Below are 72,089 nucleotides of genomic sequence, written 5' to 3'. Positions count from 1 at the left end.
GTGATATCAATATGTGTGCGAATAAAATCAATTGATTTTAATTTATCTTGATCAGAACAAGTATTATTTTCTTTTAAAGTTTCTTGAATACCCAATGATCCAAGATTTATTTCTACGCCCATGACCCATGATGTGTAGTTTGTTCCCGATACGTCAAGTGTATCAAACTCAAGCTTTGATAAGTTTGACATTTTCTATTTTCAGAAAGATGAACATTATAAATCATAATCATAATCAACTTTTATTCATAGACAAATAAAAACATGAAATTAGAATTAGTTTAAATTCATAAGTAGCAAATAACAGAATAATGGCAAATAATAAAACCATAAGAGAAGGATAGAATATAGGTTCATCTGGTGGTGATAGAATATAGGTTCATCTGGTGGTGTACTAGCAACAAGGATAATAGCTAGTATGACCAATACAGTAGAAAAAAATCATCTTTGAGTTAATCATCTTTTTTTTAAAAAATAAACTTTTGAGATTAGTAATTTGAGAAAATGAAGATTGATTTGTGAAAATGTGAAAACGGGAATGTTTATTTTGTATTTGAAAAATATAGTCGTTGTAACGTCATCAATCGACGTTAACAACCGTTATGCCAATATAACCGTTGTAACGTCGTTAATTAATGTTAACGACCGTTATGTTGCTGTTGTATTAAAATAATTTTAATAAAAGAATTTAATTAGTACAAATATATTTACTATAAATACATTTAGTATTAATACGAAGATTAAGATAATGACTAAAAAAAATAACTAATAGTTTTAAGAATAAACATTAGTATGCAATAAATAAATGTAATTAACTATAAATAAATGTTAGATAACATAAATGTAATTGTTAGTATACAGAAATAAATGTTAGTAAACATAAATGAAAATTAGGTACTATAAATAAATGGTAGATAACATAAATGTAAATGTTAGTATACAGAAATAAATGTTAGTAAACATAAATGAAAATTAGGCGACAGTGTCGACTATATATTATTTAGGCGGTATAACTGACCATATATTATTTAGGTGGCAGAGCCAACCATATTATAAATGTTGAGATAATCGTGCTGATAACGTGTTAAGAGTTAGTAGTTTATAACTACCTTTGGCCTAAGCTTTGATAAATTCTTTGTAGTGTGAAGGATTAATAGCAAAGAGAAATAGCAATATATATTTCTTATTCATGTAAGAATTGGTGTGTTCTCGGTGATTACATTTAGGTACATATATATACTACAAATATTTACTATTGTAGAGTAGAAAAATTGGCATCCATTCATACTATACATTTACGGACTCTTGTCCACTTGAATTATTGTCCACTTGATGAATTATTGATAGATATATAACACATACCAACATTTTACATTGTCATGAATTAAATTTTACTTATTACTTATTCGTCTCAATACATTGTCCGCGATTTTTCTTTATTAAAACTAATATATATTTACCCGGTGAGTATTAATCGTAACGCTCTTTTTGAAAGCATACTATAATAATTCGTCTGAAAAAAACTTAGCAAAAATGTCCTTGTATTGTAAGAAAAAACATGCAATTTGAGAATGCGCTTCTGTTGAGATAGGCGGAGTTGCAAGATTTTTCGATCATGATCGAATGATTTCTGGCTACGACCATAAAATTTTAGGTCATGACTTAAATTCTGAAACCGAAGGTTATGCGCCGCCAAATGGTACTCCATCTGGCGGCGCATATTAATGATTTAAAAAAACGTGTTTAATGAAGTGACATTAGATTCAAATTTATATGCGTTATACATAATTACATTGCGAGTGAAATAATAGGCCATAAAACAATATGTACCATGCTAAGTCATGCATACACAAAAGGAATAATATGAATGAAATTCAAAACAGTCAAAATCGTAAAAAGGCAAAATTGAAGGCTTTCGAGGTCTCGTTTCGAAAAATATTTGGGACAAACCGAAACGGTGACTAAATCAGAGCTACGAGTCAAAAGATACGATAGATCGAACATTTTGGCCAAAGACACAAAACACCAAGCACCACGAACCGTCGGCGGTGTTTAGTGCGTGGCACGATTTTGCGAGAAAGATGTCCTTTTCGGAATCTAAACGACCTCGATTGGAAAGCACGTTCAGAGAGTCTTGCTCGTTCGGCAGTTTTAGGGTGATCTTGAGAATTTCAGCACAATCTTAAACAGAAGGTTATGCGCCGCCAAATGGTACTCCATCTGGCGGCGCATACTAATGATTTAAAAAAACGTGTTTAATGAAGTGACATTAGATTCAAATTTATACCCGTTATATATAATTACATTGTGAGTGAAATAATAGGCCTTAAAACGATATATACCATGCTAATTCATGCATACACAAAATAATAATACGATATAAATTGAAAACGTTCAAAGAGAACATTAAAAATGAGTAAAATGTCTTTTTTCGGCATCCTGACGATCTCGAATGTCAAGACACTATCCAGGAGACTTGATTTTAGGGTCGTTTTAGGGAGATCTCGAGAATTTTAGCACAATCTGAAATCGAAGGTTATGTGCCGCCAAATGGTACTCCATCTGGCGACACATATTAAGGATTTAAAAAAGCGTTATTAATGAAGTGACATTAGATTCAAATTTATATGCGTTATACATAATTACATTGCGAGTGAAATAATAGGCCTTAAAACAATATGTACCATGCTAAGTCATGAATACACAAAAGGAATAATATGAATGAAATTCAAAACGGTCAAAATCGAAAAAAGGCAAAATTGAAGGCTTTCGAGGTCTCGTTTCGAAAAATATTTAGGACAAACCGCCTGCGGCACGGATAGATGTCGAAAAATACACGATTTGAAAAAAGGGTGACTTAATCGGAGCAACGAGTCTAAAGATACGACAGATCGAACATTTTGGCCAAAGACACAAAACACCAAGCACCACGAACCGTCGGTGGTGTTTGGTGCGTGGTACGATTTTGCGAGGAAAGATGTATTTTTCGGAATCTAGATGACCTCGATTGGCAAGTACATTTAGAGAGTATTGCTCGTTTGACCGTTTTATGGTGATCTGGAGAATTTCAGCACATTGTTAAACCGAAGGTTATGCACCGCCAAATGGTACTCCATCCAGCGGCGCATACTAATGATTTAAAAAAACGTGTTTAATGAAGTGACATTAGATTCAAATTTATACCAGTTATACATAATTACATTGCAAGTGAAATAATAGGCCTTAAAACGATATATACTATGCTAAGTCATGCATACACAAAACTAATAATACGATATAAATTGAAAACGTTCAAAGAGAACATTAAAAATGAGTAAAATGTCTTTTTTCAGCATCCTGACGATCTCGAATGTCAAGACATTATCCAGGAGTCTTGATGTTAGGGTCGTTTTAGGGTGATCTCGAGAATTTCAGGGAAATATGAAACCGAAGGTTATGCGCCGCCAAATGGTACTTCATCTGGCGGCGCATATTAATGATTTAAAAAAGCGTATTTAATGAAGTGACATTAGATTCAAATTTATATGCGTTATATATAATTACATTGCGAGTAAAAGAATAGGCCTTAAAACAATATGTACCATGCTAAGTCATGCATACACAAAAAGAATAATATGAATGAAATTCAAAACGGTCAAAATCAAAAAAAGCAAAATTGAAGGCGTTCGAGTTCTCGTTTCGAAAAATATTTGGGACAAACTGCCTACGGAAGTTTGCCAACGGATAGATCCCGAAAAAAATACACGATTAAAAAAAACGGTGACTAAATCGGAGCTACGAGTCAAAAGATACGATAGATCGAACATTTTGGCCAATGACACAAAACACCGAGCACCACGAACCGTCGGTGGTGTTTGGTGAGTGGTGCGTTTTTGCGAGGAAAGATGTCTTTTTCGGAATCTAGATGACCTCGTTTGACAAGTACGTTCAGAGAGTCTTGCTCGTGTAGCGACCCGACAAAATCGTCAATAACGGCGCCGTCTACTTAGGTCCTATTACGTGGTCATAAGTCTTTAAAACAACGTTTGACCAAAATATGTCGCATTCATTTCAAAAGTAAGGATGTTTCAAAGTTTACAAAGTAGTTCAACGAATAAACGTGTTACAACGTTTAAGTACAATTGAAACCTATGCGACACAAATTAAGTTAAGTCAAAAGACGCTCCATGTATGCATGTATATTCGACATCCAAGCAACTATCAAAATAATGTGCGGAAGCGTGTATCACCTAGCGTTCAAGGACCTGAGAAAACATATAGAAAACTGTCAACGAAAAATGTTGGTGAAATCATAGGTGTATTAGTAAACGTTGTTTTTGAACCACAAGATTTAATATAGTTGATTATTCAAATCGTTTGCATTCCAAAGATGTTATACGTTTGTGGAGCACCCAATTATCAAGACTTAACTGTTTTGTACCCTGTTACGTAGTGTTAGAACAAACACTATACTCGAAAATATATTTCATCCGCTAACGGCAGCGAACCGTCCGAATGAGGGCTCGTCAAGCCCATGTGATCACATAACATAAGTTCACGTTTACACGCTGCAAGTGTAACTAATGATAATTGAATTGAGGCTTTTTGTTCTAACTCGCACGTGGAATGTTTGTTTTCGTACTTGTGTTCAAAGTATTAAGTATGATACGTATATGTTTCTCATCCCATAGTTTAAAGCGTAAAAGTTGTTGAAAAGGTGGGACTATGATCTCACCTTGAGTGCACGATTATATAGGTACTTCACAAAGTAATGTGTGCAAGAACGAATGCTAGTCTTGACCAAAACAATAGGTCGTATCAATATCGGTAAAGTATAAAGTCGGTCAAAGTGTTCAATTAGTCCTATGGCTCGTTACGACTCGATTATATAGCATGTGAATCAAGTTGTCAAGTTTCATGCAAGAATCAAGTATAAAGAAAGTTAGAACGATTAAATAAGTATTTGGTTAAGTTTGACTAAAAGTCAAACTTGGTCAAAGTCAAAGTCAAAGTCAACGGGGTCGGGTCGGGTATCCGACTATTGTCCATCAATAAGTAGTCATATGTAAGCACGTTGGCCAAGTTTCATGATATCATCAATCAATTCCAACATTTATTACACCCAAAATCCATCATTAATGTTCAACATAATTACTCTAAGTTCATTAAATGCAATTTGATGATTCGGGAATTAAATGCACACATATAATACACCTTTTCGTAGGTAATTACGCATACATTGCAACTAAACTCATACCAACAACATTACAAAGCATTTAATGCATCAAAATTTCATATTTAAAACTACCAAACCCTAACCAAAAATCATAAATTCATCAATCATGTTAATGGAGTCTTTCTAAGTCAACCTACACATCAAATTGAAGCTAGTGATGCTAGTAACACATTTAATACATGAACTTTAACATTTAAACAACTTTTAATCAACCAAAACTCAAGATTAAACACACCCATTTTCAAGTTCATGCTAGTTACACTAAAACAACTAGATCGATCATACAAATCATATATTCATGTTAGACTCGAGCCATAGACACTAACTAACACTTTTATAAGTCAAAATCATCAAGAACATAAAATCTATTGTTTTAAGAAGGTTACCCAAATGAGATGAAGTTGGTATGGATTCGAAGAGGGAGATTCAAGGACTCCGAATATGTAATTTGTTTGAGTTGATGCTTGCTAGATCTTGAATAGATGATGAATCTTTGTTTGAGAGTTGAGAGGATTTGGAAGTATCAAAAGAAGAAAGAGGAGGTGAATGAGTGAGTGGAGGAGAAAGGGTTTGACTAGTTGACCTAGTCACTAGTTTGACCCTTTGGCGATTTGAGTCCCTCGAGTTTAAAAGCGGGTGCGTGAATTACCTAAACGAAATATTTTAAAAACTCGTATTAACGGAAGATGTTTAAAATTATAATGGACTTTAAAATAATTAAACGGAAAGTAAATGGAAATAGACAGGATGTTACATTACCTACTCCATAAAAGAAATTTCGTCCCGAAATTTAAGTAGGCGTAGTAGTCGTTGTTTCTTCCTCGAGATCTTGTGTTTCCAAATCCACGAATAAATGAGGGTACTTTATTTTCATTTGATCTTGTCTTTCCCAATTAAACTCGGGTCCTCTTTTGGCATTCCAACGGACTTTGACAATCGGAATTCGGCTTTGTTTTAGCATTTTGACGGAGTGGTCCACAATTTCAACCGGTTCTTCCACAAAATGAAGTTTGTCATCAATAGTAAGCTCCTCGAGAGGGATGATGAGTTCGGATTCGGCAAAACACTTCTTCAAATTTGATACATGGAAAGTAGGATGAACAAGGCTCAGTTGAGGCGGAAGATCTAAACGATAAGCAACAGTTTCAACACGCTCCAAGATTTCGAAAGGACCAATATACTGTAGATTTAGCTTCCCGCGTTTCCCGAAACGAATTACACCCTTCCAAGGTGCGACTTTTAACATTACGCGATCACCAACTTGGAATTCGAGGTCGTTGCTTCTAATGTCGGTATAGCTCTTTTGACGACTACGGGCCGTCCTAAGCCTATCTTGAATTTGAACGATCTTCTCGTCTGTTTCATGAATGAGTTCGGGTCCAGTGATTTGTGTGTCGCCTACTTCGGCCCAACAAAGAGGTGAACGACATTTGCGACCATATAGGGCTTCAAAAGGTGCGACATTGATACTCGTGTGATAACTATTGTTGTAAGAGAATTCGGCGAGAGGCAAGTGCTTGTCCCAAGCTTTTCCAAAATCGATAACGCAAGCTCGTAACATATCTTCCAAAGTTTGAATCGTACGTTCGCTCTGTCTATCGGTTTATGGATGATATGCGGTGCTCATGTCTAATCGTGTTCCCAACGCTTCTTGTAAGGTACGCCAAAATCTAGAAACAAAATGGCCATCTCGGTCAGAAATAATCGATAAAGGTACACCGTGACGGGCTACGATCTCTTTAATGTAGAGTTGTGCAAGTTTTTCCATTTTGTTGGTTTCCTTCATGGCTAGGAAGTGGGCGGATTTGGTGAGACGGTCAACAATAACCCAAATAGTATCATAACCGCCCATCGTCTTTGATAGTTTGGTGATAAAATCCATCGTTATTCTTTCCCACTTTCATTGCGGGATTTCGGGTTGTTGAAGTAATCCGGACGGTCTTTGATGTTCGGCTTTGACTTTGGAGCAAGTTAGGCACTTTCCAACATAAGTAGCGACGTCCCTTTTAATGTTCGGCCACCAATATTGTTCTTTGAGGTCGTGGTACATCTTATTGGCACCGCGGTGAATCGAATACCTTGACTTATGGGCTTCATCTGGAATAAGGCTTTGCAAGTCCCCATAACTAGGTACCCAAATTCTTTCGGCAAAATATCGGAGTCCGGTCTCCTTAACTTCGAATCGTGAGGCGAGGACGTTCAAGCGTTCGAGAGAGATATTTTCATCCTTGAGAGCCTCATCTTGGGCTACACGAATTTGGTTATGGAGATTGGTGTAGATGGTGATGTTTAAAGCCTGGACACGAAGAGGCACCATTCTTTCCTTTTGACTTAAGGCATCGGCTACTACATTTGCCTTCCCAGGATGGTAACGAAGCTCGCAATCATAGTCGTTCAGCGTCGTTGTCTCATGTTTAGTTGTTTAGTTGTCTCATGTGTTGGCGGCTTTTGTGATCCATGAAGATGGTACTCTTGGTCCCATATAGATAGTGTCTCCACATTTTGAGTGCAAAGACAATGGCTCCGAGTTCGAGATCATGTGTCGTGTAGTTCCGTTCATGGATTTTTAATTGTCGGGAGGCGTAAGCAATAACCTTCTTTCGTTGCATTAATACGCACCCAAAACCATGTTTCGAGGCATCACAATATACAACAAAATCATCATTGCCTTCGGGAAGTGACAAGATAGGGGCGGTGGTTAACTTTTTCTTCAATATTTGAAACGCGGACTCTTGTTCGGTTGCTCAAACGAATTTCCTTCCCTTGTGAGTTAACGCGGTTAGAGGACAAGCAACCAAAGAGAAATTTTCGATGAACCTATGATAATACCCGGCGAGGCCCAAGAATTGACGAATGTGAGCAGGAGTAGTAGGGCTTTCCCATTTGCTAATGGCTTCGATTTTTGTGGGATCGACCTTAATACCTTGATCACTTACAACATGGCTAAGAAATTGAACTTCCTTCAACCAAAATTCACACTTGGAGAATTTGGCATAGAGTCGTTCTTGTCTCAAGAGTTCGAGCACGAGTTGAAGGTGTTGTTCGTGCTCTTCTTCGCTTTTAGAATAGACCAAGATATCATCAATGAATACAATAACGAACTTGTCGAGATATGGTTTGCACACGCGGTTCATAAGAACCATGAACACCGCCGGTGCATTACTTAGACCAAATGGCATGACAAGGAACTCGTAACTACCATAGCGAGTTTGAAAAGCGGTTTTGGAGACATCTTCCCCCTTAACCCTTAGTTGATGATAACCCGAGCGGAGATTGATTTTTGAATATACACGAGATCCTTGTAGCTGATCGAAAAGGTCGTCGATGCGTGGAAGAGGATATTGGTTCTTAACCGTCAATTTGTTTAGTTCACGATAATCGATGCACATTCGTAGGGATTCATCTTTCTTCTTAACGAATAAAATCGAAGCACCCCATGGTGAATGGCTAGGTTGGATAAAATCACGGTCAAGTAGTTCTTGAATTTAACTTTGCAATTCTTGCATTTCGGGGGGAGAAAGTCTATACGGTGCACGTGCTACGGGTGCGACTCCTGGAATAAGATCGATTTGAAATTCTACCGGTCGGTGAGGTGGAAGACCCGACAATTCTTCGGGAAATACATCGGAAAATTCACTAACAATTGGGACATCATCGATATGCTTCTCATCGGTCTCAACTTTCTTAACATGGGCTAAGATCGCAAAGCAACCTTTACGAAGATATTTTTCAACTTTAAGGCACGAGACGAGGTTGAGTCCGGTGCAACTCTTATCGCCATAGACAATCAAGGGTTCACCATTCTCGATAGGAATTTAAATCGCTTTAAGATCACAAAGGATGTGAGATTTCGTTTTGGCTAACCAATCCATACCAATTATTACATCGAAATTCCCTAGTTCTATGGGTATCAAAACTCCCTAGTTCTATGGGTATCAAATCAATTTCAAACTCTTTACCCATTAAGTTTAACGTACACCCCCGATAAAATTTGTCGGCACTCAATATTTTCCGTTGGCCACTTCAATGGTATAAGTAGTGTCTAGTGGGAGTGGTGGAGTGCTAAAAGAATGAGTCAAAGTCTTAGATACAAAACTCTTATCGGCACCCGAATCGAATAAGTAAGAGACATAAGAATTGTTGAGAAGAAACGTACCCGTGACTAGTTCATTGTCATCTCGGGCTTCCTCGGTGTTAATGTTGAAAGCTCAGTCGTGTGTATTGGGGTTAGCTTTCTTCTTTGGGCATGCATTTCTATAATGACCCGGTTGGCCACATTCAAAACAAACACCCGGTTTTGGTGCATTGGGTCCCTTTTGAGCGACGGGAGCGGTATTTCTACAATCGTTGGCCACATGGCCACTTCTTTGATATTTGTTGCAAAATGGCTTGCCACATTCACCATAATGATGTTTATGGCACTTGTTGCAAAGTGGTTTATTCCCGACATAATCTTTCTTGTCGTCGGAGGTGAAAGACTTTTTGGTGAAGGTGTTGTTGTTGTAGTTGCTTGATTGAGTGGATTCCCATTTTATTTTGTTGCCACCCGATTTATCCTCGGCCTTAGGTGCCGGTACTACGATTTCATCCACCGTCTCTATCAATTGACGGTTTATCTTCAAAGATTCTTGTAGGTTAGCGGGTTTGGATGCCATTACCCCATGTTTGATGCTCTTAGGGAGGCCATCCATGTAAAGTTCAACCCTTAGAGACTCGGGATTCACGAGGTTTGGACACATTAGGGCTAGCTCGTCAAACCGTTGATTATAGGCTTTGATGTCGTTTCCGACCGCTTTTAAACTTCTTAGCTCGTTTTCGAGCCTTCAGGTCTCTTCGCGCAGAAAGTATTCGGTGATCATCTTTTCTTTTAAATCGGACCAATAGAGAGCGTGGGGTTCATCGGTACCCACCGATTGTACATGCTTATTCCACCATGTGAGAGCGATACTGGCGAATGTGTGAGTGGAGTATTTGACCTTGTCTTGGTCCCGGCAACCGCTTATGCTAAAAACGGCTTCCGTTTGCTCAAACCATCGAGTAAGAGCAACCGGTCCTCCGGTCCCATTAAAAGTGTGAGATTTGCACCCCATGGAGGCTTTGTATTAGCATCCCTCGTTTGAATTACCGGCTCTATTGTTGTTATTGTTGTGGTTGTTGTTATTATTATTGTTGTTGGAAGAGTGACCGGCCATGGCCGCATCTACGGCGGTAGCTATCATTCGTTGAAGAGCTTGTTCGGGAGGTTCATTGCGTGGGACTCGGCGAGGGGGCATTGTTCCTTCAAGACACAAGAATATCGTTGATTAGTATTCTAACTAATACTAATCGTGATATGGAATAAAGATAAAGAGAAAATTTTCCTTGACTCGCCCTAAATTCTTTATGTCATAATGTCGGAACGTCCATATGAGTCACCGTAATATAATCTCGGCAATTATATTACCCTAACTCATATGTGCGTTCGACATTACTTCATAAGGTCAAGGTGGCGTGCCAATCAAATTAACAACGTGAGATTAAGATGGAATTAGAGTTAGATATGAATAAAAGAGTTCGAGTATAAATGCACAAATAGTCAAATAAGTCCTACTTCAAGTCTATATGCCGGTTGTAGTCTAGACTAACTAATGTACCCTATGACTCGGGGTTGACACCAATGAACTCTAAATCCCTACAACCAATGCTCTGATACCATCTGTAGCAACCTGACAAAATCATCATTGACGGCGCCGTCTACTTAGGTCCCATTACGTGGTCATAAGTCTTTAAAACAACGTTTGACCAACATATGTCGCATTCATTTCAAAAGTAAGGATGTTTCAAAGTTTACAAAGTAGTTCAATGACTAAACATGTTACAACGTTTAAGTACAATTGAAACCTATGCGACACAAATTAAGTCAAAAGACGCTCCAAGTATGCATGTATACTCGACATCTAAGCAAGTATCAAAATAATGTACGGAAGCATGTATCACCTAGCGTTCAAGGACCTGAGAAAACATATAGAAAATTGTCAACGAAAAACGTTGGTGAAATCATAGGTGTATTAGTAAACGTTGTTTTTGAACCGCAAGATTTAATATAGTTGATTATCCAAGTCGTTTGCATTCCAAAGATGTTATACGTTTGTGGAGCACCCAATTATCAAGACTTAACTGTTTTGTACCCTGTTACGTAGTGTTAGAACAAACACTATACTCGAAAATATATTTCATCCGCTAACGGTAGCGAACCGTACGAATGAGGGCTCGTCAAGCCCATGTGATCACATAACATAAGTTCACGTTTACACCCTGCAAGTGTAACTAATGATAATTGAATTGAGGTTTTTTGTTCTAACTCGCACGTGGAATGTTTATTTTCGTACTTGTGTTCAAAGTATAAAAGTATTATACGTATATGTTTCTCATCCCATAGTTTAAAGCGTAAAAGTTGTTGAAAAGGTGGGACTATAATCTCACCTTGAGTGCACGAGTATATAGGTACTTCACAAAGTAATGTGTGCAAGAACGAATGCTAGTCTTGACCTAAACAATAGGTCGTATCAATATTGGTAAAGTATAAAGTCAGTCAAAGTGTTCAATTAGTCCAATGGCTCGTTACGACTCGATTATATAGCATGAGAATCAAGTTGTCAAGTTTCATGCAAGAATCAAGTATAAAGAAAGTTAGAATGATTAAATAAGTATTTGGTTAAGTTTGACTAAAAGTATAACTTGGTCAAAGTCAAAGTCAACTTCGACGGGGTCGGGTCGGGTATCCGACTATTGTCCATCAATAAGTAGTCATATGTAAGCATGTTTTCCAAGTTTTATGTAAATCGGAGTTGCGAGTAAGCGGGGATGAATTTGTAAAAACACAAAGGAAATTGGCCCGGGGGAGTGCGCGATGCGCGCATGGTTGCGCAGCGTGCACTACTGTGTGAAATCTGGTCAGAAATAATTCCAAGGGTCAAGCATCAGTACCCTCCAAATTGCACAGCGAGCTCCAGGATGCGCGACGCGCCTTAGTACACGAAAGATGCTGTTGCTTAATTTGCCAAGAGCTCGAACCAATTTTCATCCAAACACAAATTATGAACCGAAAACACTAAAAACGCATATCATACATCGTCGGAAGGGTATTTTAATGAGAAAAACAACTAAACACATATCATTAATAAATTCCAACATTTATTACACCCAAAATCCATCATTAATGTTCAACATTATTACTCCAAGTTCATTAAATTCAATTTGATGATTCAGGAATTAAATGCACACATATAATACGCCGTTTCGTAGGTAATTATGCATACATTGCAACTAAACTCATACCAACAACATTACAAAGCATTTAATGCATCAAAATTTTATATTTAAAACTACCAAATCCTAACCAAAAATCATAAATTCATCAATCATGTTAATGGAGTCTTTCTAAGTCAACCTACACATCAAATTGAAGCTAGTGATGCTAGTAACACATTTAATACACGAACTTTAACATTTAAACAACTTTTAATCAACCAAAACTCAAGATTAAACACACCCATTTTCAAGTTCATGTTAGTTACACTAAAACAACGAGATCGAACATACAAATCACATATTCATGTTAGACTCGAGCCATAGACACTAACTAACACTTTTATAAGTCAAAATCATCAAGAACATAAAATCTAGTATTTTTAGAAGGTTACCCAAATAAGATGAAGTTGGTATGGATTCAAAGAGGAAGATGCAAGGACTCCGAATATGTAATTTGTTTGAGTTGATGCTTGCTAGATCTTGAATAGATGATGAATCTTTGTTTGAGAGTTGAGAGGATTTGAAAGTATCAAAAGAAGAAAGAGGAGGTGAATGAGTGAGTGGAGGAGAAAGGGTTTAACTAGTTGACCTAGTCACTAATTTGACCCTTTGGCGATTTTAGTCCTTTGAGTTTAAAAGCGAGTGCGTTAATTACCTAAACGAAATATTTTAAAAACGCGTATTAACGGAAGATGTTTAAAATTATAACGGACTTTAAAATAATTAAACGGAAAGTAAACGGAAAAAGACGGGATGTTACAGCTCGTTCGGCCGTTTTAGGGTGATCTTGAGAATTTCAGCACAATCTTAAACCGAAGGTTATGCGCCGCCAAATGGTACTCCATCTGGCGGCGCATACTAATGATTTGAAAAATATGTTTAATGAAGTGACATTAGATTCAAATTTATATCCGTTATACATAATTACATTGCGAGTGAAATAATAGGCCTTAAAACGATATATACCATGCTAAGTCATGCATACACAAAACTAATAATACGATATAAATTGAAAACGTTCAAAGAGAACATTAAAACTGAGTAAAATGTCTTTTTTGGGCATCCTGACGATCTCGAATGTCAAGACACTATCCAAGAGTCTTGATTTTAGGGCCGTTTTAGGGTGATCTCGAGAATTTCAGCACAATCTGAAACCGAAGGATATTTGCCGCCAAATGGTACTCCATCTGGCGGCGCATATTAATGATTTAAAAAAGCGTTATTAATGAAGTGACATTAGATTCAAATTTATATGCATTATACATAATTACATTGCGAGTGAAATAATAGGCCTTAAAACAATATGCACCATGCTAAGTCATGCATACACAAAAGGAATAATTTGAATGAAATTCAAAACCGTTAAAATCTAAAAAAGCAAAATTGAAGGCTTTCGAGGTCTTGTTTCAAAAAATATTTGGGACAAACCTCCTACAGCATTTTGCCAACGGATAGATCTCGAAAAAATACACGATTTAAAAAAAACGGTGACTAAATCGGAGCTACGAGTCAAAAGATACGATAGATCGAACATTTTGGCCAAAGACACAAAACACCAAGCACCACGAACCGTCGGTGGTGTTTGGTGTGTGGTGCAATTTTGAGAGAAAGATGTCTTTTTCGGAATCTAAATGACCTCGATTGGCAAGCACGTTCAGAGAGTCTTGCTCATTCGGCCGTTTTAGGGTGATCTCGAGAATTTCAGCACAATCTGAAACCGAAGGTTATGCGCCGCCAAATGGTACTCCATTTGGCGGCGCATAGTAATGATTTAAAAAAAACGTGTTTAATGAAGTGACGTTAGATTCAAATTTATACCCGTTATACATAATTACATTGCGAGTGAAATAATAGGCCTTAAAACGATATATACCATGCTAAGTCATGCATCCACAAAACTAATAATACGATATAAATTAAAAACGTTCAAATAGAACATTAAAAATGAGTAAAATGTCTTTTTTCGGCATCCTGAAGATCTCGAATGTCAAGACACTATCCAGGAGTCTTAATGTTAGGGTCATTTTAGGGTGATCTCGAGAATTTCCGCACAATCTGAAACCGAAGGTTATGCGCCGACAAATGTTACTATTTAAAAAGCGTGTTTAATGAAGTGACATTAGATTCAAATTTATATGCGTTATACATAATTACATTGCGAGTGAAATAATAGGCCTTAAAACAATATGTACTATGCTAAGAAATGCATACACAAAAGGAATAATATTAATGAAATTCAAAATGGTCAAAAGCGAAAAAAGGCAAAATTGAAGGCTTTCGAGGTCTCGTTTCGAAATATTTTTGGTACAAACCACCTACGGCAGTTTGCCAATGAATAGATCCCGAAAAATACACGATTTGAAAAAAAACGATGACTAATTCGGAGCTACGAGTGAAAAGATACGATAGATCGAACATTTTGGCCAAAGACACAAAACACCAAGCACCACGAACCGTCGTTGGTGTTTAGTGCGTGGTGCTTTTTTGCGAGGAAATATGTCTTTTTTGGAATCTTGACGACCTCGATTGGCAAGTACTTTCAGAGAGTCTTACTCGTTCGGCCGTTTTAGGGTGATCTTGAGAATTTCAGCATAATCTTAAACCGAAGGTTATGCGCCGCCAAATGGTACTCCATCAGGCGACGCATACTAATGATTTAAAAAAACAATTTAATGAAGTGACATTAGATTCAAATTTATACCCGTTATACATAATTACATTGCGAGTGAAATAATAGGCCTTAAAATGATATATACCATGCTAAGTTATGATACACAAAACTAATAATACTATATAAATTGAAAACGTTCAAAGAGAACATTAAAAATGAGTAAAATATCTTTTTTCGACATCCTGACGATCTCGAATGTCAAGACACTATCCAGGAGTCTTCATGTTAGGGTCATTTTAGGGTGATCTCGAGAATTTCAGCACAATCTGAAACCGAAGGTTATGTGCCACCAAATGGTACTCCATCTGGCGGCGCATACTAGTGATTTAAAAAAACGTGTTTAATGAAGTGACATTAGATTCAAATTTATAGCCGTTATACATAATTACATTTTGAGTGAAATAATAGGCCTTAAAACGATATATACCATGCTAAGTCATGCATACACAAAACTAATAATACAATATAAATTGAAAATGTTCAAAGAGAATATTAAAAATGAGTAAAATGTCCTTTTTCGGCATCCTGACGATCTCGAATGTCAAGAAACTATCCAGGAGTCTTGAGGTTAGGGATGTTTTAGGGTGATCTCAAGAATTTCAGCACAATCTGAAACCGACGGTTATGCGCCGCCAAATGGTACTCCATCTGGCGGCGCATATTAATGATTTAAAAAAGCGTGTTTAATGAAGTGACATAAGATTCAAATTTATATGCGTTATACATAATTACATTGAGAGTGAAATAATAGGCCTTAAAACCATATGTACCATGTTAAGTCATGCATACACAAAAGGAATAATATTAATGAAATTCAAAACGGTCAAAATTGAAAAAAGGCAAAATTGAAGGCTTACGAGGTCTCGTTTTGAAAAATATTTGGGACAACTGCCTAGGGCAGTTTGCCAACAGATAGATCTAAAAAAAACACGATTTGGAAAAAACGGTGACTAAATCGGAGCTACGAGTCAAAAGATACGATAGATTGAACATTTTGGCCAAAGACACAAAACACCAAGCACCACGAACCGTCGGTGGTGTTTGGTGCGTGGTGCGTTTTTGAGAGGAATGATGCCTTTTTTGGAATATAGACGACCTCGATTGGAAAGTACGTTCAGAGAGTCTTGCTCGTTCGGCCGTTTTAGGGCGATCTTGAGAATTTTAGCACAATCTTAAACCGAAGGTTATGCGCTGCCAAATGGTACTCCATCTGGCGGCGCATACCAATGATTTAAAAAAACGTGTTTAATGAAGTGACATTAGATTCAAATTTATACCCGTTATACATAAATACATTACGAGTGAAATAATAGGCCTTAAAACGATATATACCATGCTAATTATGCATACACAAAACTAATAATACGATATAAATTGAAAACGTTCAAAAAGAACATTAAAAATGAGTAAAATGTCTTTTTTCGGCATCCTGACGATCTCGAATGTCAAGACACTATCCAGGAATCTTGATGTTAGGGTCGTTTTAGGGTGATCTTGAGAATTTCAGCACAATCTAAAACCGAAGGTGTAACGTCCCCCCAATAGGGTCTGGAAGGAATGTCACTAATATCAAAACATACCAACATATTATAATAAACGAGAACAATACTAAATGATGAATTTAACTTTAATGAGTACGCAGCGGAAAATGAAATGTCGTTACAATGACAGGAATAACAATATCGTAAATGTTCACATGCAGAAGTAATAAATGCGATATCTCTTGATCCTATGTCCAAGTAGCATCACATAAGCGGTAAGTATAAGAGCTTGAATCAAACAGCACCTGCGACAAAACATGCTAAAGTGTCAACCAAAAAGGTTGAGTGAAGTTCATAGGTTTAACAAAAAGTTTGTCGTTGTTTTAGACCACAAGATTTAGTTTGTAAAGTTGATCTCCCGCAGGATCAAAAAGTTATGCCAAAGCGTGATATTTAGACTAAACGTTCAAGTTTGCCCCATAACAAGTTGTGTCTGTCCTTGTCGGTTTAATTTCATTATCAAGTAATACAAAGAATTAGTCAAATGTATCGGGGACGTTACTCCCGATAGGCCTACCCCCAATAATTAAGCATGCAGCAGCAATTAAAAATATCACTGTAGGGACTTTGTCGGACATAGCCGGGTATAGCATAGTTTAACAGTTTGGTACTTGTGTCTAAATTGTAAAAAGTAAAAACAGCATGTGTCTCACCCCAAGTAAAGTAAGTAAGTTTGCTAGCAATAAAGAGGGGCTATGAATTCACCTTAGTAAGTAGAGAGAGAGTTATTCCTTGGAATAAAGAGTTGAACGAGTGAGCAGGAAAGTCAACCTATTGACATTTAAGAGTAGTTAAGTGTTTTGCCCATGTTTAAGTTTAAGTATGTGCTTGTTTTACTAAGTTTCTATTCCTAGTAAGTTACTATTTTTATAAAGTTTCCATTTTTAGAAAGTTTCTTATTTTACTAAGTTTATATGACTAGAGAGTTTCTACTTTTATCAGTGTTTTCTATTTTAGGATACTTGCCGTATTAGATAAGCTTCCAATCACCCCTTTCCTTTTGAATGGCTAATTTAGATCTAGGGGCTTGAGCCATAGGACCCTTTAAATCAGAAATCCAAACCCTTTGCCTAGAATCTCATAGAAACCATTCGTAAAGAAAGTTCGAAGATCTATACATCTCTAATACATATCCCAAAATGTTTTTATGTTACAATATAAGTAGTAGGTTATAGGTGCTAGTAATAGTAATAGTGTATACATGTTATTTATTTTATTTTTAATTGCATATAATTTATAACATTATTTACATGTTTCGGTAAAAATAATAACCGAAGTAAAAAGTAAAAAGTAAAAAGTAAAAAAAATAAAAAGTAAGAAAAGAATACTTACTAGTAGTAATTCTTCAAAGAGAGAATGAGAGAAATTTTGGTGTGAGTTTGAATGAGAAATGAGGGGTATTTATACTTGAAAAAATTAGGTAAAAAGAATAAAATAATTAAAAGAAAAAGAAATATTTTAATTCTTAATGGGATTTTAAAATTAAAAAGTATTAAATGTTAGGTCATGGGATAATGCACAAAATAAAATAATAAAAGTAGTTTTTCCATTACAATTTTTAATTAAAAAGTAATTTATTTATTTATTTATTTATTTATTTTTTTCATTTATTTTAAGGATTTTTTTATATAAATAAACAAATTGATTTAATGCTTTTCCAAGAATATTTGTCAATAATATTTTATTTTATTTTTTTTATTTTTTATTTATTTAATTAATAAATACAAATTTTGCATAAAAATAATAAATAATTCGGTATTTTGTATTTTTAATAATAATTATGATTTTAATTATTAAACTATAGTTTTAGTAAGTTTGTAAATATTATTACATTTATATATAATTAGATTTATTATATAGTTAAATATATAATACATTAACTAAATAATAAAAGTGATACAAAGTTTATATACTTAGTTAAATTATGTCAAATTATATAAATTAATAATATATTATTTATTTAAGCGTACATTGTTGACTAAAAATTACTATTCGGTCAATATTTAATTGTATATAACAACCCTTAATACATGTAGTCAGACATATAACCCTAGGGTTAATTCAGTAAATTTATAAGTCGAAAAGTGAGGGTTGTTACAGTACCTCCCCGTTAATAAAAACTTCGTCCCGAAGTTTTAGGTAGACTTCTCGGATGCATCAGTGATTGAGAAGAGATGGGGATATTTCTGTTTCATTTGGTCTTCACGTTCCCAGGTATACTCGGGGCCACGTCGTGAATTCTAACGGATCTTAACAATAGGTATGGTGCTTTGTTTTAAGCGTTTAGCAGATCGGTCAATGACTTCTACGGGTTCCTCTATGAAGTGCATTTTATCATCAATGCAAATGTCATCCAAAGGAATAACGAGAGTGTCATCAGCGAGACACTTTTTAAGATTCGAGACATGAAATACGTTGTGTACACTGCTAAGTTCAGCAGGTAATTCTAATCGATAAGCCACGGGTCCGATCCTTTCAGTAATCTTGAGGGGTCCAACAAAACGCGGACTTAGTTTGCTTCGTTTACCAAAACGAACGACGCCTTTCCAAGGGGATACTTTCAACATGACTTTGTCACCAACTTGGAATTCCAAATCTTTCCGACCTTTATTAGCATAGCTCTTCTGTCGGCTGCGGGCAGTTTCTATTCGTTTCTTAATCTGAACTATCTTTTCGGTTGTCTCGTGTATGATTTCAGGACCAGTTAACTGTCTGTCCTCTAATTCATCCCAGCACAGTGGGGATCTACATTTTCGTCCGTATAAGGCCTCAAAAGGTGCAGCCTTAATACTTGAGTGGTAAGTATTATTGTAAGAGAATTCAACCAAAGGCAAATGTCTATCTCAGCCTTTGCCGAAGTTGATAACACAAGCGCGAAGCATATCTTCCAATGTTTGAATGGTTCGTTCACTTTGACCATCGGTTTGTTGATGATAAGCAGTACTCATGTCGAGTTGAGTTCCAAGAGCAGTTTGTAAGGATTTCCAGAATCTGGAAGTGAATCTACTGTCGCGATCGGATATGATTGATATAGGAACACCATGACAAGAGACAATTTCTTTGATATACAGTTGTGACAATCTCTCCATCTTGTCGGTCTCCTTGATCGGTAAGAAATGAGCAGATTTAGTAAGACGATCTACTATGACCCATATAGTATCATTGCCACTAGAAGTCTTGGGCAATTTAGTAATAAAGTCCATAGCGATACATTCCCACTTCCACTGCGGAATATCGGGTTGTGTCAACAGACCAGAAGGCTTTTGATGTTCAGCCTTGACTTTCAAACAAGTGAGACACTTACTAACATAAGTAGCAATGTCAGCTTTCATATTAGGCCACCAGTAGAATTCCTTCACATCGTGGTACATCTTACTGGAACCCGGATGAATAGAATACCTAGTCTTATGCGCTTCATCCAAGACTAGTTCACGGAGATTACCGAAGCGAGGAACCCAAATTCTGCTGCCAAAGTACCGTATACCATTAGATTTCACTTGGAGTTGGTTCTCGAAACCGATAGGTCCTTCACCTTCGATCAGTGTTGGTTTAATAGCTTCCAGTTGAGCTTCGCAGATTCGTGATATAAGATTTGATTTAATTTTCAGGTTTAAGGCACGAACACGTTTAACATCGTCTTTTCGACTAAGGGCATCAGCAACTACGTTTGCCTTGCCAGGATGATATTCCATCTTACAGTCATAATCGTTCAATAACTCGAGCCATCGGCTTTGCCTCATATTCAGCTGTTTTTGATCAAAGATGTGTCGAAGACTTTTATGGTCAGTGTACACCGTAAACTGGGTACCATATAGATAATGTCTCCATATCTTTAATGCAAATACCACGGCACCTAACTCAAGGTCGTGTGTGGTATAGTTCTCCTCGTGTTTCTTCAACTGTCTAGATGCGTAGGCAATAACCTTTTCACGTTGCATTAAAACACAACCAAAGCCTTGCTTTGAGGCATCGCAGTAAACAACAAAATCGTCAGTACCTTCAGGTAAAGATAGAATCGGGGCTGTGGTCAACTTCTCTTTCAGAATCTTGAAAGCAGATTCCTGTTCTTCGGACCACTCAAACTTATTCCCTTTTTGAGTTAGCTTCGTAAGAGGTTTGGCAATAAGGGAAAAATCCTTTATGAATCTCCGATAATAACCGACAAGTCCTAAAAATTGACGAATATGCTTCGAGGTCTTTGGTATCTCCCAGTTCTGGATAGCGATAATCTTAGCTGGATCGACATGTATTCCATTACTATCAACAACGTGTCCGAGGTATTGTACGGTTTTGAGCCAAAACTCACACTTAGAAAACTTAGCGTAGAGTTGTTCCTTTCGTAAGAGTTCAAGAATCACGCGCAGATGTTGCTCATGTTCCTTCTCCCTCTTGGAGTAGATCAAAATGTCATCAATGAAAACAATGAAGAATTTATCGAGATAAGGTTTGCAGACACGGTTCATGAGATCCATGAAAACGGCAGGAGCATTGGTCAAACTAAAATGCATGACACAGAATTCATAGTGCCCATAACGAGTGCGAAAAGCAGTCTTAGGAATATCAGATTCCTTGACTCTAAGTTGGTGATATCCGGACCTCAAATCAATCTTTGAATAAACACTTGACCCTTGAAGTTGGTCGAATAGATCATCAATACGTGGCAACGGATAACGGTTCTTGATAGTAAGCTTGTTAAGTTCGCGGTAATCAATGCACATCCTTAACGTACCATCCTTATTTTTAACAAATAAAATAGGAGCTCCCCATGGGGACGAGCTTGGACGAATGAAACCTTTATCCAATAGATCTTGGAGCTGGTTGGAAAGTTCCTTCATTTCGGAAGGTGCTAAACGGTATGGTGCTTTAGCAATAGGAGCAGCACCGGGAGCTAAATCAATTTGAAATTCAACTTGTCGAGGAGGTGGAAGACCAGGAAGATCTTCGGGAAACACATTGGGATAGTCTCTAACCACTGGTACATCTTCAATACGCTTCTCTTCCGATTGAATCAGCTTAACGTGGGCTAGAATGGTTGGATAACCTTTCATAAGGTATTTGCAGGTTTTGATATAGGAGATGATATTGAGATTGGAACCACTCTTTTCACCTTGGATGATGAGAGTATCTCCATTCCCCAATGGAACATTAACAGTTTTATCGTAACACATGATAGCAGCATGTAATGGACGTAACCAATCCATACCAACTACGACGTCAAAACTTTCGAGTTTGACCGGCAAAAGGTCTATCTTAAATTCTTTATCGGCTAAGATTAGGTTGCAGTTTTTATAGATTTTATCGACTTGCATGACCTTTCCATTGGCTACTTCTACTAATCTTTTAGTTTCTAAGGGTTGAGGCTTTTCAGCAAATAGGGTACAAAAATCACTAGACACGTAACTTCTGTCGGCACCAGTATCGAATAAAATAGTTGCATAGAAATTATTGACAAGATACGTACCCGTGATAACTTCATCTTCATCTCGGGCTTCAGCAGCATTAATAACAAATGCACGACCCTTCGCAGCAGTAGCATTAGCTCCAGTAGCGGGATTATCTTTCTTCTTAGAACAATTCGGACTAATGTGTCCCTTCTCTCCACAAGTATAGCATGTAGGAGGAGCATTGGCCGGAACAATAGCCTTATCCTTCGGAGGATTCTTACACGTCTTAGCAACGTGTCCCACTTTCTTACACAACGCACAAACCGCAGTACACTTCCCCGGGTGATGCCTCTCACAACGAATACAGAAAGGATAAGTAACCTTATAATTCGACCTTGTACCATCCGCAGGCTTCTTATTATCATTCTTTGCTGAACCTTGAGATGGCTCAAACTTCCTCTTACCATCATTACCCTTGGTTTCAACTTGCTTATTGGTTGACGCCCTTCTTCTCTTGGCCAACATGAGATTTTGTGCCATGAGAATCACAACATCCAAAGTAACCTTCTCAGCAGCAATAACATTCCCTTGAACATCCTCAGGAAGACCTTCAATATAACGCTCAATTCTTCTAGCTTCAGTAGGAAACATTTTAGGACATAGAGTAGAAAGCTCCAGATAATGATTGGTATAGTTCTCAATGTCAGTTCCCTTGACCTTGAGTTCTCAGAACTCAGCTTCAAGTTTCTGAACTTGACTTCGAGGACAGAATTTGTTGACCATTATGCTTTTGAGTTCATCTCATGGAATTGCATTAGCATTATCAATTCCTACGGACTTGGCATGAGCAGTCAACCAAGTTAAAGCATTGCCACCCAATGAGCTAGTGGCATACTTTACTCGATCATTATCACCACAGTTGCAAATACGGAAAATAGATTCCATCTTCTCGAACCAACGGACTAGTTCGACAGCTTCTTCAGTCCCCTTAAATGCAGGAGGATGACAGTTTGAAAAATCCTTGTAGGAACAAGGTTTCGGTTGTGGATTAGCATGGTTAGCTTGGGCGTTGCCTTGGGCGGCAGCGAGTAACTGTTGGAATTTCTCAGTAGTTAACACAACATTATTAACGGTAGGTGCAGCTGAATGAACCATGATGTCACTACATAAAAGTGAACATAAGTCGGATAAGTTAACAAATTTGAGCAATTACAAGTAGGAATAAAATAAAGTATTAATATCACATGATATAAATAAAACACTTTATTTTATTAAGGAACTAGGCATTAAATAAGCCTTTTAATATATGATTCGGAAATAGAAATAGTTTTAAGGCATAGCCTTTACATAGATGGAAAATAGAAAGATAACTAAAAAATATTAAGATTCATATTCCTTCTTCTCGTCCTCAACCTTCTTCATAAACTTCTCAACTTTCTCATTCTTCGCCTTTTGTTTCTCATGCAGGAACTCGAGATTATCATAAAGGTTAGAAACTTCATTGTTGATTACATGGTACTTGTGGTCCCTTATAGAAAGTTGATTATTCACGCGGTTTTCCTCCATCTTCAATCTAAGGTCAACATCTTCTCTTAGGTAGGAGAGAGATTGCTTTCCCCATCGGGTATTTCTATCACCTTCATACTTCACCAACTTTATCTCTTTCTTTAGTTCAGCATTTTCCTCCATGAGCTTCTTGATCGCTAGGTCTTTTTCCTTCATTTGAAAATCGATCCTTGCAATATGGCGAATTAGGTCATCGGTAGTTTTTCGCAGATTCATGAGCTCGTACTTGGCATCAACTTCATCGTAGAAAGAAGATCGGGATCTTTTCTTTGACGGCCCAGTTTCTTCAAGACATTTCCTCTTGTCTTTATTCATCGGGGTTGGATAGTATTCAGGAGACCCATGTAACTTTAGAGTAGTATTTGGGCTATAATTTGGTGAGGGAGGACCACCAAAGCCATAAGGTGGACTTTGGACTGGTCTTTCTGTGGAAGACCTTTCAGTATCTTTTTCGGTTGGCTTGAAAAGATTCATTTTGGTCGTTTAATGATAATTAGACATCCTAACATTAGGAAGGATATTTTGATTAGAATCTTTAAGTCAAGTTTATTAAAGCATAATCGTTAAGATTATGGGGCAATCCTAAGTGCTTTAATTCTAAGGCAGGAAAGGTTATAGTTTCCTAGATTGCTAAGGCACCCTAGCTAACAAGTAAGGCACACATAAAAATGCAATCCTGGTTCTCTATAATAGTCTGGTTATGCTCTGATACCAATCTGTAACGTCCTTCCAATAGGGTCTGGAAGGAACGTCACTAATATCAAAACATACCAACATATTATAATAAACGAGAACAATACTAAATGATGAATTTAACTTTAATGAGTACGCAGCGGAAAATGAAATGTCGTTACAATGACAGGAATAACAATATCGTAAATGTTCACATGCAGAAGTAATAAATGCGATATCTCTTGATCCTATGTCCAACTAGCATCACATAAGCGGTAAGTATAAGAGCTTGAATCAAACAGCACCTGAGACAAAACATGCTAAAGTGTCAACCAAAAAGGTTGAGTGAAGTTCATAGGTTTAACAAAAAGTTTGTCGTTGTTTTAGACCACAAGATTTAGTTTGTAAAGTTGATCTCCCGCAGGATCAAAAAGTTATGCCAAAGCGTGATATTTAGACTAAACGTTCAAGTTTGCCACATGACAAGTTGTGTCTGTCCTTGTCTGTTTAATTTCATTATCAAGTAATACAAAGAATTAGTCAAATGTATCGAGGACATTACTCCCGATAGGCCTACCCCCAATAATTAAGCATGCAGCAGCAATTAAAAATATCACTGTAGGGACTTTGTCAGACATAGCCGGGTATAGCATAGTTTAACAGTTTGGTACTTGTGTCTAAATTGTAAAAAGTAAAAACAGGATGTTTCTCACCCCAAGTAAAGTAAGTAAGTTTGCTAGCAATAAAGAGGGGCTATGAATTCACCTTAGTAAGAAGAGAGAGAGAGAGAGAGTTATTCCTCAGAATAAAGAGTTGAACGAGTGAGCAGGAAAGTCAACCTATTGACATTTAAGAGTAGTTAAGTGTTTTGCCCATGTTTAAGTTTAAGTATGTGTTTGTTTTACTAAGTTTCTATTCCTAGTAAGTTACTATTTTTATAAAGTTTCCATTTTTAGAAAGTTTCTTATATTACTAAGTTTATATGACTAAAGAGTTTCTACTTTTATCAGTGTTTTCCATTTTAGGATACTTGCCGTATTAGATAAGCTTCCAATCACCCCTTTCCCTTTGAATGGCTAATTTAGATCTAGGGGCTTGAGCCATAGGACCCTTTAAATCGGAAATCCAAACCCTCTGCCTAGAATCTCATAGAAACCATTCGTAAAGAAAGTTCAAAGATCTATACATCTCTAATACATATCCCAAAATGTTTTTATGTTACAATATAAGTAGTAGGTTATAGGTGCTAGTAATAGTAATAGTGTATACATGTTATTTATTTTATTTTTAATTGCATATAATTTATAACATTATTTACATGTTTCGGTAAAAATAATAACCGAAGTAAAAAGTAAAAAGTAAAAAAAATAAAAAGTAAGAAAAGAATACTTACTAGTAGTAATTCTTCAAAGAGAGAATGAGAGAAATTTTGGTGTGAGTTTGAATGAGAAATGAGGGGTATTTATACTTGAAAAAATTAGGTAAAAAGAATAAAATAATTAAAAGAAAAAGAAATATTTTAATTCTTAATGGGATTTTAAAATTAAAAAGTATTAAATGTTAGGTCATGGGATAATGCACAAAATAAAATAATAAAAGTAGTTTTTCCATTACAATTTTTAATTTAAAAGTAATTTATTTATTTATTTATTTATTTATTTATTTATTTATTTCATTTATTTTAAGGATTTTTTTATATAAATAAACAAATTGATTTAATGCTTTTCCAAGAATATTTTTCAAGAATATTTTATTTTATTTTATTTATTTTTTATTTATTTAATTAATAAATACAAATTTTGCATAAAAATAATAAATAATTCGGTATTTTGTATTTTTAATAATAATTATGATTTTAATTATTAAACTATAGTTTTAGTAAATTTGTAAATATTATTACATTTATATATAATTAGATTTATTATATAGTTAAATATATAATACATTAACTAAATAATAAAAGTGATACAAAGTTTATATACTTAGTTAAATTATGTCAAATTATATAAATTAATAATATATTATTTATTTAAGCGTACATTGTTGACTAAAAATTACTATTCGGTCAATATTTAATTGTATATAACAACCCTTAATACATGTAGTCAGACATATAACCCTAGGGTTAATTTAGTAAATTTAGAAGTCGAAAAGTGAGGGTTGTTACAGAAGGTTATGCGCCGCCAAATGGTACTCATTCTGGTGGCGCATACTAATGACTTAAAAAAAACGTGTTTAATGAGGTGACATTAGATTCAAATTTATACCCGTTATACATAAATACATTTCGAGTGAAATAATAGGCCTTAAAACGATATATACCATGCTAAGTCATGCATACACAAAACTAATAATACGATATAAATTGAAAACGTTCAAAGAGAACATTAAAAATGAGTAAAATGTCTTTTTTTCGGCATCCTGATGATCTCAAATGTCAAGACACTATCCAAGAGTCTTGATGTTAGGGTCGTTTTAGGGTGATCTCGAGAATTTCAGCACAATCTGAAACCGAAGGTTATGCGCCGCCAAATGGTACTCTATCTGGCGGCGCATATTAATGATTTAAAAAAGCGTGTTTAATGAAGTGACATTAGATTCAAATTTACATGCGTTATACTAATTACATTGCGAGTGAAATAATAGGCCTTAAAACAATATATACCATGCTAAGTCAGGCATACACAAAAGAAATAATATGAATGCAATTCAAAACGGTCAAAATCGAAAAAGGCAAAATTGAAGGCTTTCGAGGTCTCGTTTCGATAAACATTTGGGACAAACCGCCTACGGCAGTTTGCCAACGGATAGATCCCGAAAAATTACACGATTTGAAAAAAAGGGTACTAAATTGGACCTACGAGTCAAAAGATACGATAGATCGAACATTTTGGCCAAAGACACAAAACACCAAGAACCACGAACCGTCGGTGGTGTTTGGTGCGTGGTGCATTTTTGCGAGGAAAGATGCCTTTTTTAGAAGCTAGACGACCTCGATTGGCAAGTACGTTCAGAGAGTCTTGCTCGTTCGGCAGTTTTAGTTTGATCTTGAGAATCTCAGCATAATCTTAAACCGAAGGTTATGCGCTGCCAAATGGTACTCCATCTGGCGGCGCATACTAATGATTTAAAAAAACGTGTTTAATGAAGTGACATTAGATTTAAATTTATACCCGTTATACATAATTACATTGCGAGTGAAATAATAGGCCTTAAAACGATATATACCATGCTAATTCATGCACAAACAAAACTAATAATACGATATAAATTTAAAACGTTCAAAGAGAACATTAAAAATGAGTAAAATATCTTTTTTCGGCATCCTGACGATCTCGAATGTCAAGACACTATCCAGGAGTCTTGATGTTAGGGTCGTTTTAGGGTGATCTCGAGAATTTCAGCACAATATAAATCCGAAGGTTATGCCCCGCCAAATGGTACTCCATCTGGCGGCGCATACTAATGATTTAAAAAAACGTGTTTAATGAAGTGACATTAGATTCAAATTTATACCCGTTATACATAATTACATTTCGAGTGAAATAATAGGCTTTAAAACGATATATACAATGCTAAGTCATGCATACACAAAACTAATAATACGATATAAATTGAAAACGTTCAAAGAGAACATTAAAAATGAGTAAAATGTATTTTTTCGGCATCCTGACGATCTCGAATGTCAAGACACTATCCAGGAGTCTTGATGTTAGGGTCATTTTAGGGTGATCTCGAGAATTTCAACACAATCTGAAACCGAAGGTTATGCGCCGCCAAATGGTACTCCATCTGGTGGCGCATATTAATGATTTAAAAAAGTGTGTTTAATGAAGTGACATTAGATTCAAATTTATATGCGTTATACTAATTACATTACGAGTGAAATAATAGGCCTTAAAACAATATGTACCATGCTAAGTCATGCATACACAAAAGGAATAATATGAATGAAATTCAAAACGGTCAAAATTGAAAAAAGGCAAAATTGAAGGCTTTCGAGGTCTCGTTTCGAAAAACATTTGGGACAAACCGCCTGCGGCAGTTTCCCAACGGATAGATCCCGAAAAAATACAAGATTTGAAAAAAGGTACTAAGTCGGAGCTACGAGTCAAAAGATACGATAGATCGAACATTTTGGCCAAAGACACAAATCACCAAGCACCACGAACCGTCGGTGGTGTTTGGTGCGTGGTGCGATTTTGCGAGAAAAGATGTCTTTTTCTGAATCTAGATGACCTCGATTGGCAAGTACGTTTAGAGAGTCTTGCTCGTTCGGCCGTTTTAGGGTGATCTTGAGAATTACAGCAAAATCTTAAACCGAAGGTTATGCGCTGCCAAATAGTACTCCATCTGGCGGCGCATACTAATGATTTAAAAAAACGTGTTTAATGAAGTGACATTAGATTCAAATTTATACCCGTTATATGTAATTACATTGCGAGTGAAATAATAGGCCTTAAAACGATATATACCATGCTAAGTCATGCATACACAAAACTAATAATACGATATAAATTAAAAACGATCAAATAGAACATTAAAAATGAGTAAAATGTCTTTATTCGGCATCCTGACGATCTCGAATGTCAAGACACTATCAAGGAGTCTTGATGTTAGGGTCGTTTTAGGGTGATCTGGAGAATTTCTGCACAATCTGAAACCGAAGGTTATGTGCCGACAAATGGTACTTCATCTGGCAGCGCATATTAATGATTTAAAAAAGCGTGTCTAATGAAGTGACATTAGATTCAAATTTATATGCATTATACATAATTACATTGCGAGTGAAATAATAGGCCTTAAAACAATATGTACCATGCTAAGTCATGCATAATCTAAAGGAATAATATGAATGAAATTTAAAACGGTTAAAATCGAAAAAAGGCAAAATTAAAGGCTTTCGAGGTCTCGTTTCAAAAAATATTTGGAACAAACCACCTACGGCCGTTTGCCAATGGATAGATCCCGAAAAAATACACGATTTGTAAAAAAACGGTGAATAAATCAGAGCTACGAGTCAAAAGATACGATAGATCGAACATTTTGGCCAAAGACACAAAACACCAAGCACCACGAACCGTCGGTGGTGTTTGGTGCGTGGTGCGTTTTTGCGAGGAAAGATGTCTTTTTTAGATTTTAGACGACCTCGATTGGCAAGTACGTTCAGAGAGTCTTGCTCGTTCGGCCGTTTTAGGGTGATCTTGAGAATTTCAGCACAATCTTAAACCGAAGGTTATGCGCCACCAAATGGTACTTGATAATGCTAAAAACGAACATATATTTCATAGCATTATCCCTCAAGAAAGACAAGCTTTTAGTTGCAATTGTTCTATTTACAAGCAATATTCGTTTAAATAATAAAAGGTGAAGACAAAAGACAGATTCGACGAATTGAAGACGCAAACGACCAAAAAGCTAAAAAGTACAAAGTACAATCAAAGTGGTTCAAATTATTGATGAGAAACGTCTCGAAATTACAAGAGTACAAGACGCAAAACGCAAAGTATAAGATATTAAATTATACGCAAGGACGTTCGAAAATCTCGAACCGGGACCAAAGTTAACTCTCAACGCTCGACGCAACGGACTAAAAATTATGAGTCAACTATGCACAAGAATATAATATAATATTTAAATAATTATATAAATTATTTATATATTATATATATTTAAAAATAACGTCGACACACAAGAAAACAAAGCAATGTGAGCTGTCTCAGATGGCCATGCGATCGCATGGCCTGGAAGCACGATTCTCATGCGATCGCATGAGCCCAGAATACTGGCCAGATCTATAAATTGCAATGAATTTGGCCAGAATTAGATATATATATCTTTTTCTTTTCTCTTATCCTATGTATCAAATATCACTCCAAATATTAATCTCAATTTGTAATTTTAATTTTAAGTTAGTGATAATAATAAGGTTAGGTTAGTCGAATGTCTTAAGGTTTTGCAAGTTGAAACTCTGTCCGTGTACCACTACGCTATTAATATCCACTGTAAGTTATGTTTAATTTTATTGTTAAATTAATGTCTCGTAGCTAAGTTATTATTATGCTTATTTAAATTGAAGTAATCGTGATGTTGGGCTAAAAATATTAAAATTGGGTAATTGGGCTTTGGACCATAATTGGGGTTTGGATAAAAGAACGACACTTGTGGAAATTAGACTATGGGCTATTAATGGGCTTTACATTAACTAAATGATACCTCGTTAATTTAATATATAGACTTATAATTTGACGTATTTATATATAACCACATACGCTTGACTGGGCACGGTGGGCGGGATATCTATAAATACCAATAATTGTTCATTTTACCGGACAAGGAACTGGATTAATAGTTAATAGACTTGTTGAAATAGGGGTGGATTACATTCAAGGGTAATTGGTGTAATTGTTAACAAAGTATTAAAACCTTGGTTTACACGCAGTCGATAACCTGGTGTATTCATTAAACAAAGTATTAAGACCTTGTTACAATTCGAATCCCCAATTAGTTAGAATATTTGACTTCGAGAATAAGAATAATTTGATGAAGACTTCCGCACTTTATGATTATGACTGATGGACTATTATGGACAAATCCGTATGGACATATCAAATAATCCAAGACAAAGGACAATTAACCCATGGAAATAAACTAAAAACAACGCGTCGAACATCATGATTACGGAAGTTTAAATAAGCATAATTCCTTTATTTCATATTTAATTGCACTTTTAATTATCGCACTTTTATTTATTGTCATTGTATTTGATTGCACTTTTAATTATCGTACTTTTTTATTATTGCACTTTTATTTATCGCACTTTTATTTATCGCAATTTCATTATCGTTATTTAATTTACGCTTTAATTTAAGTTATATTTATTTTTAATATTTTACATTAGGTTTTAACTGCGACTAAAGTTTTAAAATCGACAAACCGGTCATTAAACGGTAAAAACCCCATTTTATAATAATAATACTACTTATATATATATTTATATTTTTACAATTATAAGTTAAAAATATAGCGTTAAACTTGGCTAAGTTTCCTGTGGAACGAACCGGACTTACTAAAAACTACACTACTGTACGATTAGGTACACTGCCTATAAGTGTTGTAGCAAGGTTTAGGTATATCCATTCTATAAATAAATAAATATCTTGTGTAAAATTGTATCGTATTTAATAGTATTTTGTAGCAAAAATATAACTATTTCCTAGTACGCCTCGCACACATCAAGTATTTTTGGCGCCGCTGCCGGGGACACTAAAACGCCGAAAGCGCGACGCTATATATATAAAAAAATCTATATATTTGTTGTTAAGAGTTGTTAAAAACTTATAAAAGTATTTTTATTTTAGTTTTTAAAATTAAATTTTTATTTAAGTTATTTATATTTTATTTAATCTAAAACAGAAAAAAAAAGTAAAAACAAGAGGCCCGGTACTGTAGCAGCCCAACTTTGGCCCGAAACCCTAGCCCATGCGATCGCATGAACCCGAAGGCAAAAATTCATGCGACCGCATGAACGTTTCTGACACGCCACATTTGACTTCCTGCTGCAATAATTACGTAATTATTATTATTATTATATATTTAAAACCCTAATTAGGGTTATATTTAATAATAATTTGTTTTTGTTTTATTTAATTTGTATTTTTAGTTTAATTAGTTTTTATAAAATATAGAATTAATACTTTTATAAAATAAATAATATAAAAATAATATTTTTATAAAAATTGTAATTTTTACAACTTTAAGTATATTTTTATATTTTGTATCTTTTTATTTGTTTTAGCGTAATTTTTGTATTTTTCGCTTGTAATTAGTTTTAAGTCATAGTTTTTGCCATAGTTATTTTTATTTCTAGATTTTTAGGCTTTGCCGTAAAATCCCTTAAGTGCTTTTTCTTTAGACTAAGATTTAGGTGCTTTAGAATTTTGCGACGCCGTTTTTATATTTTAGTACTCTTTTTAAGTTATTGCCGTTTTGGATATAGAATTTATTTTAAGCTTTAATATTTTTAGACGCAACTTTTAATTCTTAGTTTTTAGTTCCTTTTTAAGTTTCGACGCGCTACTTTCTTATTTTTATTTTTCGACGCCTATTATTTTTTTGACTTTTTATTTTTCGACGTTTTTCGACGCGCTCTTTTTCTTTCTTATTTTTCGACGCTCTAGTTTTAGGACATAGAATTTTCTATTTCTTCTCTAAAATTTCTTTAAATTTCAACGAAAAATTATTTTAAGCAGTTAAATTGATAGACATCCAAATTTTCTGTTTCGTAGTAATAGTTGGATTTGTTAGTGGCTGAGTTGTGAGCTTCCAATTTAAAGGGTTCTGGCTCCCTGCTGCATCTATTGGCTATTCGAAACGTGGGCAAAAGCAGAAAAGTCTATTAATTTGATAGCTTATATAATTTTTATCTTTTATAACTAATAGGATATTCAGTGAATGCACCGAGCAAAACGTTCACCACCTTTTTTACGTTCACCACCTGTAACTCGATCAAGACATCTAGCCAATATTGTCGCCGTTGATGTTTCTTTAAAAATGCCATCCAGTCGACCAAGTACTCCAATTCAAATTTCTGATAATCCATTTTTTGAACCCGACCTCACAATTGAGAATCCGGAAGATATTCAGGGACAATTCATGGATCCTGAACCATTAATCTTTCCTCCGGAACCACCAATCATTCAAACAGAGATTGTAGAGGAACCAACCATTAAATCAGAATCCTCTAGTGATTCAGATTCAACAAATTCAATTATGGAGAATCTGGAACCTCTAAGTATGGAAGACCGAATGCGAGCTAAACGCACTGGCCAACGTCACGCAATTACTCAACCTGACAATAATGCTCCAGATTATGAAATCAAAGGACAAATTCTACACATGGTAACTAATCAATGCCAATTTAGTGGTGCGCCGAAGGAAGATCCAAATGAACATCTTCGTACCTTTAATAGGATCTGTACTCTATTTAAAATTCGAGAAGTTGAGAATGAATAGATATATCTCATGTTATTTCCATGGACTTTAAAGGGAGAAGCCAAAGATTGGTTAGAATCGTTACCTGAAGGGGCGATTGATACATGGGACGTTTTAGTTGAAAAATTTCTTAAACAATTCTTTCCGGCATCTAAAGCAGTGAGACTTCAAGGAGAAATTGTTACTTTCACACAAAAACCAAATGAAACTCTATATGAGGCGTGGACAAGATTTGGAAAGTTATTAAGAGGATGTCCGCAACATGGTTTAGACACTTGTCAAATAGTACAAATATTCTACCAAGGATGCGACATCACTACAAGAAAAGACATCGATATAGCAGCTGGTGGTTCCATTATGAAGAAAATCGCAACTGACGCTTACAAAATTATTGATAACACTGCTTCCCACTCACATGAGTGGCACCAAGAAAAAGATATCGTTAGATCATCTAAAGCAGCTAGAGCCGATTCTAGCCATGACTTCGATTCCATTTCTGCAAAGATAGATGCTGTCGAGAGACGAATGGAAAAGATGACTAAGGATATACACTCAATACGAATTAGTTGTGAGCAGTGTGGAGGACCACATTTGACAAAAGATTGTCTCAGTATTGAACTAACAATGGAACAAAGAGAGAATGTTTCATATCTAAACCAAAGGCCTGGAAATAATTATCAGAATTATTATCAACCGCCAAGACCAATCTATAATCAAAACCAGAACTATAACCGAAATGTTCCATACAACAACCAACAAGGTCCAAGCAATCAACAAGTATCCAACAATACTTACAATCAGCAAAGACCTATTTTTCAAAATAAACCACCACAAACCGATGATAAAAAGCCAAATTTAGAAGATATGATGTCGAAGCTAGTTGAATCTCAAACGCAATTTTTCACATCTCAGAAACAAACCAATGAACAAAATGCTCAAGCATTTAGAAATCAACAAGCTTCTATTCAAAATCTGGAACAAGAAGTAAGCAACCTAGCAAGGTTAATAGGTGAAAGAAAATCGGGAAGTTTACCTAGTGATACAAATGCTAACCCCCGGAATGAAACAGCTAAAGCCATTACCACAAGAAGTGGTATTACACTTAAACCACCTGAAATACCTGTAATTTCTGATGAAGCTATTCCTACTCCACAAGAACCACAACCTGAACAAGATAAGGAAAAAGAACCGGTAGTTGAAAAGGTTAATGAAGATAACACAGTTAAGGCTAAACCTTATGTTAAACCATACCAACCACCACTTCCTTACCCTAGTAAAATGAGAAAAGAGAGATTTGAAGCCGAGCAATCCAAATTCTTAGATATGTTTAAACAAATAAATGTCAATCTTCCTTTCATTGATGTGATTTCAGGAATGCCAAGATATGCTAAATTTCTGATAGAACTAATCACAAATAGAAAGAAAATGGAAGAACTCTCAGCTGTTACTATGAATGCTAATTGTTCTGCAGTGCTTTTGAATAAGATACCAGAAAAATTATCAGATCCAGGAAGTTTCACAATTCCATGTTTTCTGGGTAGTCTTAGTTCAATAGAAGCATTGGCAGATTTAGGTGCTAGTATAAATTTAATGCCATATTCACTATACGCTAAACTAGACCTTGGAGAATTGAAACCAACACGAATAAGCATACAACTAGCCGATCGATCAGTAAAATATCCTAGAGGGATAATGGAAAACATGCTAGTTAAAGTTGGTACTTTAGTATTTCCAGTAGATTTTGTTATTCTGGACATGGAAGAAGATTCTCGAGTTCCTCTCATATTAGGAAGACCATTCTTAAACACGGCTAAAGCAATAATAGACGTGTTTGGTAAGAAACTGACCCTAAGTATAGAGGACGAGAGTGTTACCTTTTCAGTTGATAGAGCCATGCAACAACCGCAATCTGCAGATGATACATGTTATTATATTCAAACTATAGATTCACATGCAGAATTGTTAGAAGAATTTCCAGAATTACAAGGAACAGGAGAATGTTCTTTAGGAGAAGGAACTGAACCAATTGATGAAACTGAAATGTTAGCTACACTTATGGCTAATGGATGTGAACCAACAATAGAAGAAATTCAAATGCTAAAAGAGGAAGACAGATATCGATATAAATCATCGATAGAAGAACCACCGACATTAGAGTTAAAGCCACTTCCAAATCATTTGGAATACGCTTATTTACATGGTGAATCTGAATTACCTGTAATAATATCGTCTTCTCTTACTGAAAATGAAAAATCTCAACTCATTTCTGTGCTAAAAGCTCATAAACCAGCTATTGCATGGAAGATTCATGATATTAAAGGAATAAGTCCTTCGTATTGCACACATAAAATCCTTATGGAAGAAGGTTATAAAACGTATGTGAAATGTCCCGTTCTTATTGATTAAAAACGTTCCATATTAATTGATTTCGTTGCGAGGTTTTGACCTCTATATGAGACGTTTTTCAAAGACTGCATTCATTTTTAAAACAAACCATAACCTTTATTTCATAGATAAAAGTTTTAAAAAAAAACTTTACGTAGATTATCAAATAATGATAATCTAAAATATCCTGTTTACACACGACCATTACATAATGGTTTACAATACAAATATGTTACAACAAAATAAGTTTCTTGAATGCAGTTTTTACACAATATCATACAAGCATGGACTCCAAATCTCGTCCTTATTTATGTATGCGACAGCGGAAGCTCTTAATAATCACCTGAGAATAAACATGCTTAAAACGTCAACAAAAATGTTGGTGAGTTATAGGTTTAACCTATATATATCAAATCATAATAATAGACCACAAGATTTCATATTTCAATACACATCCCATACATAGAGATAAAAATCATTCATATGGTGAACACCTGGTAACCGACATTAACAAGATGCATATATAAGAATATCCCCATCATTCCGGGACACCCTTCGGATATGATATAAATTTCGAAGTACTAAAGCATCCGGTACTTTGGATGGGGTTTGTTAGGCCCAATAGATCTATCTTTAGGATTCGCGTCAATTAGGGTGTCTGTTCCCTAATTCTTAGATTACCAGACTTAATAAAAAGGGGCATATTCGATTTCGATAATTCAACCATAGAATGTAGTTTCACGTACTTGTGTCTATTTTGTAAATCATTTATAAAACCTGCATGTATTCTCATCCCAAAAATATTAGATTTTAAAAGTGGGACTATAACTCACTTTCACAGATTTTTACTTCGTCGGGAAGTAAGACTTGGCCACTGGTTGATTCACGAACCTATAACAATATATACATATATATCAAAGTATGTTCAAAATATATTTACAACACTTTTAATATATTTTGATGTTTTAAGTTTATTAAGTCAGCTGTCCTCGTTAGTAACCTACAACTAGTTGTCCACAGTTAGATGTACAGAAATAAATCGATAAATATTATCTTGAATCAATCCACGACCCAGTGTATACGTATCTCAGTATTGATCACAACTCAAACTATATATATTTTGGAATCAACCTCAACCCTGTATAGCTAACTCCAACATTCACATATAGAGTGTCTATGGTTGTTCCGAAATATATATAGATGTGTCGACATGATAGGTCGAAACATTGTATACGTGTCTATGGTATCTCAAGATTACATAATATACAATACAAGTTGATTAAGTTATGGTTGGAATAGATTTGTTACCAATTTTCACGTAGCTAAAATGAGAAAAATTATCCAATCTTGTTTTACCCATAACTTCTTCATTTTAAATCCGTTTTGAGTGAATCAAATTGCTATAGTTTCATATTGAACTCTATTTTATGAATCTAAACAGAAAAAGTATAGGTTTATAGTCGGAAAAATAAGTTACAAGTCGTTTTTGTAAAGGTAGTCATTTCAGTCGAAAGAACGACGTCTAGATGACCATTTTAGAAAACATACTTCCACTTTGAGTTTAACCATAATTTTTGGATATAATTTCATGTTCATAATAAAAATCATTTTCTCAGAATAACAACTTTTAAATCAAAGTTTATCATAGTTTTTAATTAACTAACCCAAAACAGCCCGCGGTGTTACTACGACGGCGTAAATCCGGTTTTACGGTGTTTTTCGTGTTTCCAGGTTTTAAATCATTAAGTTAGCATATCATATAGATATAGAACATGTGTTTAGTTGATTTTAAAAGTCAAGTTAGAAGGATTAACTTTTGTTTGCGAACAAGTTTAGAATTAACTAAACTATGTTCTAGTGATTACAAGTTTAAACCTTCGAATAAGATAGCTTTATATGTATGAATCGAATGATGTTATGAACATCATTACTACCTTAAGTTCCTTGGATAAACCTACTGGAAAATAGAAAAATGGATCTAGCTTCAACGGATCCTTGGATGGCTCGAAGTTCTTGAAGCAGAATCATGACACGAAAACAAGTTCAAGTAAGATCATCACTTGAAATAAGATTGTTATAGTTATAGAAATTGAACCAAAGTTTGAATATGATTAATACCTTTTATTAGAATGATAACCTACTGTAATAAACAAAGATTTCTTGAGGTTGGATGATCACCTTACAAGATTGGAAGTGAGCTAGCAAACTTGAAAGTATTCTTGATTTTATGTAACTAGAACTTGTAGAATATATGAAGAACACTTAGAACTTGAAGATAGAACTTGAGAGAGATCAATTAGATGAAGAAAATTGAAGAATGAAAGTGTTTGTAGGTGTTTTTGGTCGTTGGTGTATGGATTAGATATAAAGGATATGTAATTTTGTTTTCATGTAAATAAGTCATGAATGATTACTCATATTTTTGTAATTTTATGAGATATTTCATGCTAGTTGCCAAATGATGGTTCCCACATGTGTTAGGTGACTCACATGGGCTGCTAAGAGCTGATCATTGGAGTGTATATACCAATAGTACATACATCTAAAAGCTGTGTATTGTACGAGTACGAATACGGGTGCATACGAGTAGAATTGTTGATGAAACTGAACGAGGATGTAATTGTAAGCATTTTTGTTAAGTAGAAGTATTTTATTAAGTGTATTGAAGTCTTTCAAAAGTGTATAAATACATATTAAAACACTACATGTATATACATTTTAACTGAGTCGTTAAGTCATCGTTAGTCGTTACATGTAAGTGTTGTTTTGAAACCTTTAGGTTAACGATCTTGTTAAATGTTGTTAACCCAATGTTTATAATATCAAATGAGATTTTAAATTATTATATTATCATGATATTATCATGTATGAATATCTCTTAATATGATATATATACATTAAATGTCTTTACAACGATAATCGTTACATATATGTCTCGTTTAAAAATCATTAAGTTAGTAATCTTGTTTTTACATATGTAGTTCATTGTTAATATACTTAATGATATGTTTACTTATCATAGTATCATGTTAACTATATATATATATCCATATATATGTCATCATATAGTTTTTACAAGTTTTAACGTTCGTGAATCACCGGTCAACTTGGGTGGTCAATTGTCTATATGAAACATATTTCAATTAATCAAGTCTTAACAAGTTTGATTGCTTAACATGTTGGAAACATTTAATCATGTAAATATCAATCTCAATTAATATATATAAACATGGAAAATTTTGGGTCACTACAGTATGTGCAACGCCAACGAAGACTAAATCCTAATATGCAAGATGTTGTCAAGAAAGAAATTATTAAACTGCTAGATGCAGGTTTAATTTATCCAATCTCTGATAGTTCATGGATAAGCCCAGTTCAATGCGTACCTAAGAAGGGTGGCATGACTGTCATCACAAATGAGAAAAATGAGCTTATTCCTACTAGGACTGTAACAGGATGGCGTGTTTGTATTGATTATAGAAAATTAAATGACGCCACCAGAAAAGATAACTTTCCCTTACCTTTCATTGATCAAATGTTGGAAAGATTAGCCGGAAATAGTTACTATTGTTTTCTTGACAGTTTTTCCGGATATTTTCAAATTCCAATAGCACCCGAGGACCAAGAGAAAACCACATTCACGTGCCCTTATGGTACTTTTGCTTATAAACGCATGCCATTTGGACTTTGCAACGCCCCTGCAACCTTTCAAAGGTGCATGGTGGCGATTTTTCACGACATGATAGAAGAATGCATGGAAGTTTTCATGGATGACTTTTCAGTCTTCGGTGATACTTTTGAAACATGTCTAGTTAATCTTGAACGAATGCTTATTAGATGTGAACAATCAAACCTAATACTTAATTGGGAGAAATGCCATTTCATGGTTAAAGAAGGCATCGTTCTTGGTCATAAAATTTCAAAGGAAGGAATTGAAGTGGATAGAGCTAAAGTAGATGTAATTGCTAAACTTCCACATCCCACCAATGTTAGAGGAGTTAGGAGTTTTCTAGGGCATGCCGGTTTTTACCGACGTTTCATAAAAGATTTTTCTAAAATTACCATTCCTATGAATAAACTCCTAGAAAAGGATGCTCCATTCATCTTTTCAGATGAATGCATCAAATCTTTTAATATTCTTAAAGAAAAACTCACTAATGCGCCGATCATGATAACTCCAAATTGGAATCTACCATTTGAACTTATGTGCGATGCAAGTGATTTTGCAATGGGAGCCGTTTTAGGACAAAGGATTGAAAAACGATTTCAACCTATATTATAACAAACCTCACTTTTCCCTTATAAATTTACCAAATTTCCCTAAGGGTTTCAATGTCATATTCTGTGCATCATCATTAGGGTTGTTATCTATTTCGACAAACGAACTAAAAATTTATGCTTTCATTAAATGATCGTATATATTGTTAAAACCCTGAAATTACTTAAAACCCTAAACCTAACCCTACCTATTAACTACTAAGCCCTAATCTCATTTAATATTGAACATTTAAAACCCTAACCCTAATACTAAATAAATAATAATATGAATAATATGTCTTAATTTAAATGTGAAATTATTTATAAGATTAAAACAAATAAGAATTTATGTAAACTACTTGGAACTAAATAAAATTAATAAAAGTTAGGGTCTAATAATTAATAAAATGTAATTAAAATAATTATAACCTTAATAATAATAATAATAATAATAATAATAATAAATATATATATAAATACTTAATTAAATAAATAATACCGTATAAAAAAAGGAGAAATCATGTGTATAAAAAAAAACAAGATCGGCTGTATACTTTTTTTTTTGAAAAACAACTTGAGCTCTAAGATGATTAATCCTAGTTTAACTCTAGCACCTAATCTTGATCACCAAGTAAGCATAGATAAACTAGGAAACATACAACAATCTATATAAGGCTCTTGATTTTTCAAGTTAATCACCAAATAATCTGTCCATTCAGTCGACTGGTATCCTCTTGTTTCCCTCCAAACCTGTCGACTAGTAGCCACTTAAACCATCTGCTTCTGTCGAATATGAAGAACCTCCCAAAACCCTCCTGCAAGTCGACATAAAACCCCACCATCACAGCCTGCCATTCGCCACTGTATCCTGCTGTTTTCTGCTGGATTTCCGAACAAGCACATCCCAAATAATCTGCTGTTTTCGCCTGCAAAACAGCCCTCCATTCGACTATCTGCTGTTGTTTCTCCTATTTCTATTTCGCCACACAAACCACCACGAAACCTGCTCGTTTCTTGCTGAGTTGCTGCTACAATTCATGATCCAAAGCAGCCTTCAAGAGCTCATCAATTGTGGATGTACCTGTTGAAACAGTCGAGCCAAAATAGTCCACTGTTGGGTCATGGTTGCTACTGCTGTAACCTGGGTTCTGTTCGTGACTTATTGTTGCTGCAGCTACTGGATTCTGTTTCTTGTTTTCGCATCACCATCATCATCATAAGCCTTGATCTCTAGTTCATAAGGTATACCTAATAACCCTAGTATAAATTATGTGATTAAATAAATTACTTTTAAGATGTTAATAAGATCAAAGTATTATGATTAATAAGTTTGTGTATGTTGAATTTAAAAATATAATTATAATGAATATGATTAGTGATTATGTTAATAAGATTGAGTTATAAGTATATTGGTTAATAAGAATGGTTATAAGGAATTGAAGGTACTTGGCTAAGTGAAATAGTGGATGAGTGTGAATAATAAGGGTTAAGATTGATAAACTCAAAAGTGTGAATATAAAGTGAACATGATTGTTGTTAAGTTATGATTTAAGAAGTTATAAAAACTAGGTTAATGACTTAAGAGATATTAAGATCATGAATTTTGTAGGAATAATGATAATGATTAATAAAGATTGTAAACTTAAAAGTGTAGGGTTAGTAGGATTAGGGATTATGATTGAATGAGTATGATATAGATAATGATTATGAATATTATGATTAGGGTTAGATGTGATTATCGAAATAAATAAAGATTGTGATTAAAAGAGTTAGGTTATGAAAATGAATAAGAAGTTTATGATTTAGTGCGTAAAGTTAATAAGCTATAATAGATGAAGAGTATGATCATGAGTTAGATTATGAATTATGATTATGTATTATATAAGTAAAGAGTTAGAAGATTTAATAATAATTATGATTAATAAAGATTAGGGTTGATGAATATTAACAATTAATGTTGCTAGGTTAGTTTGTGATAAAAGGTTATGATTTTATGTGAAGTTGATTAATAATTAATGATGTACATGCATGCATGTAAACGTGCGTATGTGCATATATACACTGTATGTATATGTGTGTGTATATGTAAGTATATACATACGTGTATATGTATGTGATTATATGTTTGTATATGTACGTGACGTATTGAATGTATAAGTGTGTATATGTATAATGAATATACATTATAAGAAGTTCAAGGATGATAAGTAGTAATAAGTATATATATATATATATATATATATATATATATATATATATATATATATATATATATATATATATATATATATATATATATATATATATGTGCCACCTCTACATTAATGTATATATATAACACTTACATATAGTAAATACATATAACATAAAGCTATAGACATATACATGTATAATAATAATAATAATAAAGAATATCTATATGTATATATATGTATCACCTTTGACTTAAGATATATGTAACACATACACATAATGTATATGTATATCACATAGTTATGAACATATATATGCATCATATAGGTGTATCTATACATATATAACCCATATAATGGTAAGATTTCATAATAGCTAATTAATAAAAGAGTAATACTATTATTATTATTATTATTATTATTATTATTATTATTATTATTATTATTATTATTATTATTATTATTATTATTATTATTATTATTATTATTATTATTATTATTATTATTATTATTATTATTATTATTATTATTATTATAACCTGTAAACCTAACTATACAGTAACACCATAAAATTTTACTAAGTATATTATCACTTATATAAATATAACTTTTCTTGAGAACGGTCACTGTTAATATAGTTTACTATATTAATAAACAAACTTTATGTCTATTAGACATTAACTAATCGAACATAATATCTCTAGGTTGAGATCTCCGTGTTCAACACTCCGATCATATAACTTGCGTGGAATATCTATCTGCTATTAAGGTGAACTTCATAGCCCCGCTTTTTAACTGTTTCTATTGCTTATTTTGAACTTTGGGGTGAGACACATGCTTGCTTTTAAACTGTTTTACGCTTAGACACAAGTACCCGCAAACTATTTAACTGTGCTGACATGCTTTGATTCATGCTAAATCCCTACCATGATATCGTTAATTGCTACTTATAAAGGCAAGCTTAGTTATTGTGAATAGCGCTATTGAGAGTGACGTCTCTAACCATTTGACCGTTGGTCTTTGGTTACATAATAATGATTAAACGACACTGACAGTTCAAGGTGTCCTGGGGTAACTTTGTTTACGTCTCGATATCATAACTTCAGCATTTATTTACTTTTGATAACTAAATCTTGTGGTCTAAAAACTTATTATAATTGTTAAACCTATGTTGTTCACTCAACCATTTTGGTTGACACTTTTAAGCATGTTTTGTCTCAGGTACTTAGATATATTGCTTTCGCTGTAGAACTCTGCTGTTACTTAGAAGTCAAGCCGAGCACTGGGACCAAATTTCCCTAAGGGTTTCAATGTCATATTCTGTGCATCATCATTAGGGTTGTTATCTATTTCGACAAACGAACTAAAAATTTATGCTTTCATTAAATGATCGTATATATTGTTAAAACCCTGAAATTACTTAAAACCCTAAACCTAACCCTACCTATTAACTACTAAGCCCTAATCTCATTTAATATTGAACATTTAAAATCCTAACCCTAATACTAAATAAATAATAATATGAATAATATGTCATAATTTAAATGTGAAATTATTTATAAGATTAAAACAAATAAGAATTTATGTAAACTACTTGGAACTAAATAAAATTAATAAAAGTTAGGGTCTAATAATTAATAAAATGTAATTAAAATAATTATAACCTTAATAATAATAATAATAATAATAATAATAATAATAAAAAATATATATATAAATACTTAATTAAATAAATAATACCGTATAAAAAAAAGGAGAAATCATGTGTATAAAAAAAAACAAGATCGGCTGTATACTTTTTTTTTTTGAAAAACAACTTGAGCTCTAAGATGATTAATCCTAGTTTAACTCTAGCACCTAATCTTGATCACCAAGTAAGCATAGATAAACTAGGAAACATACAACAATCTATATAAGGCTCTTGATTTTCCAAGTTAATCACCAAATAATCTGCCCATTCAGTCGACTGGTATCCTCTTGTTTCCCTCCAAACCTGTTGACTAGTAGCCACTTAAACCATCTGCTTCTGTCGAATAGGAAGAACCTCACAAAACCCTCCTGCAAGTCGACATAAAACCCCACCATCACAGCCTGCCATTCGCCACTGTATCCTGCTGTTTTCTGCTGGATTTCCGAACAAGCACAGCCTAAATAATCTGCTATTTTCGCCTGCAAAATAGCCCTCCATTCGACTATCTGCTGTTGTTTCTCCTGTTTTTGTTTCGCCACACAAACCACCACGAAACCTGCTCGTTTCTTGCTGAGTTGCTGCTACAATTCGTGATCCAAAGCAGCCTTCAAGAGCTCATCAATTGTTGATGTACCTGTTGAAACAGTCGAGCCAAAACAGTCCACTTTTAGGTCGTGGTTGCTACTGTTGTAACCTGGGTTCTGTTCGTGACTTATTGTTTCTGCAGCTACTGGATTCTGTTTCTTGTTTTCACATCACCATCATCATCATAAGCCTTGATCTCTAGTTCATAAGGTATACCTAATAACCCTAGTATAAATTATGTGATTAAATAAATTACTTTTAAGATGTTAATAAGATCAAAGTATTATGATTAATAAGTTTGTGTATGTTGAATTTAAAAGTATAATTATAATGAATATGATTAGTGATTATGTTAATAAGATTGAGTTATAAGTATATTGGTTAATAAGAATGGTTATAAGGAATTGAAGGTACTAGGCTAAGTGAAATAGTGGATGAGTGTGAATAATAAGGGTTAAGATTGATAAACTCAAAAGTGTGAATATAAAGTGAACATGATTGTTGTTAAGTTATGATTTAAGAAGTTATAAAAACTAGGTTAATGACTTAAGAGATATTAAGATCATGAATTTTGTAGGAATAATGATAATGATTAATAAAGATTGTAAACTTAAAAGTGTAGGGTTAGTAGGATTAGGGATTATGATTGAATGAGTATGATATAGATAATGATTATGAATATTATGATTAGGGTTAGATATGATTATTAAAATAAATAAAGATTGTGATTAAAAGAGTTAGGTTATGAAAATGAATAAGAAGTTTATGATTTAGTGCGTAAAGTTAATAAGCTATAATAGATGAAGAGTATGATCATGAGTTAGATTATGAATTATGATTATGTATTATATAAGTAAAGAGTTAGAAGATTTAATAATAATTATGATTAATAAAGATTAGGGTTGATGAATATTAACAATTAATGTTGCTAGGTTAGTTTGTGATAAAAGGTTATGATTTTATGTGAGGTTGATTAATAATTAATGATGTACATGCATGCATGCAAACGTGCGTATGTGCATATATACACTGTATGTATATGTGTGTGTATATGTAAGTATATACATACGTGTATATGTACATGTGTATTGAATGTATAAGTGTGTATATGTATAATGAATATACATTATAAGAAGTTCAAGGATGATAAGTAGTAATAAGTATATATATATGTGCCACCTCTACATTAATGTATATATATAACACTTACATATAATAAATACATATAACATAAAGCTATAGACATATACATGTATAATAATAATAATAAAGAATATCTATATGTATATATATGTATCACCTTTGACTTAAGATATATGTAACACATACACATAATGTATATGTATATCACATAGTTATGAACATATATATGCATCATATAGGTGTATCTATACATATATAACACATATAATGGTAAGATTTCATAATAGCTAATTAATAAAAGAGTAATACTATTATTATTATTATTATTATTATTATTATTATTATTATTATTATTATTATTATTATTATTATTATTATTATTATTATTATTATTATTATTATTATTATTATAACTTGTAAACCTAACTATACAGTAACCCCATAAAATTTTACTAAGTATATTATCACTTATATAAATATAACTTTTCTTGAGAACGGTCACTGTTAATATAGTTTACTATATTAATAAACAAACTTTATGTCTATTAGACATTAACTAATCAAACATAATATCTCTAGGTAGGTTGAGATCTCCGTGTTCAACACTTCGATCATATAACTTGCGTGGAATATCTATCTGCTATTAAAGTGAACTTCATAGCCCCGCTTTTTAACTATTTCTATTACTTATTTTGAACTTTGGGGTGAGACACATGCTTGCTTTTAAACTGTTTTACGCTTAGACACAAGTACCCGCAAACTATTTAACTGTGCTGACATGCTTTGATTCATGCTAAATCCCTATCATGATATTGTTAATTGCTACTTATAAAGGCAAGCTTAGTTATTATGAATAGCGCTATTGAGAGTGACGTCTCTAACCATTTGACCGTTGGTCTTTGGTTACATAATAATGATTAAACGACACTGACAGTTCAAGGTGTCCTGGGGTAACTTTGTTTACGTCTCGATATCATAACTTCAGCATTTATTTACTTTTGATAACTAAATCTTGTGGTCTAAAAACTTATTATAATTGTTAAACCTATGTTGTTCACTCAACCATTTTGGTTGACACTTTTAAGCATGTTTTGTCTCAGGTACTTAGATATATTACTTCCGCTGTAGAACTTTGCTGTTACTTAGAAGTCAAGCCGAGCACTGGGACCAGAGTTAACATCCGCGTTAATGGCGATTTTGGCGGGGTTTTACATATATATTATGCTAGTAAGACGTTACACGGAACACAAACGAATTACACAACTACTGAAAAAGAACTCCTTGCTATTGTCTTTGCTTTTGACAAATTTCGTTCATATCTCGTTCTAGCTAAAACAGTGGTCTATACCGACCATTCTGCTCTTAGATACCTATTTTCGAAACAAGATGCTAAACCACGATTAATTCGTTGGATCTTACTCTTACAAGAGTTCGATATTGAAATCCGAGATAAAAAGGGAGCCGAAAATCTCGCCGCTGATCATCTTTCTCGTCTTGAAAATCCTAAATTAGAAGTTCTAAATGAATCGTCCATACAAGACAACTTTCCTGATGAATATCTATTGAAGATAGATTATAATGAAATTCGATGGTTTGCAGATTATGCAAACTACTTAGTATGTGGATTCCTTGAAAAAGAATTATCGTACCAAAAATGAAAGAAATTCTTTAGTGATATAAAACACTATTTCTGGGAAGATCCACATTTGTTTAAAAGTTGTCCCGATGGAATAATACGCCGATGTGTATTCGGAGATGAAGCTAGTCAAATCTTAAACCATTGTCACACAGGACCAACAGAAGGGCATTATGGGCCTCAGCTCACAGCAAGAAAAGTTTACGATGCTGGATTCTATTGGCCTACAATTTTCAAAGACGCACACCTTCTTTGCAAATCCTGTGATGCTTGTCAAAGGGTCGTAAAAATAAGTCAACGTAATGAAATGCCACAAAATGTCATTCAAGTATGTGAAGTATTTGACATTTGGGATATTGACTTTATGGGTCCATTTCCAAAATCACATAATAATCTCTACATTTTCATTGCTATTGATTATGTATCTAAATGGGCGGAAGCACAAGCTCTCCCGACTAACGATGCACGAGTTGTAGTCAACTTCTTAAAACGTATTTTTGCTAGGTTTGGAACATCGAAAGCTTTAATAAGTGATCGGGGTACTCATTTTTGTAATAATCAACTTGAGAAAGTTCTCAAAAGATATGGAGTAACTCATAAAATCTCTACCGCTTATCATCCACAAATAAGTGGACAAGTTGAAAATACCAACCTAGCATTAAAACGTATTCTAGAGAAAATCGTAAGATCAAATCCGAAGGAATGGTCCATGAAATTGGAGGATGCACTCTGGGCTTTTAGAAGAGCCTACAAAACTCCAATTGGAACCACACCTTTTAAACTCGTTTACGGAAAAGCATGTCATCTTCCAGTAGAAATTGAACACAAAGCATTTTGGGATTTGAAGACATGTAATCTTGATTTACATGAAGCCGGACGTCTATAATTAAGTCAGCTAAATGAATTAGAAGAGTTAAGACATGAAGCATATGAAAATTTGTTAATCTATAAGGAAAGAACGAAGAAATGGCATGATAAAAGAATCAGAAGTTCAAAAGAATTTAAAGAAGGAGACAGAGTTCTTCTTTTAAATTCAAGATTCAAGCTATTTCCTGGAAAATTGAAATCAAGATGGTCTGGATCATTCATAGTCAAAAGAGTTTTCCCGTACGGAACAATAGAGTTGATAAATTCAAATGGGATTGAATTTAAAGTTAATGGTCACAGAGTTAAACATTACGTACATGATCTGATGGAAGTTGACAACGAAGTTAATCATAATTTCGACACCACAGCTAACTAAGTGTGGGGAGATTTGAATCTTTTTAAGAGTAATATGTATTTCTGTTAGAGTTAGATATTCTGTTTTCGTGTAGTTCTCGAGAATGAAATCCGAATGGTCTTTCCCTAGCAGACCCTAAAGAACTAGTCTTCTCCCCCATTCTGAATTTTTATTTTTTTTTAGGTTTTACGAGATGAAGAATTCCTTTGATCTGAACCGTGGTCTAATGCTACACACTTTGATCATTAAACGTAATAATGACACACTCCCGAGTGACCTGGTGTCAGTAATAAGAGACAAATTGGACGGAGTAAGAAAAGAACTCAGGAACGATCATAATAAGTTACATTTTGGTAAAGGAAAATCAAAATCCGCAGCGAAAAGAAGAGCAGGACACCTTGAAAGATGTCACAAATGCGGAAAATGGTCACACGAAGGAAAATGCTCGACGAATCAAACATATTCCAATACCGAGTTCGTTACTTTATGCAGAGAAGGACCGTTCATATGTTTCGAAGAAAAATCGTTGAATGCTCGAGGTTATGCCTATGTAGCTATGGAAAACCAATTAGTCCGACTATCTTATGAGTGGGCTAAAGTAGGTCACTGAGAATTCTATCTCACAGGTAAGTTTGTACAGTTTTTATTTTTATTTTTATTGCTTTTAACCTTTTGATAATAAACGCTTAATTGTTCGCTATAAAGTATTAAATTGATACTCAATAAAATTAGGTTTTGCAACCGAAATTATTGATATCATACAAAAATTTATTACATCACTGCGAAATTTACCGTTTATTCTTAAGGTATAAATATCTTTAATCAGTCAACCCAAAATATTTCAAAAATTCGTCAAGAGTAAAACTAGGTAATATAGCCGAAATTACTTTACCCAAAAGAGGGGCGTATATTTTTGATAATATTTGATTGATTAAAGTGGGATAAAAGACCCAAAAGATTTTTAATTTTATTTTATTTTTACCATATTTTTAAAATTAATATTGTAAATTTTTAAAATCAATATATTTAAGTTTGTAAATATTTTAAAAACTAATATTTTTAAAATAAGTTTGTAAAACTAAAATATGAAAATATTAATATGAATTTTTAATTTTATGCATTTTAAATTTAAGTTTGGTGTGAATTTAAAAACAAAATTTACTTTATCTCATTAAGTTAAAAATATGATTTATAAAATTCGTCATGAGTTGAAGACTAGGTCGTTGAACAGAAATTGCTTTACCCAAGGGAGAGACGAGAAGTTTTATTATCATTATTTTTAATCTTATTGAATTAAAGTATACCAAAAACATAAAAAAAAACCCAAAATCTTTGCTTTTAAAACAATCGCTTTAAAATGAGAAATTTTAAAATTTTGTCGAAGGACGGACTAGGTAAACGTACCGAAACAACCTCCTCCTAAATAAAAAGGAAAACAAAATTTTAAATTACTCAATTATTTGTTTTATTAAGTTAAGGTTTTTATAAATAAAAAAAATATGTATATATATGTTTGTAGTTTATCTTATGTACAAAACAGGGTAAAACAGCGCACTTTCAAAGACTGACATTAAGTTCATCAAAAGGTACTAATTTTAACAATAAGACGTAAAATATCAAATGTGATATAAAACAGTATGTTTGCAAACTCGGTATTTTTTATCATTTTTCTACACTAATCACCCTCATGAATTTAAATTTTTACTGATTTCTTGCAAATGAGGGCATTGCAAGATCTCAAGTGTGGGGAAGGGTTATAAATTCTCTCGGGTTTACGCTTGGTTTAATTGCTAAATTTTATGAAAATTTGATAAATTTTCAACTAAATGAATTCAAAATCATGTTTATACATATTTATGAACGATAAAACTAGGTGATACTACCGAAATTATTGTTACCTTGGAAAGGACATAAATTGAGAAACAACCCAAAACGCTTGAATTCATTTAAAATGGAATAGAGGAGAATAAAAAGGAAAAGAAAGAAATAAATAAAAGCTGAGTGTGGGAAGAATTCACCTAGTTCTTTAAAACATATATCACATATCTGTACAAGCTTATTGCATGAACTTTTGTTTTGGACTAAACTAATCAGTTTTATCCGATTTATTGTAATACTTTTGAAAGAGAGATGGATCTACACGATGAATCAATTCCATCATTATAAGGAAGTAAAGTCTTCCGAAAAAGACACGCGCTTCTTGATTTAGGTCAAGAAGTTGTCGTCCAGACCAGCTGTAGGTTGACGAAAAATCTAGAAAAGTCATCTCTAAAATCAGCAGGAAATCCACGGACCTCAGCATCAAACAGGGTCGCCAAGTGGTTAGACTTATCCTAACCATGAGAGGATCTGTCTCGTAAAATGGGGAGGACGCCGTGCAAATTAGCTTGATAAGACTAATGAATCAGATCCCTAGAAAGGATAATCTCCTTAAAAGATCAAAAATCAGCTTTTAAGCCTGATATTACTCAATCCTAGAGATTGACTTTAAAGATTGAAAATTACAAACTCATGAAATTCGATGATATCTAAACTCGAGCTTGAACGAGAAAATATTTTGATCAAAATTACAAACCGATTTGTTTTCTGAAAAACCCATTTTTAATGCGTTCATTACCATTGAACGTAAAATCCTAGGAATTCACCTGGAATTCATTAGGTCACCTGAACCAAATCGGGTGTCAACTGTAAGAACGGTAGTTGCATAGCATGGTCGAAGACAGGACCTTGTGCCAGACCAAAAAATTATAGGGTGAGCTTTACTATTGCTCCTACAAAGGATAGTAATTGCATCCGACACATTATAGACCATAATTAAAAGCATGTCAGGGGACATTGCCTTAACAGTTGCTTGTTCAACGCTTTCCTTTACAACCGGATGATAGTTTACCGAAAGGTAATATACGGAGCAAGTATACTGGACGTGTTGCTTTCCTAATACAAGGTTAGCAAGTGGGTGACACAAAATCGCAAGTTTTGAGCTAAAATTTTTAAATCTGAAACCCACCAAACCCACAAAAACAATTTGCAAACACCGGTGAAGGGTTATTCCGGAAAACTTATCTAGGGTAAAAGCTAGATTTAATTTAAAAAAAAAAAGATCAAATGTTTTCATAAAGATCCAATTTCCTAAAGGATCTAATTTTTTATAGTCATGTGGGACTGTAAACCACAACGTTACTATCATTGTTTATACCGCCGTATAGAAATCACTGATGTACAAAGTGTGAAGAATAAAGAAGTGATTCTAGTATTTTTATTTCAAGACTATATTGCTTGAGGACAAGCAACGCTCAAGTGTGGGAATATTTGATAATGCTAAAAACGAACATATATTTCATAGCATTATCCCTCAAGAAAGACAAGCTTTTAGTTGCAATTGTTCTATTTACACGCAATATTCGTTTAAATAATAAAAGATGAAGACAAAAGACAGATTCGACGAATTGAAGATGCAAACGACCAAAAAGCTAAAAAGTACAAAGTGGTTCAAATTATTGATGAGAAACGTCTTGAAATTACAAGAGTACAAGACGCAAAATACAAAGTACAAGATATTAAATTATACGCAAGGACGTTCGAAAATCTGGAACCGGGACCAAAGTTAACTCTCAACGCTCGACGCAACGGACTAAAAAATATGAGTCAACTATGCACAAGAATATAATATAATATTTAAATAATTATATAAATTATTTATATATTATATATATTTAAAAATAACGTCGACATGCAAGAAAACAAAGCAATGTGAGCTGTCCCAGATGGCCATGCAATCGCATGGCCTGGAAGCACGATTCTCATGCGATCGCATGAGCCCAGAATACTGGCCACATCTATAAATTGCAACAAATTCGGCCAGAATTAGATATATATATCTTTTTGTTTTCTTTTATCCTATGTATCAAATATCACTCCAAATATTAATCTCAATTTGTAATTTTAATTTTAAGTTAGTGATAATAATAAGGTTAGGTTAGTCGAATGTCTTAAGGTTTTGCAAGTTGAAACTCTGTCCGTGTACCACTACGCTATTAATATCCACTGTAAGTTATGTTTAATTTTATTGTTAAATTAATGTCTCGTAGCTAAGTTATTATTATGCTTATTTAAATTGAAGTAATCATGATGTTGGGCTAAAAATATTAAAATTGGGTAATTGGGCTTTGGACCATAATTGGGGTTTGGATAAAAGAACGACATTTGCGGAAATTAGACTATGGGCTATTAATGGGCTTTACATTAACTAAATGATACTTGGCTAATTTAATATATAGACTTATAATTTGACGTATTTATATATAACCACATACGCTTGACTGGGCACGGTGGGTGGGATTTGTATAAATACCAATAATTGTTCATTTTACTGGACACGGAACTGGATTAATAGTTAATAGACTTGTTAGAACAGGGGTGGATTACATTCAAGGGTAATTGGTATAATTGTTAACAAAGTATTAAAACCTTGGTTTACACGTAGTCGATAACCTGGTGTATTCATTAAACAAAGTATTAAGACCTTGTTACAATTCGAATCCCCAATTAGTTGGAATATTTGACTTCAGGAATAAGAATAATTTGACGAAGACTTCCGCACTTTATGATTATGACTGATGGACTATTATGGACAAATCCGTATGGACATATCAAATAATCCAAGACAAAGGACAATTAACCCATGGGAATAAACTAAAAACAACGCGTCGAACATCATGATTACGGAAGTTTAAATAAGCATAATTCCTTTTTATCATATTTAATTGCACTTTTAATTATCGCACTTTTATTTATTGTCATTGTATTTAATTGCACTTTTAATTATCGTACTTTTTTTTATTATTGCACGTTTATTTATCGCACTTTTATTTATCGCAATTTCATTATCGTTATTTAATTTACGCTTTAATTTAAGTTAAATTTATTTTTAATATTTTACATTAGGTTTTAACTGCGACTAAAGTTTTAAAATCGACAAACCGGTCATTAAACGATAAAAACCCCCTTTTATAATAATAATACTACTTATATATATTTTTGTATTTTTACAATTATAAGTTGAAAATATAGCGTTAAACTTGGCTAAGTTCCCTGTGGAACGAACCGAACTTACTAAAAACTACACTACTGTACGAATAGGTACACTACCTATAAGTGTTGTAACAAGGTCTAGGTGTATCCATTCTATAAATAAATAAATATCTTGTGTAAAATTGTATCGTATTTAATAGTATTTTGTAGCAAAAATATAACTATTTTCTAGTACGCCTCGCACACATCAGTACTCCATCTGGCGGCGCATACTAATGATTTAAAAAAACGTGTTTAATGAAGTGACATTAAATTCAAATTTATACCAGTTTTACATAGTTACATTGCGAGTGAAATAATAGGCCTTAAAACGATATATACCATACTAAGTCATGCATACACAAAACTAATATTACGATATAAATTGAAAACGTTCAAAGAGAACATTAAAAATGAGTAAAATGTCTTTTTTCGGCATCCTGACGATCTCGAATGTCAAGACACTATCCAGGAGTCTTGATGTTAGGGTCATTTTAGGGTGATCTCGAGAATTTCAGAAAAATCTGAAACCGAAGGTTATGCGCCGCCAAATAGTACTCCATGTGGCGGCGCATATTAATGATTTAAAAAAGCGTGTTTAATGAAGTGGCATTAGATTCAAATTTATATGCGTTATACTTAATTACATTGCGAGTGAAATAATAGGCCTTAAAACAATATGTACCATGCTAAGTCATGCATACACAAAAGGAATAATATGAATGAAATTCAAAGCGGTCAAAATGGAAAAAAGGTAAAATTTAAGGCTTTCGAAGTCTCGTTTCGAAAATTGTTTGGGAAAAACCTCCTATGGCAGTTTTCCAACGGATAGATCCCGAAAAAATACACAATTTGAAAAAAACGGTGACTAAATCGGAGCTGCGAGTGAAAAGATACGATAGATCGAACATTTTGGCTAAAGACACAAAACACCAAGCACCACGAACTGTCGGCGGTGTTTGGTGCGTGGTGCATTTTTGTGAGGAAAGATATCTTTTTCGGAATCTAGACGACCTCGATTGACAAGTACGTTCAGATAGTCTTGCTCATTCGGCCGTTTTAGGGTGATCTTGAGAATTTCAGCATAATCTTAAACTGAAGGTTATGCGCCGCCAAATGGTACTCCATCTGGCGGCGCATACTAATGATTTAAAAAAACTGTTTAATGAAGTGATATTAGATTCAAATTTATACCCGTTATACATAATTACATTGCGAGTGAAATAATAGGCCTTAATATGATATACAATGGTAAGTAATGCATACACAAAACTAATAATACTATATAAATTGAAAACGTTCAAAGAGAACATTAAAAATGAGTAAAATGTCATTTTTCGGCATCCTGACGATCTCGAATGTCAAGACACTATCCAGGAGTCTGGATGTTAGGGTCGTTTAAGGGTGATCTCGAGAATTTCAGCACAATCTGAAACCGAAGGTTATGCGCCGCCAAATGTTACTCCATCTGGCGGCGCATATTAATGATTTAAAAAAGTGTGTTTAATGAAGTGACATTAGGTTCAAATTTATATGCGTTAGACTAATTACATTGCAAGTGAAATAATAGGCCTTAAAACAATATGTACCATGCTAAGTCATGAATTCACAAAAGGAATAATATGAATGAAATTCAAAACGGTCAAAATCGGAAAAAGGTAAAATTGAAGGCTTTCGAGGTCTCGTTTCGAAAAATATTTGGGAAAAACCTCCTACAGCAGTTTTCCAACGGATATATCCCGAAAACATACACGATTTGAAAAAAAACGGTGACTAAATCGGAGCTACGAGTGAAAAGATACGATAGATCGAACATTTTGGCCAAAGACACAAAACCCCAAGCACCACGAACCGTCGGCGGTGTTTGGTGCGTGGTGCGTTTTTGCGAGGAAAGATGTCTTTTTTTGGAATCTTGACGACCTCGATTGACAAGTACGTTCAGAGAGTCTTGCTCGTTCGGCCGTTTTAGGGTGATCTTGAGAATTTTAGCATAATCTTAAACTGAAGGTTATGCGCCGCCAAATGGTACTCCATCTGGCGGCGCATACTAATGATTTAAAAAAATTGTTTAATGAAGTGACATTAGATTCAAATTTATACCCGTTATACATAATTACATTGCGAGTGAAATAATAGGCCTTAATATGATATATACCATGGTAAGTAATGCATACACAAAACTAATAATACTATATAAATTGAAAACGTTCAAAGAGAACATTAAAAATGAGTAAAGTGTCTTTTTTCGGCATCCTGACGATCTCGAATGTCAAGACACTGTCCAAGAGTCTTGATGTTAGGGTCATTTTAGGGTGATCTCGAGAATTTCAGCACAATCTGAAACCGAAGGTTATGCGCCGCCAAATGGTACTCCATGTGGCGGCACATATTAATGATTTAAAAAAGCGTGTTTAATGAAGTGGCATTAGATTCAAATTTATATGCGTTATACTTAATTACATTGCGAGTAAAATAATAGGCCTTAAAACAATATGTATCATGCTAAGTCATGCATACACAAAAGGAATAATATGAATGAAATTCAAAACGGTCAAAATCGAAAAAGGTAAAATTGAAGGCTTTCGAGCTTTCGTTTCGAAAAATATTTGGGACAAACCTCCTATAGCAGTTTTCCAACGGATAGATCCCAAAAAAATACACGATTTGAAAAAAAACGGTGACTAAATCGGAGCTACGAGTGAAAAGATACGATAGATCGAACATTTTGGCCAAAGACACAAAACACACCAAGCACCACGAACCGTCGGCAGTGTTTGGTGCGTGGTGCGTATTTGTGAGGAAAGATATCTTTTTCGGAATCTAGACGACCTCGATTGACAAGTACGTTCAGAGAGTCTTGCTCGTTCGGCCGTTTTAGGGTGATCTTGAAAATTTCAGCATAATCTTAAACTGAAGGTTATGCGCCGCCAAATGGTACTCCATCTGGCGGCGCATACTAATGATTTATAAAAACTGTTTAATGAAGTGACATTAGATTCAAATTTATACCCGTTATACATAATTACATTGCGAGTGAAATAATAGGCCTTAATATGATATATACCTAGGTAAGTAATGCATACACAAAACTAATAATACTATATAAATTGAAAACGTTCAAAGAGAACATTAAAAATGAGTAAAATGTCTTTTTTTGGCATCCTGACGATCTCGAATGTCACGACACTATCCAGGAGTCTTGATGTTAGGGTCGTTTTAGGGTGATCTCGAGAATTTCAGCACAATATGAAACTAAAGGTTTTGCGCCGCCAAATGGTACTCCATCTGGCGGCGGATACTAATGATTTAAAAAAATGTGTTTAATGAAGTGACATTAGATTCAAATTTATACCCGTTATACATAGTTACATTGCAAGTGAAATAATAGGCCTTAAAACGATATATACCATGCTAAGTCATGCATACACAAAACTAATATTACGATATAAATTGAAAACGTTCAAAGAGAACATTAAAAATGAGTAAAATGTCTTTTTTGGCATCCTGACGATCTCGAATGTCAAGACACTATCCAGGAGTCTTGATATTAGGGTCGTTTTAGGGTGATCTCGAGAATTTCAGCACAATATAAAACCGAAGGTTATGCGCCGCCAAATAGTACTCCATCTAGCGGCGCATATTAATGATTTAAAAAAGCGTGTTTAATGAAGTGATATTAGATTCAAATTTATATGCGTTATACTAATTACATTGCGAGTGAAATAATAGGCCTTAAAACAATATGTACCATGCTAAGTCATGCATACACAAAAGGAATAATATGAATGAAATTCAAAACGGTCAAAATCGAAAAAAGGTAAAATTGAAGGCTTTCGAGGTCTCATTTTGAAAAACATTTCGGACAAACCGCCAACGGATAGATCCCGAAAAAACACACGATTTGAAAAAAAACAGTGACTAAGTCGGAGCTACGAGTCAAAAGATACGATAGATCGAACATTTTGGCCAAAGACACAAAACACCAAGCACCACGAACTGTTGGTGGTGTTTGGTGAGTGGTGCGATTTTGCGAGAAAAGATGTCTTTTTCTGTAACTAGATGACCTCGATTGGCAAGTACGTTTAGAGAGTCTTGCTCGTTCGGCCGTTTTAGGGTGATCTTGAGAATTTCAGCACAATCTTAAACCGAAGGTTATGCGCCGCCAAATGGTACTACATCTGACGGCGCATACTAATGATTTAAAAAAACGTGTTTAATGAAGTGACATTAGATTCAAATTTATACCCGTTATACATAATTACATTGCTAGTGAAATAATATACCTTAAAACGATATATACCATGCTAAGTCATGCATACACAAAACTAATAATACGATATAAATTAAAAACGTTAAAATAGAACATTAAAAATGAGTAAAATGTCTTTTTTCGGCATCCTGACGATCTCGAATGTCAAGACACTATCCAGGAGTCTTGATGTTAGGGTCGTTTTAGGGTGATCTCGAGAATTTACGCATAATCTGAAATCGAAGGTTATGCGCCGACAAATGGCACTTTATTTGGCGGCGCATATTAATGATTTAAAAAAGCGTGTTTAATGAAATGACATTAGATTCAAATTTATATGCGTTATACATAATTACAATGCGAGTGAAATAATAGGCCTTAAAACAATATGTACCATGCTAAGTCATGCATATACAAAAGGAATAATATGAATGAAATTCAAAACGGTTAAAATCAAAAAAAGGCAAAATTGAAGGCTTTCGAGGTCTCGTTTCGAAAAATATTGGGGACAAACCGCCTATGGCAGTTTGCTAACGGATAGATCCTGAAACAAATACACGATTTAAAAAAACGGTGACTAAATCGGAGCTACGAGTCAAAAGATGCGATAGATCGAACATTTTGGCCAAAGACACAAAACACCAAGCACAATGAACCGTCGGTGGTGTTTGGTGCTTGGTGCATTTTTGCGAGGAAAGATGTCTTTTTCGGAATCTAGACGACCTAGATTGGAAAGCACGTTCAGAGAGTCTTGCTCGTTCGGCCGTTTTAGGGTGATCTTGAGAATTTCAGCACAATCTTAAACTGAAGGTTATGCGCCGCCAAAGGGTACTCCATCTGGTGGCGCATACTAATGATTTAAAAAAAAACTGTTTAATGACGTGACATTAGATTCAAATTTATACCCGTTATACATAATTACATTGCGAGTGAAATAATAAGCCTTAAAACGATATATACCATGCTAAGTCATGCATACACAAAACTAATAATACTATATAAATTATAAACGTTCAAAGAGAACATTAAAAATGAGTAAAATGTCTTTTTTTGGCATCCTGACGATCTCGAATGTCAAGACACTATCCAGGAGTCTTGATGTTAGGGTCCTTTTAGGGTGATCTCGAGAATTTCGGCAAAATCTGAAACCGAAGATTATGCGCCGCCAAACGCCACTCCATCTGGTTGCGCATATTAAAGATTTAAAAAAGTGTGTTTAATGAAGTGACATTAGATTCAAATTTATATTGCGAGTAAAATAATAGGCCTTAAAACAATATGTTCCATTCTAAGTCATGCATACACAAAAGGAATAATATGAATGAAATTTAAAACGGTTAAAATCGAAAAAGGTAAAATTAAAGGCTTTCGAGGTCTCATTTCGAAAAATATTTGGGACCAACCCCCTACGGCTGTTTGCCAACGGATAAATCCTGAAAAAATACACAATTTGAAAAAAAACGTTGACTAAATCAGAGCTACGAGTCAAAAGATACGATAGATCGAACATTTTGGCCAAAGACACAAAACACCAAGCACCACGAACCATCGGTGGTGTTTGGTGCGTGTTGCGTTTTTGCGAGGATAGATGTCTTTTTTGGATTCTAGACGACCTCGATTGGCAAGTACGTTCAGAGAGTCTTGCTCGTTCGGCCGTTTTAGGGTGATATTGAGAATTTCAGCACAATCTTAAACCGAAGGTTATGCGCCGCCAAATGGTACTCCATCTGGCGACGGATACTAATGATTTAAAAAAACGTGTTTAATGAAGTGACATTAGATTCAAATTTATACCCGTTATACATAGTTACATTGCGAGTGAAATAATAGGCCTTAAAACGATATATACCATGATAAGTCATGCATACACAAAACTAATATTACGATATAAATAGAAAACGTTCAAAGAGAATATTAAAAATGAGTAAAATGTCTTTTTTCGGCATCCTGACGATCTCGAATGTCAAGACAGTATCCAGGAGTCTTGATGTTAGGGTCGTTTTAGGGTGATCTCAAGAATTTCAGCACAACCTGAAACCGAAGGTTATCCGCCGCCAAATGGTACTCCATCTGGCGGCGCATATTAATGATTTAAAAAAGCGTGTTTAATGAAGTGACATTAGATTCAAATTTATATGCGTTATACTTAATTACATTGCGAGTGAAATAATAGGCTATAAAACGATATATACCATGCTAAGTCATGCATACACAAAACTAATAATACGATATAATTTGAAAACGTTCAAAGAGAACATTAAAAATGAGTAAAATGTCTTTTTTCGGCATCCTGACGATCTCGAATGTCAAGACACTATCCAGGAGTCTTGATGTAAGGTTTGTTTTAGGGTGATCTCAAGAATTTCAGCACAATCTGAAACCGAAGATTATGCGCCGCCAAATGGTACTCCATCTGGCGGCGCATATTAAAGATTTAAAAAAGCGTGTTTAATGAAGTGGCATTAGATTCAAATTTATATGCGTTAACTTAATTACATTGCGAGTGAAATAATAAGCCTTAAAACAATATGTACCATGCTAAGTCATGCATACACAAAAGGAATAATATGAATGAAATTTAAAAAATGGTCAAAATCGAAAAAGGCAAAATTGAAGGCTTTCGAGGTCTCGTTTCGAAAAATATTTGGGACAAACCCCATACGGAAATTTGCCAACGGATAGATCCCGAAAAAATACACGATTTGAAAAAAAACGGTGACTAAATCGGAGCTACGAGTCAAAAGATACGATAGATCGAACATTTTGACCAAAGACACAAAACGCCGAGCACCACGAACCTTCGGTGGTGTTTGGTGTGTGGTGCGTTTTTCCGAGGAAAGATGTCTTTTTTCAGAATCTAGATGACCTCGATTGACAAGTACGTTCAGAGAGTCTTGCTCGTTCGGCCGTTTTAGGGTGATCTTGGGAATTTCAGCACAATCTTAAACCAAAGGTTATGCGCCGCCAAATGGTACTCCATCTGGCGGCGCATACTAATGATTTAAAAAACGTGTTTAATGAAGTGACATTAGATTCAAATTTATACCCGTTATACATAATCACATTGTGAGTGAAATAATAGGCCTTAAAACGATATATACCATGCTTAGTCATGCGTACACAAAACTAATAATACGATATAAATTGAAAACGTTTAAAAATAACATTAAAAATGAGTAAATGTCTTTTTCGGCATCCTGACGATCTCGAATGTCAAGACACTATCCAGGAGTCTTGATGTTAGGTTCGTTTTAGGGTGATCTCGAGAATTTCACCACAATCTGAAACCGAAGATTATGCGCCGCCAAATGGTATTCCATCTGGCCGCGCATATTAATGATTTAAAAAAGCGTGTTTAGTGAAGTGACATTAGTTTCAAATTTATATGCGTTATACTTAATTACATTGCGAGTGAAATAATATGCCTTAAAACAATATGTACCATGCTAAGTCATGCATACACAAAAGGAATAATATGAATGAAATTCAAAACGGTCAAAATCGAAAAAGGCAAAATTGAAGGCTTTCGAGGTCTCGTTTCGAAAAATATTTGGGACAAACCGCCTACGGCAGTTTGCCAACGGATAGATCCTGAAAAAACACACGATTTGAAAAAAAAAACGGTGACTAAATCGGAGCTACGAGTCAAAAGATACGATAGATCGAACATTTTGGCCAAAGACACAAAACACCATGCACAACGAACCGTCGGTGGCGTTTGGTGCGTGGTGCATTTTTGCGAGGAAAGTTGTCTTTTTCAGAATCTGGACGAGATCAATTGAAAAGTACGTTCAGAAAGTCTTGCTCGTTCGACCGTTTTAGGGCGATCTTGAGAATTTCAGCACAATCTTAAACCGAAGGTTATGCGCCGCCAAATGGTACTACATCTGGCGGCTTATACTAATGATTTAAAAAAATGTGTTTAATGAAGTGACATTAGATTCAAATTTATACCCGTTATACAAAATTACATTGCGAGTGAAATAATAGGCCTTAAACCGATATATACCATGCTAAGTCATGCATACACAAAACTAATAATGCGATATAAATTGAAAACGTTCAAAGAGAACATTAAAAATGAGTAAAATGTCTTTTTTCGGCATCCTGTCGATCTCGAATGTCAAGACACTATCCAGGAGTCTTAATGTTAGGGTCGTTTTAGGGTGATCTCGAGAATTTCAGCACAATCTGAAACCGAAGGTTATGCGCCGCCAAATGGTACTCCATCTGGCGGCGCATATTAATGATTTAAAAAAGCGTGTTTAATGAAGTGACATTAGATTCAAATTTATATGCGTTATACATAATTACATTGCGAGTGAAATAATAGGCCTTAAAACAATATGTACCATGCTAAGTCATGCATACACAAAAGGAATAATATGAATGAAATTCAAAACGGTCAAAATCGAAAAATGTCAAAATTGAAGGTTTTTGAGGTCTCGTTTCGAAAAATATTAGGGACAAACTGCCTACGGCAGTTTGCCAACGGATAGACCCCAAAAAATACACGATTAGAAAAAAAACAGTGACTAAATCGGAGCTACGAGTTAAAAGATACGATAGATCAAACATTTTGGCCAAAGATACAAAACACCGAGTACCGCGAACCGTCGGTGGTGTTTGGTGTGTGGTGCATTTTTGCGAGGAAAGATTTCTTTTTCGGAATCTAGACGACCTCGATTGACAAGTACGTTCAGAGAGTCTTGCTCGTTCGGCCGTTTTAGAGTAATCTTGAGAATTTCAGTACAATCTTAAACGGAAGGTTATGCTCCGCCAAATGGTACTCCATCTAGCGGAGCATACTAATGATTTAAATAAACGTGTTTAATGAAGTGAAATTAGATTCAAATTTATACCCGTTATACATAATTACATTGCGAGTGAAATAATAGGCCTTAAAATGATATATACCATGTTAAGTCATGCATACACAAAACTAATAATACGATATAAATTGAAAACGTTCAAAGAGAACATTAAAAATGAGTAAAATATCTTTTTTCGGCATCTTGACGATCTCGAATGTCAAGACACTATCCATGAGTCTTTATGTTAGGGTCGTTTTAGGGTGATCTCAAGAATTTCAGTACAATCTGAAACCGAAGGTTATGCGCCGCCAAATGGTACTCCATCTGGCGGCGCATATTAATGATTTAAAAAAGCGTGTTTAATGAAGTGACATTAGATTCAAATTTATATGCGCTATACATAATTACATTGCGAGTGAAATAATAGGCCTTAAAACAATATGTACCATGCTAAGTCATGCATACACAAAAGGAATAATATGAATGAAATTCAAAAAACATTCAAAATCGAAAAAAGGCAAAATTGAAGGCTTTCGAGGTCTCGTTTCGAAAAATATTTAGGACAAACCCCCTACGGAAGTTTACCAACGGATAGATCCCGAAAAAATACACAATTTGAAAAAAAATGGTGACCAAATCGGAGCTACGAGACAAAAGATAAGATAGATCGAACATTTTGGCCAAAGACACAAAACACCGAGCACCATGTACCGTCGGTGGTGTTTGGTGCGTGGTGAGTTTTTGCGAGGATAGATGTCTTTTTTCGGAATCTAGATGACCTCGATGGACAAGTACATTCAGAGAGTCTTGCTCGTTCTGCCATTTAAGGGTGATCTTGAGAATTTCAGCACAATCTTAAACCAAAGGTTATGCGCCGCCAAATGGTACTCCATCTGGCGGCGCTTCCTAATGATTTAAAAAAACATGTTTAATGAAGTGACATTAGATTCAAATTTATACCCGTTATACATAATCATATTGCGAGTGAAATAATAGGTCTTAAAACGATATATACCATGATAAGTTATGCATACACAAAACTTATAATACAATATAAATTGAAAACGTTCAAAGAGAACATTAAAAATGAGTAAAATGTCTTTTTTCGGCATCCTGACGATCTCGAATGTCAAGACACTATCCAGGAGTCTTGATGTTAGGTTCTTTTTAGGGTGATCTCGAGAATTTCAGCACAATCTAAAACCGAAGATTATGCGCTGCCAAATGGTACTCCATCTGGCGGCGCATATTAATGATTTAAAAAAGCGTGTTTAATAAAGTGATATTAGATTCAAATTTATATGCGTTATACTTAATTACATTGCGAGTGAAATAATAGGCCTTAAAAAAATATGTACCATGCTACGTCATGCATACACAAAAGGAATAATACGAATGAAATTCAAAACGGTAAAAATCGAAAAAAGGCAAAATTCAAGGCTTTCGAGGTCTCGTTTCGAAAAATATTTGGGACAAACCACCTACGGCAGTATGCCAACGGGTAGATCCTGAAAAAATACACGATTTAAAAAAAAACGGTGACTAAATCGGAGCTACGAGTCAAAAGATACGATAGATCGAACATTTTGGCCTAAGACACAAAACACCAAGCACCACGAACCGTCGGTGGTGTTTGGTGCGTGGTGCGTTTTTGCGAGGAAAGTTGTCTTTTTCAGAATCTGGACGACATCGACTGGAAAGTACGTTCAGAGAGTCTTGCTCGTTCGGACGTTTTAGGGCGATCTTGAGAATTTCAGCACAATCATAAACCGAAGGTTATGCGCCGCCAAATGGTACTACATCTGGCGGAGCATACTAATGATTTAAAAAATGTGTTTAATGAAGTGACATTAGATTTAAATTTATACCCGTTATACATAATTATATTGCGAGTGAAATAATAGGCCTTAAAACGACATATTCCATGCTAACTCATGCATACACAAAACTATTAATGCGATATAAATTGAAAACGTTCAAAGAGAACATTAAAAATGAGTAAAATTTCTTTTTTGGGCATCCTGGTGATCTCGAATGTCAAGACACTATCCAGGAGTCTTGATGTTAGTGTCATTTTAGGGTGATCTCGAGACTTTCTGCATAATCTGAAACTGAAGATTATGCGCCGCCAAATGGTACTCCATCTGGCGGCGCATATTAATGATTTAAAAAAGCGTGTTTAATGAAGTGACATTAGATTCAAATTTTTATGCGTTATACATAATTACATTGTGAGTGAAATAATAGACCTTAAAACAATATGTACCATGCTAAGTCATGCATACACAAAAGGAATAATATGAATGAAATTCAAAACGGTCAAAATCGAAAACAGGCAAAATTGAAGGCTTTCGAGGTCTCGTTTCGAAAAATATTTGGGATGAACCGCCTAAGGCAGTTTGCCAACGGATAGATCCCGAAAAAATACACGATTTGAAAAAAAAACGGTTACTAAATCGGAGCTACGAGTCAAAAGATACGATAGATCGAACATTTTGGCCAAAGACACAAAACACCTAGCACCACGAACCATCGGTGGTGTTTGGTGCGTGGTGAGTTTTTGCGAGGAAAGATGTCTTTTTTCGGAATCTAGACGACCTCGATTGACAAGTACGTTTAGAGAGTCTTGCTCGTTCGGCCATTTTAGGGTGATCTTGAGAATTTCAGTAAAATCTTAAACCAAAGGTTATGCGCCGCCAAATGGTATTCCATCTGGCGGCGCATACTAATAATTTAAAAAAACGTGTTTAATGAAGTGACATTAGATTCAAATTTATACCCGTTATACATAATCACATTGCGAGTGAAATAATAGGCCTTAAAACGATACATACCATGCTAAGTCATGCATACACAAAACTTATAATACAATATAAATTGAAAACGTTCAAAGAGAACATTAAAAATGAGTAAAATGTCTATTTTTGGTATCCTGACGATCTCGAATGTCAAGACACAATCCAGGAGTCTTGATGTTAGGTTCGCTTTAGGGTGATCTCGAGAATTTCAGCACAATCTGAAACCGAAGATTATGCGCCACCAAATTGTACTCCATCTGGCGGCGCATATTAATGATTTAAAAAAGCGTGTTTAATGAAGTGACATTAGATTCAAATTTATATGCGTTATACTTAATTACATTGCAAGTGAAATAATAGGCCTTAAAACAATATGTACCATGCTAAGTCATGCATACACAAAAGGAATAATATTGAATGAAATTCAAAACGGTTAAAATCAAAAAAGGTAAAATTGAAGGCTTTCGAGGTCTCGTTTCGAAAAATATTTGGGACAAACCGCCTACGGAAGTTTTCCAACGGATAGATTCCAAAAAATACATGATTTGAAAAAAAACGGTGACTAAATCGAAGCTACGAGTCAAAAGATACGATAGATCGAACATTTTGCCAAAGACACAAAACACCGAGCACCACGAACCGTCGGTGGTGTTTGGTGCGTGGTGAGTTTTTGAAGGGAAAGATGTCTTTTTTCGGAATCTAGACGACCTCAATTGACAAGTACATTCAGTGAGTCTTGCTCGTTCAGCCATTTTAGGGTGATCTTGAGAATTTCAGCACAATCTTAAACCAATGGTTATGCGCCGCCAAATGGTACTCCATCTGGCAGCGCATACTAATAATTTAAAAAAGCGTGTTTAATGAAGTGACATTAGATTCAAATTTATACCCGTTATACATAATCACATTGCGAGTGAAATAATAGGCCTTAAAACGATACATACCATGCTAAGTCATGCATACCCAAAACTTATAATACAATATAAATTGAAAACGTTCAAAGAGAACATTAAAAATGAGTAAAATGTATTTTTTCGGTATCCTGAGGATCTCGAATGTCAAGACACTATCCAGGAGTCTTGATGTTAGGTTTATTTTAGGGTGATCTCGATAATTTCAGCACAATCTGAAACCGAAGATTATGCGCTGCCAAATGGTACTCCATCTGGCGGCGCATATTAATAATTTAAAAAAGCGTGTTTAATGAAGTGATATTAGATTCAAATTTATATGCGTTATACTTAATTACATTGCGAGTGAAATAATAGGCCTTAAAACAATATGTACCATGCTAAGTCATGCATACACAAAAGGAATAATATTGAATGAAATTCAAAACGGTCAAAATCGAAAAAGGCAAAATTGAAGGCTTTCGAGGTCTCGTTTCGAAAAATATTTGGTACAAACCACCTACGGCAGTTTGCCAACGGATAGATTCCAAAAAATACACGATTTGAAAAAAAAATGGTGACTAAATCGGAGCTACGAGTCAAAAGATTCGATAGATCGAACATTTTGGCCAAAGATACAAAACACCGAGCACCACGAACCGTCAGTGGTGTTTGGTGCGTGGTGCATTTTTGCGAGGAAAGATTTCTTTTTCGGAATCTAGATGACCTCGATTGACAAGTACGTTCAGAGAGTCTTGCTCGTTCTGCCGTTTTAGGGTAATCTTGAGAATCTCAGCACAATCTTAAACCGAAGGTTATGCGCCGCCAAATGGTACTCCATCTGGCGGAGCATACTAATGATTTAAATAAACGTGTTTAATGAAGTGAAATTAGATTCAAATTTATACCCGTTATACATAATTACATTGCGAGTGAAATAATAGGCCTTAAAACGATATATACCATGCTAAGTCATGCATACACAAAACTAATAATAAGATATAAATTGAAAACGTTCAAAGAGAACATTAAAAATGAGTAAAATGTCTTTTTTCGGTATCCTGACGATCTCGAATGTCAAGACACTATCCAGGAGTCTTGATGTTAGGTTCGTTTTAGGGTGATCTCGAGAATTTCAGCACAATCTGAAACCGAAGATTATGCGCCGCCAAATGGTACTCCATCTGGCGGCGCATATTAATGATTTAAAAAAGCGTGTTTAATGAAGTGACATTAGATTCAAATTTATATGCGTTATACTTAATTACATTGCGAGTGAAATAATAGGCCTTAAAACAATATGTACCATGCTAAGTCATGCATACACAAAAGGAATAATATTGAATGAAATTCAAAACGGTCAAAATCGAAAAAAGGCAAAATTGAAGGCTTTCGAGGTCTCGTTTCGAAAAATATTTGGGACAAACTGCCTACGGCAGTTTGCCAACGGATAGATCCCGAAAAAATACACGATTTGAAAAAAAAACGGTGACTAAATCGGAGCTACGAGTCAAAAGATACGATAGATCGAACATTTCGGCCAAAGACACAAAACACCGAGCACCACGAACCGTCGGTGGTGTTAGGTGCGTGGTTAGTTTTTGCGAGGAAAGATGTCTTTTTTCGGAATCTAGACGACCTCGATTGACAAGTACGTTCAGAGAGTCTTGCTCGTTCGGCCATTTTAGGGTGATCTTGAGAATTTCAGCACAATCTTAAACCAAAGGTTATGCGCCGCCAAATGGTACTCCATCTGGCGGCGCATACTAATGATTTAAAAAAACATGTTTAATGAAGTGACATTAGATTCAAATTTATACCCGTTATACATAATCACATTGTGAGTGAAATAATAAGCCTTAAAACGATACATACCATGCTAAGTCATGCATACACAAAACTTATAATACAATATAAATTGAAAACGTTCAAAGAGAACATTAAAAATGAGTAAAATGTCTTTTTCGGTATCCTGACGATCTCGAATGTCAAGACACTATCCAGGAGTCTTGATGTTAGTTTCGCTTTAGGGTGATCTCGAGAATTTCAGCACAATCTGAAATCGAAGATTATGCGCCGCCAAATTGTACTCCATCTGGCGGCGCATATTAATGATTTAAAAAAGCGTGTTTAATGAAGTGACATTAAATTCAAATTTATATGCATTATACTTAATTACATTGCGAGTGAAATAATAGGCCTTAAAACAATATGTACCATGCTAAGTCATGCATACACAAAAGGAATAATATTGAATGAAATTCAAAACGGTCAAAATCGAAAAAAGGCAAAATTGAAGGCTTTCGAGGTCTCGTTTCGAAAAATATTTGGGACAAACTGCCTACGGCAGTTTGCCAACGGATAGATCCCGAAAAAATACACGATTTGAAAAAAAAACGGTGACTAAATCGGAGCTACGAGTCAAAAGATACGATAGATCGAACATTTCGGCCAAAGACACAAAACACCGAGCACCACGAACCGTCGGTGGTGTTAGGTGCGTGGTTAGTTTTTGCGAGGAAAGATGTCTTTTTTCGGAATCTAGACGACCTCGATTGACAAGTACGTTCAGAGAGTCTTGCTCGTTCGGCCATTTTAGGGTGATCTTGAGAATTTCAGCACAATCTTAAACCAAAGGTTATGCGCCGCTAAATGGTACTCCATCTGGCAGCGCATACTAATGATTTAAAAAAACATGTTTAATGAAGTGACATTAGATTCAAATTTATACCCGTTATACATAATCACATTGTGAGTGAAATAATAGGCCTTAAAACGATACATACCATGCTAAGTCATGAATACACAAAACTTATAATACAATATAAATTGAAAACGTTCAAAGAGAACATTAAAAATGAGTAAAATGTCTTTTTTCGGTATCCTGACGATCTCGAATGTCAAGACAGTATCCAGGAGTCTTGATGTTAGGTTCGCTTAAGGGTGATCTCGAGAATTTCAGCACAATCTGAAACCGAAGATTATGCGCCGCCAAATTGTACTCCATCTGGCGGCGCATATTAATGATTTAAAAAAGCGTGTTTAATGAAGTGACATTAAATTCAAATTTATATGCGTTATACTTAATTACATTGCTAGTGAAATAATAGGCCTTAAAACAATATGTACCATGCTAAGTCATTGATGTGCAGCGGGGTAGTATATAAAATAGTTATTATTTTACTAGAAAATACTATTAAATACGATACAATTTTACACAAGATATTTATTTATTTATAGAATGGATATACTTAAACCTTGCTACAACACTTATAGGCAGTGTACCTAATCGTACAGTAGTGTAGTTTTTAGTAAGTCCGGTTCGTTCCACAGGGAGATCTTTAAGCAAAGCTCAACGCTATATTAGTTTACTTTTATAAAAATACAAATATATATATAAGTAATATTATTATTATAAAGAGGGGTTTTTACCGTTTAATGACCGGTTTGTCGATTTTAAAACTTTAGTCGCAGTTAAAACCTAATGTAAAATATAAAATAAATACAAGACTTTAAATTAAAGCGTAAAGTAAATAACGATAATGAAATTGCGAATAATAAAAATGCGATAAAAATTAAATTGCGATAATTAAAAAGTACGATAATTAAAAGTGCGATAAAATGAAATAACAATAAATAAAAGTGCGATAATTAGAAGTGCAATTAAATATAAAATAAAGGAAATAAAATATGATATAAAAGAATTATGCTTATTTAAACTTCCGTAATCATGATGTTTGACGTGTTGGTTTTAGTTTTATGCCCATGGGTTAATTGTCCTTTGTCCTGGATTATTCAATATGTCCGTCTGGTTTTTGTCCATAACAGTCCATCAGTCATAAATATAAATTGCAAGTGTCCTTGTCAAATTATTATTATACCCGAAGATAAATATTCCAACTAATTGGGGATTCGAATTGTAACAAGGTTTTAATACTTTGTTTAATGAATACACCAGGTTATCGACTGCGTGTAAACCAAGGTTTTACTACTTTGTTAACAATTACACCAATTACCCTTGAATGTAATTTCACCCCTGTTTTAATTATTCTAGTGGCTATTAATCCATTCCCGTGTCCGGTTAAATGAACGATTATTCGTACATATAAATACTCTGCCCATCGTGTCCGATCGAGTGTATATGGTAATTTATAGGGACGCCCAATTGTAAATCTTTATATTAACATTAACAAACTTTCATTTAGTTAAACAAATATAAAGCCCATTAATAACCCATAGTCTAGTTTCCACAAGTGTCGTTCTTTTGTCCAAACCCCAATTATGGTACAAAGCCCAATTACCCAATTTTAATAATTAGCCTAACATCATGATTACTTCGTTTTAAACAAGCATAATAATAACTTAGCTACGAGACATTAATATAAAAAGGTTGAACATAACTTACAATGATTAAAAATAGCGTAGCGTTACACGGACAGAATTTCGACTTACACCCTTACAACATTCGCTAACATACCCTTATTATTAGAATTATAATTAAAATTAAAATATAAATTATAAATATAAATATATATTACTTCGTATGAATGAGAAGAAAAAATGATGATCAATTCGATCAGAATTCGGTTGGCTTTATAGCCAGAAGTGAAATTTGGGGCTCCGCGACTCGCGGCAAAAAGCCCTTCAAACTCCGCGAGTCGCGGAGAGGTATTTTCAATTCACACCCTTGGAGTTTCTGGCTGCCGACAGTTTTTAATATATATATATAATATATATATAATTAATATAATTAATTATATATTATATTATATTTATATACATAGTTAACTTGTAATTTTTAGTCCGTTGCGTCGAGCGTTAAGAGTTGACTCTAGTCCCGGTTCCGGATTTTCGAACGTCCTCGCGTACAATTTAATATCTTGTACTTTGCGTTTTGAATCTTGTACTCTTGTGATTTCGAGACGTTTCTTATCAATAATTGGAACCTTTTTGATTGTCTTTTGTTCTTTTGAGCTTTTTGGTCGTTTGCGTCTTCAAATCGTCGAATCTGTCTTTTGTCTTCACCTTTTATTATTTAAACGAATATCACTTGTAAATAGAACAATTGCAACTAAAAGCTTGTCTTTCTTGAGGAATAATGCTATGAAATATATGTTCGTTTTTAGCATTATCAGTCATGCATACACAAAAGGAATAATATTGAATGAAATTCAAAACGGTTAAAATCGAAAAAAGGCAAAATTGAAGGCTTTCGAGGTCTCGTTTCGAAAAATATATGGGACAAACCTCCTATGGCAGTTTGCCAACGGATAGATTAGAAAAAATACATGATTTGAAAAAAAACGGTGACTAAATCGGAGCTACGAGTCAAAAGATACGATAGATCGAACATTTTGGCCAAAGACACAAAACACCGAGCACCACGAACCGTCGGTGGTGTTTGGTGCGTGGTGCATTTTTGAAAGGAAAGATTTCTTTTTTGGAATCTAGATGACCTCGATTGACAAGTACGTTCAGAGAGTCTTGCTCATTCGGCCGTTTTAGGGTAATCTTGAGAATTTCAGTACAATCTTAAACCGAAGGTTATGCGCCGCCAAATGGTACTCCAGCTGGCGGAGCATACTAATGATTTAAATAAACGTGTTTAACGAAGTGAAATTAGATTCAAATTTATACCCGTTATACATAATTACATTGCGAGTGAAATAATAGGCCTTAAAACGATATATACCATGCTAAGTCATGCATACACAAAACTAATAATACGATATAAATTGAAAACGTTCAAAGAGTACATTAAAAATGAGTAAAATGTCTTTTTTCGGCATCCTGACGATCTCGAATGTCAAGACACTATCTAGGAGT

This window comes from Rutidosis leptorrhynchoides, chromosome 9 (assembly GCF_046630445.1).
Source record: "Rutidosis leptorrhynchoides isolate AG116_Rl617_1_P2 chromosome 9, CSIRO_AGI_Rlap_v1, whole genome shotgun sequence".
Lineage (NCBI taxonomy): Eukaryota > Viridiplantae > Streptophyta > Magnoliopsida > Asterales > Asteraceae > Rutidosis > Rutidosis leptorrhynchoides.
Note: the sequence above shows the minus strand (reverse complement) of the source record.